This window comes from Pelodiscus sinensis, chromosome 17 (genome assembly GCF_052426305.1).
Source record: "Pelodiscus sinensis isolate ZL-2025 chromosome 17, ASM5242630v1, whole genome shotgun sequence".
Classification (NCBI taxonomy): Eukaryota; Metazoa; Chordata; order Testudines; family Trionychidae; genus Pelodiscus; species Pelodiscus sinensis.
This window is the reverse complement of record NC_143068.1, coordinates 26,739,713-26,810,989: the sequence shown is the minus strand read 5'-3', so window position 1 is coordinate 26,810,989 and position 71,277 is coordinate 26,739,713. Positions and strand designations below refer to the sequence as shown.

The 71,277-nt window shown below is 45.1% G+C and overlaps 2 protein-coding genes across 3 annotated transcripts; one reads left to right on the top strand and one right to left on the bottom strand.

Moving 5' to 3' along the window:
• The first annotated feature begins 19,334 nt into the window (after window positions 1–19,334).
• On the top strand, window positions 19,335–60,126 carry RPN2 (ribophorin II). 2 transcript variants are annotated; one of them, XM_075901310.2, is made up of 18 exons: window positions 19,335–19,490; window positions 21,421–21,614; window positions 24,801–24,896; window positions 28,306–28,481; window positions 30,371–30,446; window positions 34,112–34,246; window positions 36,618–36,794; window positions 38,279–38,397; window positions 39,689–39,794; window positions 42,127–42,218; window positions 43,839–43,953; window positions 45,363–45,557; window positions 46,380–46,466; window positions 47,063–47,158; window positions 48,918–48,993; window positions 49,740–49,869; window positions 54,019–54,092; window positions 57,361–60,126. In XM_075901310.2, exons 1-17 carry the CDS (start codon window positions 19,478–19,480, stop codon window positions 54,068–54,070), a joined length of 1,935 nt encoding a protein of 644 aa, XP_075757425.2. In that variant the 5' UTR covers window positions 19,335–19,477; the 3' UTR covers window positions 54,071–54,092; window positions 57,361–60,126. The 2 variants fall into 2 exon arrangements, with proteins under 2 accessions (XP_075757425.2, XP_075757426.2); XM_075901311.2 differs by lacking the exon at window positions 54,019–54,092.
• A 994-nt stretch (window positions 60,127–61,120) lies between these two features.
• GHRH (growth hormone releasing hormone) lies at window positions 61,121–66,978 on the bottom strand. Its single transcript, XM_089769723.1, has 5 exons — window positions 66,899–66,978; window positions 63,282–63,413; window positions 62,544–62,648; window positions 61,550–61,684; window positions 61,121–61,187 (listed from the first exon to the last, which is right to left on the bottom strand). Exons 1-5 carry the CDS (start codon window positions 66,976–66,978, stop codon window positions 61,121–61,123), a joined length of 519 nt encoding a protein of 172 aa, XP_089625849.1.
• Between the last annotated feature and the right edge of the window lie 4,299 nt (window positions 66,979–71,277).

The window sequence follows — 71,277 nt, the reverse complement described above, 5'->3', positions numbered from 1 at the left end:
GCGAAAGCGCAAATGGAATTGCGACTGGCTAATGATGTGAAGGATAACAAGAAAGGTTTCTACTGGCATGTTAACAAGAAGGTGAAGAGAGAGGGTGTGAAGGAGGTAACCTAGTGACAGATGATGTGGGGAAAGCTGAAGTACTCAATGCTTTCTTTGCCTCTGTATTCATGGACAAGGTGGGCTCACGGACTAATGTGCTAAGTGACGCAAGATGGGATGGCGATGGACAGCCCTTGGTGGGTAAAGAACAGGTTAGGAACTATTTAGAGAAGCTAAACGTACACAAATCCATGGGTCCGGAGGAGCCTTTGACCATTATCTTTGAAAAGTCATGGAGATTGGGAGAGATCCCGGATGATTTGAAAAAGGCAAATTAGTGCCCATCTTCAAAAAAGGGAAGAAGGACGATCCAGGGAACAATAGGCCGGTCAGTCTTACCTCAGTTCCTGGAAAAATCATGGAAGGGATCCTTAAGGAATCCATTTTGAGGCACTTGGAAGAGAGGAAAGTGATTAGGACTAGTCAGCATGGATTCACAAAGGGCAAGTCGTGCCTGACCAATCTCATTAGCTTCTATGATGAGGTAACTGGCTCTGTGGATGTTGGAAAGTCAGTGGATGTGATATACCTTGACTTTAGCAAGGCTAAACAGAATTTTAAAAATACATAAATAATTTCATTTTAAAAAATCCCCAGCTGAGATTCACCATGGAGAGCTTGCCCTGTGTAATAATAAGGGCGGCAGATTCAGGCCAGTGCAATAAAACCCAGGTGTTGGCCTAGAGAAAGGTACAGTACTCAGGAAGATACGGTTAGTAACATGAACTATGTCAGACCAGAGTTAGGGCTGCATTGGATGAAAAGGCGTCTTTCATAGCCCGTTACAGGGAAAAATCATTTTCTCTGTCTCTTTCCTTCCCTGCCCCTTCAGTAACTACAATTGCTGATGGTACTGACGCCACTGAGGAGGCCAGTCCAGAAGCAGTGCGGTGAATTCCACAGGAGAGAGTGCCCTGGAAAATGGGGGTGTCTTGAAAATCCATTTGCTGCAGGCCAAGAAGGTGCTTTAGCATTTAAAGGAGCCTGTCGTAGGGAAGCTCCTGAGCCCCAGCAGCAATCGCAGCTGCATGCTCTTTGTGCTGTCCTAGCTCCTGTAATGCCAGAAGGGGCGTTGGGAGCGGGAGGAAGCAGGCTGACATTCCTTCACGGGACTAATATTATTAAGCCTAAAAAGGGAATTGTTAGAGGCTTTTACTAAACAAGGGCTGCTTGCTGCCTGACAGACTGCGAGAGAAAGGGGAGAGGAGCTATAAAATGACACATTCCAAAAGATTTGGGGCCCAGCCCTGCGATCATTACTCAGGCAAAGCTTCAAGCAAAGTTAGTGGGGCAGATTCATACCTGAGCCAGTGTGAAGGCCAGAGCAAGGACCCAAAGGCTTGTACTACCCCTCTGCAGGGATGGGGGCAAGTTCAGCCTCTGTCACGCATTAGGACAGCCCAGAGGGCTGCTCTAACTTGAGTCCTGGGAGCCAATGGCCCTTCCAGTTCAGTGGAGCCCTGCAGAATTGCCAGAGGGCTGGCCTATCCCATCCAGACCCATGCTCGCACTAGAGCTCCCGCTTAGATGGGGCCTTCTGAGGAAGATGGGGTATAGAGTAGACCCTTTGGGTATGTCTGGACTACATGCCTCTGCCGACAGAGGCGTGTAAATTAGACATACCGACATAGTCAATGAAGCGGGGATGTAAAATTCCCCTGCTTCATTAAAATAAAAATGGCCGCCACACTGTGCTGGATCAGCTGATTGTCAGCACAGCGCACAAGTCTAGACAGGGATCTGCTGACAAGGGAAGCCTTTGCTGACCGATCCTGTAAACCTCGTTTCACAAGGCATAAGGGATCGGTCGACAAGGCTTTCCTTGTTGACCGATCCACGTCTCGACTGCCGCATTGAGCCGACAATCAGGTGAGCTGGCACAATGCAGAGGCCATTTTTATTTTAATGAAGCGGGGGATATTTAAATCCCTGCTACATTGACTATGTCGGTATGTCTAATTTAAATGCCTAGTCTAGACGTACCCTTTATGTTTCTGAACCCACAGAGGATCTCCTGCATCTGGGGTATTCCCCGGGGATTTAACATGCTTTTTTGCCGGCACAAAGGGGCCTTGGCGTGAAGTTGGATTCCCTTGAAAGGGGGCCCAGTCTTCTGCATGCAGAATTCTCTTTGCCTTCGGTGAGCTTTCTGTTTCTGAAGGGCAGCCATTCTCCTACCCCCAAAACGGGCACATTCTACTGACTTCAATGAGGTTACTTGTATCTTGGGGGAAAGGAAAAAGAATAGCGCCCCAGGAGAATTGCCTAAGGAAAGTCTGGGATGGGACTGCAGGATCAGGTCTTCATGGGTCACTGCATTCCTCAGTCATTCTCTCCTGGTGCTGGACACCCACAAATCTCAACAACATTCAAGAAAGAGAGCTCTAGAATTCAGGCAAAATGCGTGTGTCCATGGCCAGACCAAGTGCTGGAGAATGTCAACAGATAAGTCTCAGAAGCTATCTGCCCAGCAATGCTGACATCGACAGTGAAATCCACCATTGAATTGCCAGTGCCAGCGCAGCTTATGGACATTTACCAAGGCGAGTCTTTAATAATCGTGACATCAAGACACAGACCAAGATTGACGCCTACAGTGCCGTAGTCATCCCAGCGCTGCTGTATGGTGCAGAAACCTGGACTCCGTATAGATGACGTATTAAAGATGTGGAGAAAGTCCACAAAAGGTACCTGAGGAGAATATTGGGCATCATGTGGCAGGACAGCCGGACCAACGTTAGTGTGCTCACAGAGGCTGATTTTTGCAGCATCGAGGCAATAATCGCCCACAGGCAACTATGATGGTCTGGTCATGTGCTCAGGATGCCTGACACATGTTTGCCTAAGCAGATTTTCTACACTCAGCTGTGGACCGGGATGAGGTCTCATAGTGGGCAGAGGAAGCACTACAGAAATGTTCTTAAAAACATATTGGTAAAGTGCGGCATTGATGCTGACATCTGGGAGAGGCAGGTGAAGGATCAGGAAACCTGGAGGATCACCATCAAGTACGGTGCCCAACACTTTGAGATCAAGCGACGTCGCCATGGAGAAGATCAGCGAGACCAACCTAAGGAGTGAGCCCGGGCCAGTATTGGTACTGCTGGGGTTGGCGCTGCTGGAGATAGAGACGTCACAAGCAGCCACTGCCAGAGAATGTTCCTTGCCAGAACTGGCCTAATTTCTCATCTACATGCTCATCAGTTATAGGCATCCAAGGAGAAATCGTACTCGCTTCGAGGGATCCCAGAGAGAGAGAAATTGGGATGAGCAAGTCAGGGCTACATGCAAACACCACTGGCAAATCCTTCCCTCTGAGCTGTGGGCTGTGTCTGTCCTGCTGAGCACAGTGTGCAGAGGCCACCAGGCAAGGGGCATTTTGGGAACAAGTTTAGCTTGAGAAACCTACTTCAAGCAGAAAGGGGATGAAAGTTGGGCTTGGGAAATGAACTGGGGGGATCAGTCGAAACTTATCCTAGTTCACCCCCTTGAACAACAAACAGCATTTATTTCCATAGATCCCAGCTAGATAGGGGCCAATCTCAGAACCATTTGTGGTCATTCCTTGGTTCTCCCCACTGATGCTGAGGTCTGGTAAAAAGAGCCAGGTCTGAACCAACCCTGGATCTGGGTTGACTGTTGGAAAACAAATTCCAGCCAACAAAGATTTTTAAAATCAATTAAACTCTCAGTCTTTGCCCATCTCTGATCCCAAACTAGAGGCATCCAAAATACTGATCATGATGAGGGCAGTGGGCACCAAGTCACCATGCCAGGAGATGCTGCGCTGGAACACTCTCCAAGATGCCCCTACTCCACTTTGGTCCACAGCTTCCTCAGCTCCTATTTCCTTGTTTATTTAGCATGCACATCGTCATCTGGGCAAGCAATGGGCCTCTCCAGTGGCATGGTGCAGTTCTTCTAGGCCACCGCTGAACCTAGACAGCAGGCGTTCATCAACAATATGCATCATCATCTGTGTTGTGCTGCAGCTGCACAGAGGGCTGTCACAAAGGTCTCTGTGATACCTGTTGGCTGCACAGAGACCTTGCCCAGTCCAGAACCTATTCAACAGGGACCACCAGTGATGCAGCAGGTCAAAACCAGGTAGGCAGATTGTGGGGTCGGTAATGAGGGACTGGCTGGGGCTTATAATACAGATCCATTCCTCTCACCAGAGTGTTTCCGGCCTAACATCCTGACCATATGAGAGATGTGACCATAATGGGAGATGTGACGGCAAAAATGCAGCTGGCGGTTTCAAAAGATCATTGTGCAGCAGCAGGCTTGGGTCAGCATGGACTTTCTCCAGTAACTTGCTGGTGGCAACCTCTGATCTGCTGAGGAACAATATTGCTGAGAACAGAAATTCATGGGAGTGGAGTCGGGCACAGGATGCCGAAGATGATGCACATGACAGCGTATCTCCTTGTTGGCATGAGTCATCTCTTTCTTTGCATTGTCCTTCCACCTCCTCCCTGCCAACCTGTCCTCTTCATAAAGGCATCTTCTCCTGGGTTCTGCTCCTGAGGAGGAGCTTTTACACACAGATCCTGCCAACAGGACTCAAGCACTCATCAAATCTTGTCTGTCTCACTGTAACAGGGTAATTGGCCCATTCAGTGAAACGGGGCTCAGCGCTCCTGTTCCAGTCCAAGGAGCTTCCACTGGGGCCAATTGAGAGGGCAAGGCAGCATCTGGCAGGTATAAGGGGGCCCAGGAGCAGCCCAAGACGAGCTGCCGGCAACTGGCGTCCTAGGCGAAACGCACGATCGGTGCCCCCTCCTCCAAAGCCCTCAATGGCTGTTTCTCTTTGTGCCCTGAGCGACCACCTAGGTCACCTGTATTGACGGGCTGCCACTGAGGGGGCTCACCGAGACCATCAGGAGATGAGTGTGGCTAGAGTGATAAGGAAGTTCCTGCGAAAGGGCTGAAGCCAGGAGCGCAGCAAGGGGGTTCCTGGCTGACATCCCTCCACCAAGGCAGAGTACCAGGACAGGAGAGGGTTGAAAGCAGGAGGAGCAGCAGGCAGAGAAGCCTTCTGGTACTAACATGGAGAGCCAGAGCCAAGAGCCAGAGAGGACTAACAGTGGGGAGCAGCAGAGACACTAACCCAGGCATCTCCTGGCAAGTGAGCGGGGCCCAGAGGAACCATGAGAGGATTCCAGCAGAGGCTCTGGCAGTTCCCACTGGGAAGAGGCTGATTGCACCCCAGAAGGAAGGGTTTGGGTGGCTGTCCTGGTAGAGGGACAGAAAAGGACTAAGTGCCCGAGTGTGGTGGAAAATGCAGAAAAGTGATAGGTGCTACGTAAGTGGTCAAGAGGACATGTGATTTGAAGGAATACTTGCACTGAGGTGTTATGAACTATGCTTTGGGACTTTTGTACAATGTTTGCTGAATAATTCTGTTGATGGACTTGAGTACATGCATCCATAGAGTTACAGAAGACATGAAGGGGAAACTGAGGCAAAGGGGCCACTTGTAGGGCTGCTCTGAGACTACAAACGGGCACCTGAGAAGAGGCCCTTTGGTTACACTCGCCTTCTCTACATTTGAGCATTGGACACCAACTACACTGTAAACATCACCAATTGGACCAATGCAGAGTGGAAACTTTACAAATCTGTTGTGACTGTGAAGGGAGAAGGAGGTCTCCAGCACATTGCTAAAAAGTGGCATCATTCATAAAACAAGAGGAATGGCCCAAGTCACAATCAGCATAACCAAAATGTCTTCTAAGAGATAAGTGTGACCCCAAAAGTTCTACAACGCAGGCTGCAGCCAGCCTCAGCTTTAACCTCACACTGGGACCCCGTGAGAGTGCAGGCTGTGCCCAGCATGCAGTACACGGATCCACAATGGTGCCTTCTATGCAGGGATCTGTCCTCTCTGCAGCCTGGATCTTCCCTCTGAACTACACAATGCCATGGGACCTGACATCTCTGCAGGCCATACCTGGCATGGAAAGGTCAGAACCTCTGTAATGAGGTGTAGCCACGGGGGTCCCAGCAAGGGCCACAATAGGTTTCTACAGTCTTGGTGCTCAGGGCTGGGCACTCTAAACCCCTTGACATCCTGCGGTTATAAACGCAAGCACAGCTTTACTTTGTGCTTTGTCCTTTTGATGAGTCTTCTTTTATACAACAGCAAGGAAATACAGAAACTAATATAAAATAACAATGCAGGAGAATCTTACTTTTTTGCAAGTAAGCAAATTCCTTTAAAAAATGTTAAGAATGAGGGTGTGTATAAACAGCAGTGTTATTTTGGAATAACTGACATTAGTCCGAAATAACATAGTCCGCGTCTACCCTACGCATAATGTAAAAATAATGTCGAGCTGGAGGACTTCTTACTCCAACTCCTGTAACCCTCATTTTATGAGGCATAAGGGAAGTCGGAGGAAGAGTGCTCTACCTTGGACTTTCTGCTATGTAGTCAGCACCAAAAGCTGAAATAAGCTATTTCGACTGAAGATACACAATTGATGTAGCTCAAGTTGCGTAGCTTATTTCGGCTTTAGCCCTGCTGTGTAGACATGCCCTCAGTGGAGTCCAGTCACTACCCAAAATGTTAACTACAAAGCAGCTCCTGCCCCCCCCCCCCCCCTCCGTCCCCATCATAATGATTTATCTAGTACTCTGTGCAAAATCTGAATAGTATAGGAACTAAAGAACCAGGAAGAATAGTTGAAAGTGAGTTGAATGATTCAACTTAATAATGTGTAGTGTCTTCAAAGGGCTCTGCAGAGCCCTTGACAAGGTCTCAGAAGCAAATGAATATATTAGTGTCCACATTTTACAGACAGAAAAACTAATCTTGACAAGGTCTCGGAAGCAGATGAGTATATTAGTGTCCCCATTTTGCAGATAGAGAAACGGGGAGGTTAAGGTGATGTCCCCACACCCACAAGGAGGTGTGCTATACTTGTGCTAACTTTGATTTAGCTAGCTCACAGAAACCAGCTGTGAAGTCATGGTAGCACAGGGCACAAGTTTAGCACAAGCCTCCCTGAGCACATGCCTGCTTGGGACCCCGGATTCCTACTTAGGCAGCTAGCCCTCCTGCTCCCTGTGCCGTAGGGGCTTCAAGGACATTTTTAGTGAGCCAGATCAAAGCTAGCTTGGGATTGCCCACATATGACGAGCCTACAACCATGAGTCAGCATGAAGGATGATACAGATCCCAGCAGTTCCAGGCTCCCATTCGGACCACAGGCCCACACCACGCCTTGGGTGATGGCATAAAGCATGAGGCAGAATGATTTTAACTACCCAAACAGAACATTAACACCCTCCGAGTGCACCATGCATGGAATGTTATGGCTATTATGGAGTGAAACGTATGCACACTGAGATGCAGCGACCTTACTGGGCATTATTGACATGGGTATGACCTCATCAAGAGCCAATCAGAAAGCTCCAGTTGAGTGCAGGGCTCTGCAGCTATTCCATAATGAGGTTTAGCAGCTCTGTAATAGGATACAGATCAAGTGCACAGTTATTAAAACTTAGTAAATAAGGTTTTAACAATCATCTGGCACTTATTTTATATGCAATAGCCATCCCATTAAATCAAAATAAAATCTGCATTTAAGGCACTTAATTGCACAAGTGGCCTTTGGTTTTTCTCTCTCATCTCATAAAAGGCTCCTTTCGATCAGTGACAGGTGGAAGAACTCATCTGTGGGATTTTTTTTAATCTCCTCACATACACAGACCATAAGCACATTTGGCATTTTTAACCAGCGAGGAAACATTGCTGGACTGCAAGAATAGGAAATGGATTTAGAGGAGACACTGATGTCTTCCTCCTGGCACTACCATTGGTTTCAAAGCTCATGTCTCATCAAAACCAGAGGCCTGTCTGTGGATGGGTTGTGAGTGTTGCAGCCTGAAGCTTAAAAATGACCTCAGAAGCACTGGAAAAATGTTGAATGAATTTCCATACATATAATAGCACGGGATAGCATCAGGCATGGTGCAAACAGATTCTGCAAGCTTCGCACTGGCACTGTCTTCTGATGCCCCGCAGACTGAACCTGCAATATTTTGGGTGCCATTGCATAATCCTACCAATGCACCCCTGCAAATTGCAGCATTCCTGCTACCTCTGATGTGGACTCGAAGTATTTTGTGATTTGGACAAGTGTCCACTTAGGCTATGTCTAGACTGCATCCCTCTGTCGACAGAGGGATGCAAATCAAACACGTCAAAATTGCTAATGAAGCAGGGATTTTAATATCCCATGCTTCATTAGCATAAACATGGCCACCACTTTTTTTCAAAATGGAGCTTTTTTGAAAAAAAAAACCGGCAGTCTAGACGTCGATCTGTCGAAAATAAACCTTTTTTCGACAGATTCTGTATTCCTCAAAAAATGAGGTTTATAGGATCTGTCAAAAAAAATTATTTTCAACAGATCCATGCTAAACTGCCGGTTTTTTGGGGGGGAGGGGGATTCGAAAAAGCTCCGTTTTGGAAAAATGGAGGTCATGTTTATGCTAATGAAGCACAGGATATTTAAATCCCTGCTTCATTAGCAATTTCGACGTGCCTAATCTACATCTCTCTGTCGACAGAGAGGTGTAGTCTAGACACAGCCTTAGAGCTCTAGTTAGACTACAAGCTCATTGCATGTCTGCCCAATGCAGTGGAGAGAATGGAAATTCCATTTCACAAAGGCTTGCCAAGATTTTGAAATTTAGTCTCAATGCAATTTGGAATGAAACCTGGACATTTCTAAATTCTCCTTAAATTAAAAAAGAGAAAGAAACTCTGTTGAGGATAGATCTAACCACTGGTTTTGACAACATCACAATAGTTCACTGAAGCTTTTAAAATATTATATTTACTATATAAATTCACAAATTTTAGAACAAAAAGTCATTTCTAAGAGAGAAATCACAATATTTTGTTCTGACAAAGTTGGACATCTCTACATCATAGGAATTTTTAACCCTGAAGGTTTTTTCCCTCCTCTGGAAGAAATATGGGACAAACTCAACCCAATTTTTCCAAGCATTTTTATTTCAGTGGAGCTGCATTTCCTGATGGAAAGTGGTCCCACCAAAGGTATTCCAATCAGCTGTGACTAGCAATGAGTTTGAATTTTGGAGAATTTTGTGTGTTTTTGCCCCTTGCTTTTAATAAACTTTGTGGGGGATAAGTGTAGTTAGCATTGGTGAAACACACTAGTGGCTACGTCTAGACTGGCATGATTTTCCACAAAAGCTTTTAACGGAAAAGTTTTCCGTTAAAAGCATTTGTGGAAAAGAGCATCTAGATTGGCATGGACGCTTTTCCGCAAAAACAATTTTTGCGGAAAATCGTCCATGCCAATCTAGACACGCTTTTGCGCAAAAAAGCCCCAATCGCCATTTTAGCCATCGGGGCTTTTTTGCGCAAAACAAATCTGAGCTGTCTACACTGGCCCTAGTATTTCCACAAGAAGCACTGATTTCAGACAGTAGGAAGTCAGTGTTCTTGCGCAAATTCAAGCGGCCAGTGTAGACAGCTGGCAAATTTTTCCGCAAAAGCAGATGCTTTTGCGGAAAAACTTGCCAGTCTAGACACAGCCACTAAAGTAACAACAGTTCCTTGACTGAAGTTCTCACCAAGTAGGCAGAAAGACTGCAAGTTTACCTATTCTGTGCCCTGCTGATGTGTCTCAGCCCTTATCTGGAGCAATCAACCCCCAGTGTGAGAGGATACATTTATCTGCTTGACCACCCAGTCAGTACCCTGTGTCCTGAGACTACTAGCAGCAACTTCAATGCTCACTGTGTGGGTTTTGGGATTGTGGACGCCTATTCACTAGAAATAGAGCTGAGACAGCCACCTCATTTCACACAGACCAGTGAGGATCCAGCAGATGATAAAACTGGGTATCTACTGACTTAGTGTGGGGTTGAATTAGTGCCTTAGCGATAAAACACTTTATATTCCATCTCTGGTCAATCTCTCAAGTTGCCATAATGGGCTTTATTAAAAATGACACCACCTCAAAGTTGAGATTTTCAGTTCACCATTTTAGCTGGTACCTAACTGCAGGGCCATCTTAGAAAGTACCATGACAGGCACTTTGAAAAGTCCTAAAACTGATTCAGTAAAAGTGGAATGAACACAGCTTACTTCTCAGATCCTAGGAACATGTGATGCTAGAGATACTCAGCTTGTACTGGACAAGCTTGCATGCAGGCAGTCAAGAAGGAATAAATATGGACACTGACAATGTCTAGAGCCCTGCAAATCCACAGATATCCACTTTATATTCATGGATATCCACATCCGCGGATGTGGGTACAGATATCCGTGTCTCCTTTTTGTGAATAAAGATGCAGATGTGGATACACATTTTGTAGCCATGCAGGGCTGTAATATTGGCCCCTGTTTGAATGGTAACTGGGGTTTTCAAGCCCCAGAAGGGCATGGAGTCTACTTTGCTTACAGGCAATCAGGCTCACCACCCTGAACTACTTACACAGTTGCCAGAACTGGCAAGCATGAAGACATGTACCTACAGCTGGGATCAATAAGGGCACATCTACACAGCAGGGGTAAAGCCAAAATAAGCTATGTTACTTGAGCTACCTCAATTAGGGTATGTCTACACTACAGAGTTAGTTCGAACTAACTTAGTTCGAATTAGTTAATTCGAACTAAGCTAATTCGAACTAACGCGTCTAGAACTAAAAACTAGTTCGAATTAGCGTTTTGCTAATTCGAACTAGCATGTCCACATTGAGTGGACCCTGAACCGGGGTTAAAGATGGCCGGAAGCAGTGCCGGCAGGGCATCAGAGGAGGACTTAGAGCGTGGAGATACTGCCTCAGGCTAGCCGAGGGCCGTGCTTAAAGGGACCCGACCCCCACCCCGGACAGACAGTTCTCAGGGGTGCCCCGCTTGAAAACCAGTCCTGGCTTGGAGTGCCCGGAGTGCCCACACTGGGCACATCACAGCACTCGGCCATCAGCCCGGCTGCACTTGCCGCAGGCTGCCATCTGGGGAGAGGGGGCAATTGGGGGGCTGCAGGAGAGCTTCCACCCCCAGAAGCCCGCAGAGCCAGCCCAGTCCTCCCCATCGGGGGCTCGTACCCCATTCCTCTCTCACCTCCTTCCACTTACCCCTCCCTAGCCCCCCTTCCTGATGTACAAAATAAAGAAAACGTTTCTTCCAACATTGACTCTGTCTTTATTGAACAAAACTGGGGGAGACTGGGAAAAGGAGGTGGGAGAGAGGAAGAGAAAGGCTGGGAGAGGGGAGGGCAACTAACATGATCGGGGGTTGGGAACAGGTCCCAGATGAAGAGAGGCTACAGAGACTGGGACTGTTCAGCTTAGAAAAGAGGAGATGGAGCGGGGACAGGATAGAGGTCTCTAAAAGCAGGGGTTGGGTGGAGAGGGTGCACTCAGAAAAGTTCTTCATGAGTTCCCATAAAGAAGGACTAGAGGACACCAAAGAAAAGAAATGGGTAGCAAGCTTCAAACTAGTAAGAGAAAGTTGTTCTTCTTGACAAAGCAAACAGTTAACCTGTGGAACTCCTTGCTGCAGGAGGCTGTGAAGGCTACAACTAGAACAGAGTTTAAAGGGAAGTGAGATCAAGTCATGGAGGTTGGGTCCATGGAGTAGTCTTAGCCAGGGGGTAGGAGTGGTGTGCCTGCCCAAAGTTTGTGGAAGGCTGGAGAGGGATGGCACGAGACAAATGGCTTGGTCACTGTCTTCGGTCCATCCCCTCCAGGGTCCCTAGGGTTGGCCGCTGTCGGCAGACAGGCTACTGGGCTAGATGGACCTTTGGTCTGACCCAGTACGGCCATTGTAAGCTCAGGGCTCAGGGTCAGGGGTCTCAGTGGACCCCCTTGGCTTTCATGCACACCTGCTCTTGGGTGGCCAGGCTGGCAGCTCTCCTGCCCTAGACGGCCACTTTCCTGTGCCTAGTGCGGAGATCGTGGACGAGGTCCACGATGTCTGCACTAGCCCAGGAAGGTGCCCGCCTCTTGCGGTCCCGGGCAAGCTCCCAGGAGCCGCCAGCCTGATCCCGGGAAGAGGGGGTGGGCTGGGGGACATCGGGTGGGTGGCTCTGTGCCGTGTCAGGTGCAGGGTCTGCTGGCTGGGTGCTGGCAGGCTTGCACCTGGCACGGGCACCGTAGCCAGCCCTTGCCCCTTTAAGGGGTCCAGGGCCGGGAGGGGGGCAATAGAGTTTCCCTGGTGTTGGCCAGAGTGGCCACCAGGGAAAGCTGGGGAGGGCTAGCCTCCCACTAGTTCGAATTAAGGGGCTACACACCCCTTAATTCGAACTAGTAAGTTCGAACTAGGCTTAATCCTCGTAAAATGAGGTTTTCCTAGTTCGAACTAAGCGCTCCGCTAGTTCGATTTAAATTCGAACTAGCGGAGCGCTAGTGTAGCGCCTATGAATGTTAGTTCGAACTAACGTCCGTTAGTTCGAACTAACATTGTAGTGTAGACATACCCTTACATAGCTGAAGTCAAAATACTTTATTTCAGCTTTTGGCACTGTCTACGCTGCAGTAAGTCCGAGAGAGAGCACTTTTCCTCCGACTTCCCTTACTCCCTTACAATGAGGCTACGTCTACACTGGCATGATTTTCCGAAAATGCCTTTAACGGAAAAGTTTTCCATTAAAAGCATTTTCGGAAAAGCACGTCTAGATTGGCAGGATGCTTTTCCGCAAAAGCACTTTTTGCGGAAAAGCGTCCGTGGCCAATCTAAACGCACTTTTCTGCAAAAAAGCCCCGATCGCCATTTTCACGATCGGGGCTTTTTTGCAGAAAACAGTACTGTGCTGTTTACACTGGCCCTTTTGTGCAAAAGTCTTTCGGAAAAAGACTTTTGCCCGAACAGAAGCAGCATAGTATTTCCAGAAAAGCACTGACAATCTTACATGAGATCGTCAGTGCTTTTCCAGAAATTCAAGCGGCCAGTGTAGACAGCTGGCAAGTTTTTCCGCCTGGTTGGCAGAGGGACAATAGCCTCATGCCAAGCTATCTCTGAGAAACTGACAAGGAGATTGCAAGCCCTGGAGTTTAAAGACTGACAGACTCAAGGAGTTATATGCTGGTCTAATTGTAGATGAATGGAAGGGGACCAGTTGGAGAGCTGGGATCTCCAGCAACACTCCACCGGGAGCAGATGACAGTCTCCAATTGCTCCCCAGGAACTTTGGGCCTCGTTCAGTGAGGGTTCTTCACTTCGACATCAGAATTATACTGCACAATCTTAATACACACAAGTCAAGGAAAGGGCATTACAATGCCAGTGGTTGGTGAGAAGCCATCAGGAAGCCAGAAACAGTGTGAACAATATGTGAGGCAAAAGAAAAGTGGATCAGAATAAAGCTGTGGAAAAAAGGGCACTGCCTTCCCAGTGGCTGTGTTTCACACTTCAATATCTTCAGGGATGTTGTTTGCTAAATGAGCAAAAGCACCATCCACAGTGCAGAGAATAATAGTCTCTGGAATCTGTTTTAAGTGTAGATCCCTTTTATGCTGAAGGAATATGTGAAACTGGCATTTTGAAAAATCGGTCTGTAAATTGCTTGGGACAAAAGATAAGATTCCGGCGCCCTCTGCAGGATGAATGAATCAAACTTTCTTTGCCAGTCAATGATTTTTAAGTGCCCTAATTAAATTGGCTTGACCACCCCAGAGTAGGCAGAAAAAATGTGAAGCACCCCACAGCAGCAGTGCAACCATCTTCACACCTCCCCATGAGCCCTCCCAGCAATGAACCTCTATCATGACCTCAAGAGACAACTCCAACAGATAATGGAAATATACAGGAACATACTGCACAGGATCAGACCTGTGGGCCATCTGTGTCTCCAGCAATGGCCAGGCCCAGCTGTGTTGGAGGAAGGGGTGAGAAATTCTGCAGTAAGTAGCTACGGGCTAACCTACATCCAGAGGAAGATTCCTCCCAGCCCTATGCTTGAAGCTTGGGGGTTATATCCCTTCCCAAACTACTCTGGCTGTAATATTTTTTATTGTAACACTGGATATCCTTATAAATGGCCAATCCCTCTTTGATTCATGATAAGCTCTTGTTCTCAATCATATCATCTGGCAATGAGTTCTACAAACTAATCATGCAAACTGTGGCATTGGAACAATGTTTTATAGTGGAGGTGCTGAATGCTATTGAACAAAATTATGATCCCTGTATATGATGGAGACCACTTGAAGCCAGCAGGTACTGCTGTACACCCAGCACCCCTTGCAGTGGCGTAGCAATGGGGAGAACCGGGGGTAGGGGGCAGTTGCCCCTGAGCACCACGCTGGGGGAGCACCAATTTAGCTGCCAAAAGTTATGTCGTTGTTAACTTTTTAATGATTATTTCCTGTTTTGTATATATTCAGCAAAACCTTCAAAAAGTAAATAGGACAATAGTTATGATATACTGCAAGTGTTGAGGTTATACTGCATGCACTTTAGTGTGAATGGTGGCAGGAATATGCTCTATCCAATCACCTCAGTTCATGCACATTCAGGTGTATCCGGCAGGAAAAAAATCATGCAAAAATGCTCCTCCTTAGGCTACTTATTGCTTCAAGTGCCTTCAAGAAATTGAAAGCGATTCTTGTGTTGTGTGTTAGTTTTATTTAAAAGTTTTTCTGAATGTTATTTTAACAGGTAAATTAATCTCTTACATTCATAACTATGATGTAGTTTATCGCTATGCAATAGTATGAAAAACAACTAGGTTAACGAGGTAGAGTGGAGGCTGTAAAGGCGATTCACAAATGCATTAATGACATGGTAGATCTTTTTGAGTGATTATCTCATGATCCAAACGCAACTCAATAAACAAGAGGTGATGTGTTTAATTTGTTACAAAACATTTTGATGTTTAATTTCCTGGTTCTTCTCCCCTTCTGGCATAATGTACTTCAGGTGGAGTTTTCAACAGTATGTGATGATTTGTGCCAGGAGTCAGTTGAGGAAGCTAAGAACAGATGAGTGGGGGTGGAAATTGAAAGGAGGATCAGACAAAGGCGATGGATGCCAGGAGAACTAGCACAAGGCTCTGGCCTCTCAACAGAGGAAGAAATTATGTGAATCATGAAAATTGTGCTTGACTGATTGCAGCAGGAAATGTCTATTAGGCTTACTCGGCTTAAATAATTGAACTACAAATTCGGATTCTTACTTAATGTTAAGGGACTATTGAAGGATGATAATTTGAACAACCTCCGTCAATATTGTATGGATCTAGGGACATTTTATTATTCAGATATCAAAGGGATAGAGCTGTATAATGAAATTAGTGACTGCAAAATGGTCCTTGAAACCCACCAGGAAGCTGCACCTAATACACAATTAGAGCTTCAGACATTCATTGTGACTTATGGTGAAGATGTGTTTCCCAATCTGCGGGTTGCTTTTCAAGTACTTCTTACCATCATGATACAGATGCAGCCGTGTTAGTCTGGTGTAGCTGAAACAAAAGACAGAACTATGTAGCACTTTAAAGGCTAACAAGATGGTTTATTAGGTGATGAGCTTTCGTGGACCAGACCCACTTCCTCAGATCCACATATTGATCTGAGGAAGTGGGTCTGGCCCACGAAAGCTCATCACCTAATAAACCATCTTGTTAGTCTTTAAAGTGCTACATAGTTCTGTCTTTTGTTTCTTACCATCGCTGTATCTATTGCTAGCTGTGAACGCTCATTTAGCAAATTAAAGTTTATTCTATTTTACCTTCGAGCATCGATGGGTCAGAATAGACAGACAGACCCTTGAAAAAATAGATTTTGATGACATAATTAATTAGTTCGCTGTAGCTAAGGCAAGACAAATTAAACTTACTTAACAATCTTTATTGTGATCATATACAGGCACCTCCAACCTTCTTAATTTTTGTGTCCTGTTGCTTCCAGTGTTGAACACGTATATGACTTTTCTGTCCAACATTTCGTCCGGCTTGCTCCAGACATCATCTAGATAGTTCTTCTACAATCTACTAACTGATCCCAGTATCGGTGGATATTAGTAGATCATAGTAGATCACTACCCTGATGGTGTCTGAAGCAGCTGGATGAAACATTGGACTGAAAAGTCATATACGCGTTCAACACCGGAAGCAACAGATTGACAACAGATGCAGAAGCTTACGGAAGAAACTTTTTAATTTTGTTATTTTTTTAATGTACTTTCTTATTTTTGCTGACTTAGAAATAAATAACATATACCTAGTAACAAATGATTGGGGGGTGCAAATTTTGCCTTTGTCCCCGAGTGCATAACACCCTTGCTACACCACTGACCCCTTGTTCTAGCCCCCCTGCACGCAAAAGCATTTTCTTTCATCAGCTTTAGATTTGCCTCTTTTCAATTTCATTCTCCTTGTTCTTGTTGTGTGAGTCAGGCTGAAATCTCCCTTCTCTATGTCTTTCATTATTTCATCAATGCATGATGCTGAGCCACGCAGCGGTTCCTGCAGTATCCCCATCCTCATAAACTCTGTATTTCCTCACTACCTTTTAGAGGTCCTTGCCCTTTCTCTCCACAGCAACATGTCCTATCTCATTGCTGCCAGATCTCTGACACTGCAGAAACTTCATCTCCCTTTGGCAATCCTCAGCTCTTTCTAATGCAACGGTCCCTGAGCCCACTTTACCCTCAGCTCCATCTCTCTGCTGCAACCACTCTATGTCCCCCACATGCCTCTCACAACTTTATGGCTACATCTACACTGCCCTCTCTTGCCTAAGAAAATATGCAAATGAGGCAAAGAAGTGAATATCAACATGCCTCATTTGCATACTTAATGAGCTACCATTTTGCACAAGGGGCTTTTGCGCAAAAAACTCCCTCTTGCACAAGAGCCGTTCTTCCTGAAAAAAAGTGGCAGTACGGCTCTTACGCAAGAGGGGGGTTTTGTGCAAAAGCCCCTTGTGCAAAAATAGCAGCTCATTAAGTATGCAAATGAGGTGTGGTAAGATTCACCGCTTTGCCTTATTTGCATATTTTCTTGCGCAAGAAAAGGCAGTGTAGCCATATGAGTCTCATGATGTGACCACTGGAATTAAGAGAACACATAAAAATAACACCTTTGCTTTCTTTTTCTAAAGGTACATCTCCACAGCAACATTATTTCAAAATAACTAGAGTTATTTCGAAATAGCTTAGTCCACGACTAAACAGCAGGCAGTTACAATAGAGTCCCAATTATCTGACCTAAACGGGACCAACAGGTGGTCGGATTGCCGAATATGTAGGATGATAGGGACTCTACTGTAGCCTGGCCCCATCCCTGCCTGGCCCTGCCCCACTCGTGTGCCCAGCCCCACTCGCTGCCCTGTTACTCTCCTGGAGCCGCCGATGCTGTTCCTGCCGGCGCCGCTGTGTCCCTGGGAGCTGCAGGCATCAGCGGCTCCAGGGGAGCGATGGGGCAGCGAGCAGGGCCATTCTCCTGCCCTGCACCCTGGAGCTGCGGATGCCACTCCTGCCAGCGCCGCTTTGTCCCCGGGAGCTGCAGGGTTGGATAAAGCGGAGTGTCGGATTACTGAAGGACGGATAATCCGGACTCCACTGTATTTTAAAATAATGTTGAAATACTGTCAAGCTGGAGGACTTCTTACTCCAACTCCTGTAACCCTCATTGTACGAGGAGTATGGGAAGTTGGAGGAAGAGTGCTCTATTTCGAAATAAGTGCTGTGTAGAAGCTCCAAATTTTGAAATAAGCTATTACGAAATAAGCTATGCAATTGACATAGCTCAATTTGCATAGCTCATTTCGAGTTATGCCGTGCTGTGTAGACACACCCTCAGGCTACATCTACACTGGCGTGATCTTGCGCAAGAACTCTTTTGCGGAAGAGTTCTGCAAAAACTCTTCCAGAAGAGAACGTCTACACTGGCATGTGCTTTTGTACAAGAGATGTGCTTTTGCGTAAGAGCATCCATGCCAGTGTAGATGCTTTCTTGCGCAAGAAAGCTCTGATGGCCATTTTAACCATAGGGCTTTCTTGCGCAAGAAATTAATGTTGTTTGTCTACACTGGCCTCTTGCGCAAGTACAGTAGCGCAAAAGGGCTTATTCCTGAGTGGGAGCGTCAGAGTTCTGGCACAAGAAGCCCTGATTTCATACATTAGAATGTCAGTTTACTTGCGCAAAAACATGTGGCCAGTGTAGACAGGCAGCAAGTTTTCGTGCAAAAGCGGCTGCTTTTGCTCAAGATCACGCCAGTGTAGACACAGCCTAAGGGTGTGTCTAGACAGTGGGGCTATTTTGGGATACAAGAGGTATCCCGAAATAGCTACTCCGCGTCTTTTTAAATGCACCCATTATTTCAAAATATCTTTCAAAACAATGGGAGCATATTTTGGCATCCTTGTAACCCTCATTCCACAAGGGTTAAGGGATGTGTGGAAATAGCACATCATTTTGAAATTTGGCACTGTGTAGATGTGCCAGATTTTGAAATAAGCTATTTTGAAATACAATCGAAATAAGATGCGTAGCCTGGGTGCTTCAGCAAAAGGCCAGAAGATGTGAAACATGTGTCCCTCCCTCAAGTGTGCAGTAACCAAAAGGCCAATAAAGAACTCATTATTTATTACTTTGTAAAAGCTCATGATTTCTCAGCAAATTCATAACTTGAGGGGGGCAGTCTGGCTCATGATTTTTGATCATTTAAGGCTGGCGATCCCTAACCTTTTGAAATCAACCGGGTTGTGCTGGGGAGAAGGGGCGCGCTGGACCAGTGAGAGCCAGCAGCCTGTGCATGGAGGGGCTTTGCTTCACTGCATCTGTTAACACAGGCTGGTTTGACTTGAGTCACCTTGGAGGGCAGCCCTTGCAAGCTCAGCTTCAGCCAGGCCTTAGCAGCCACCTCTGCCTCGCTCAGCCTGGCATCCCTGCCAGGGGCAAAGACCCGCCCCAGCCACGAGCAGGAACCGAGCGGGGAGGTACAGTAAAGAAAACTTTGACCATTGCTCCCCCATTCCTATGAGGGAGCGCCCACTGCCTCTTTAAATCTGCCGCTCTGCCTGTGATTGGCTGGGAATAGAACCAATCAGCGAAATACACATCCCAGACAGGGCCCCGCCCTTCTCGGAGAGACCCAAGTGACCGGGAGGAGTGAACCACGCGGCCTCACTTAGGGGGGGGGGGGGGTGCCCGTTTGGATCGTTTCCGCGCTGCTCCCGCCCACCCGCCCACTGCGTTGCGCTTGTTCCCAGTTCAGGAGGGACGAGGCGCGTTAATTCACCAGCAGCGCCCACTGCCGTTGGGCTGCGCCCTGCGTCCCTTCCACGCCCCCCTCTCTGCGGAGCCGGGTGGTACGGGCCGGCGCCCTGGGCGGAAGCGGACACGTTTCTGCTTCCCTTGGTGAGGCGGCCGGGGGCAGAATGGCGGCCCCGGGTAAGGAGCAGTCCCCTCCCCCCAGGCGGCGGGGTGCGCTGCCCTGCCCTCCCCCTGTAGAGCGAGATGGTTCCTCCCCAGGGGGGGTCTTCCCCTCAGGGCGGGCCGAGCGCCGTGCGGTGCGGGGAGCAGCGATCCCGGGCTGTGCCCTCGGCCCCGCCCGGCGGGGAGCCAAGAGCTCTGCCCAGGGCTCCCGCTCCGCCCCTGCCGGGGGGGATCCCCGGGGTCCCGGCCTTGGGGGAGGGGTCCCGGCCTGCCGCGATGGGGGGGGGGCGCTATCTCCAGGGCTCTGTGGCCATGGAAACCCAGCACAGAGCGCGAGCGCCCTTGGGCTGCTCTGCACGGAGTGGGGGGCGGGCCTGGCCCAAGGGGGGCGCAGGGTTATGGGGCCCTGTGACGTAGTGGGGGTACCTGGCTGGTTTCTATGCTGCTGGCTCTGGGGTAACCCCCACTGGCTGCCGTGGGTACCACGACCCAGCAAAACAGGATGAGTCACTATGCAAACCAGTATGGCCAGAGACCCCCCATGGAGAGGAACAAAGGAAGGTGGAATGCTGCCCTGGCTGGGGGGCAGGGCTGGAAGGGAATTTAGTTAGTTACTGTCTGGGAGCATGGAGGAGACAGCCTAGGGGAAGGGGCTGGAGTTTAGGGGCCCAGTCTCCCCCATCTCAAGGGGGGCTGAGGTATCCTAGCCCAGCTCTGTGACCAGATTCCATCTGTGCTGTATCCTGGAGAGGCAATAAACTTCCTCTATTCCACCGGCTGGTGCAGTCTATTAATGCCATTTCGGGGTGCAGGAGACGGGGGACCCCCAACCCGCCGTCACAGGCCCTTTAACTGAAAGTGACCAAAGCGGCCTGCGAATTTGGCAGGGCCCTGCTCTGTCCCAGCCCAGGGAGTTACGATCGTCTTTCATGTGGCTGACCTCGACTCCGCCTCGGGGTATCGGTGGGGTCGTTCTTGTGCTGGCAGAAGAAGGTTTTGCAGCCTTCCCTACAAGTGGTCGGGCTTGGGGCTTGCCAGTTCTTCTCTGAAAGTCCAGTTGCATTGCTGGATCCCTTCAGCTCAGGATGCTTTAATTCCCATGCTTATCTGGGCTTTGCAGATAAGCAATCACAGTTCATAGTTTGAAATTCAGTCTTTATTGTATTTGGGGCCCGATCGATCGATTGATTGATTTAAAAATTGGGTGCAACCCATTTAGCCTGACCTTGCGCCCTTTCTCTCATTCTTGTGTATTCTGTTTTTATGCATTCTTCCCACCTTATTGTTCTTTTTCCCTTGTCATTTGCCCTACTGCTGCCAGAATTGGACAATTACATTAGCACTTTCTATTTCTGGTAGAGCTGCTGGTGATTTCCCCATTTGGTAGTGGAAAATGCAGGTTAGCAGAGCAGAATTGTGCCATTCTACACTGAAATCTTTCCTGCATTTAGTTTCCCCAATTGCCCCCTAACACCAGCTCCCCCACATTAGAGCCTTTTCAGTTATGTAGGAATCAAGTCAAGTCCTGAGCTCTGTAAACTGCTCACAAAGGACTCCTGGGCGTTTCTGTTAAATGTTATCTTTCACTTGTCTATAATAATCTCACAAAGCTTTATGTCACCACTTCTGACAAACAGTTTTACTGGTCATTGTTCAGACCATGTCAGAACTATTCAAAACCTGCTATGCATTACTTCTTGGGATCCGAGAGCATTGCTTCTGCAGTGCTCTTAGCTTGTACTATCTAGAAGAGTGGGAGACCCAAACTGCTCCTCAGACTAGGTCTCCTGCTTGCTTCTGTGGCATTGATGGGCCCAGAATAGGTATTCCATTTTGAAATGTTTCCAAGTTTGGTGAACTAGTGAGCGGGGCCAATTGTTCACATACTAGCCCTTTATTAATGAAACAAAATGCACTCTGTTAAATAGCATCTTTCTTTTTTCAGGTACACATACCCTCTTCCTCTTGGCTTTAACGTTTGCAGCCAGCATTCAGGCCCTGACACCTACCCATTATCTCACAAGGCGTGATGTGGAAAGATTGAAAGCTTCCTTGGAGCGCCCATTCAGTAATTTAGAAGCTGCTTTTTACTCCATTGTAGGGCTTAGCAAGCTGGGAATGCAAGTGTCTGATGAACAGGTGAGGAAATGCTATAAGATGATATATAATGATACAAAATACCTCTCACCCTTTTTTATCTTGATCTTTTTCATATGTTCGTAAATCCTAGGTTTTGAGACTGGTTAGACATATTTCTGCATATCAATGACTTGGTTGGGAACTTCTTGCTGCATTAAGTATTTGTAAAAGCAGCAACATTAGAACTGAGTCTGAAATAACTTACTAATATTAACTGTCTTCTTTCAAGACTAACGATCTGACATTTCTTGAGCAACCGTATTGTACTGTAGAAAAAATATAATACAGGGAATGTATTTTGCTGATCGGTAACACTGACTACTGTGAATGTTACCTCTACCATGCTATCGACTGAATATTTTAGGGAGTTGGTGCATCTGTCTGCCTCTATGTCCATTCATCCGTTTGTTCAGGAACGCCTCCCAAACAGTAAGAGCCAGGTCCACTAAACTTGGTTTGCAGCTTCCTCTTATCATAACTTAAAGCAAGGCTAGGGTTTGGTTGTGCCAGGACAATGGAATGTGTGTGGAATGCGATTGTTTCACATCAAATGGAAGAGGAGGGATGTGATAGCAGGGACAGTTATAGTCACAAATTACCACAGGGGGACAGCAAACAGGAAACACGGTTATACTCACGAATAATCACTGAGGGGCAGCAAGCACCTCATCCCTAGGGAGCAGCCAATGGCTGGTGGCACAGCCCCTGCCATCCCAATCTGCCAAGGGGAGCAGCCAAGAGGCAACTGCTGACCAGGCCACCTCCAGAAAGAAGCCGGCGGACAAGCCGCTCACTATTTCTTGCCTCCTCTCCTTTCCCCCTCACCTCCCCCCCGTTCCAACCCTGGGGTGAAGCTGGCAGGTAGGCCAGGCTGGCCCCAGACCTGGGCAATGCCAGGTAAGTCTTCTAGTATTACTACTATGCATTTTATTCAGGAAAACTCACAACTACATTTTCCTCTACAATAGCTCATGCTTAACCAGAATCAGTTAATACTGTATCTGCATTGTTAACAGCACCCTTTGCTGGGAATTAGACCCATGCCATTTACTTTATTGTTAATGGAGTTTGGGTATTGGTAACGTCCTTGTCTGCCAGCAAGCTTATCATGGGAAGTAAAGGGCCACAGGCTGCAAGAAGACTTGTGGCAGGGCAATAGCTCGGAGAAGTGCTGCTGATGCTGTGTGGTACCTCTCGCTGTGCTCTCCACGCTGTGTCCTGACAGGGAGCTGCAGCAAGGGAAGACAATGCTGGGACATGCTAAGTCCCAACCCTAAAGAGCACAGGGAGAGGTGCTGTGCACCTTGAGGGGGCCCCAGCAATCCTGCTCCTCTTACAATGTCCCAGCATCCCTGCTGCAGCCCACCTCCTGCTGCTGCTCTGCCCACAAGCAAGTTTGCAGAACTGTAGCCAGGTGAGGTACATCCCACCACTTGCAAACCCGCATTCTGCTTACTGGCAACTTCTGGATAATAGCAATTTTTTGCTGACAACAAGGAGTTGCTAATAGGCAGAATCTATTGTAATTATTACTCATAAAATATCAGTAATGACAAGACCATTCATTTTATTATATGAACCAGCACTTGAATTAGCCTACCTTTCAACTCGTTTTCAGTATAACTGTGGGGAATGGATTTTGTCATGCTGGTTTCCTCAAAACATTTCACTTTCATTGAAATCAATGACCACTTTACTTTTGTGTAAAGTAGGAATTTGCAGTATGCTTCTGTCCCATTTCTAGTGGCTTCCTTTTAGCTATTATAATTTTCTCCTCTTATTCTATAATATCTATATATTTCTAGTGCATGCATCACTAATGCATCCTCCGCTCCTAGCATCTGTGCTCTTTGCTGCTACACGTAATTTTGACATTTTTAGTGTTAACATCTTTTAAATGTATAACTGTATCACTCTACTCACTGTCAGCTAGTTAAAGCTATACGTAGTTAGATGTTTCAGTCCTTCCTCATAACTGGTTTCTCAGCTCATTTCTGTTCTCTGAACTCTTGGTTTGTCAGCAGTAGCACAGCATTTGCTTCTACACTTATGTGTTTGGTCTACAGATGTTAAAATGCATTTAGTTAGCTAATTGTTTAACTGCTGAAAAGTTCAGTGGTTACATGTGGGAGGCAGGCAGCTCCTGCCCCGTGCTGCTGCCAGCTTCCTGCATGTACTGGTGGTTTTCTACTAATTTTTTGTAGATTTTATATTTTTTAAATGATTAAGAATAATAAAATAAGAACTGCCATACAAGGTCAGACCAATGGTTCATCTAGATGCTTCAGAGGCAATGGTAACAGAGCAATTGTCGAATGAGCCAACCCAAATTGTCCTGTCCCAGTTTATGGCAGAGATTTAGAGACCTCCAGAGCATAGTGTTGCATCCCTGGCCACCTTGACCAATAGCCATTGATGAACCATAAACTTGCATAATTTTGTTTAACCCATTTATACAAGCAGTAGAAACAAGATGCTAGCCAAATAGTCATATTTTGATACTCAATAATACTCTATAGAGTGTTTAACTTCATCCAGTAGAATAAATGTATCTAAAACCTGTGGTACAGACCTGCTCTCCACTCATCGAAGGAATAGCTGTTCATATAATATCTACAAATGGTTGACATCTCTTTCCTATTTTACGACTTATGTGCCTTACGTTAATGATCTGATCTCTGCGTATCCATTAATCTGTCAGTAAGAAACTTGTCCTAGGCTGCTGAGAAAAATTCATATTGTTTAAAAAACTCACATTTATATTTGTTGAGTTGATTTTCTTCCTGTTTGTTTTTGGAAGGCTGGATTGTCGTCTTAACAATTTCATGTTAAATTTACTGCTCAGCTATGTTTCAATCTGTTAATAGTAATTTTATATGCATTTCCTCTGTCCTTGAAGAGTTGGCTCTGCTAAATACATTTTAAGACCAACATGATTAGCAAAATTGAACACAATTTTAATTCAGCGTTCAATTGCATTGCAGTCAGTTTGAAATGTATGTGATCACTGTGCTTTCTAGATTATCCTACTTTGGGGGTTTGGTCAATACAGGAATAAAGTGAATTGCTTGTAGCTATCTCCTTTGCAGAAAGTATTTAAGGTCCCCTTAGTGTCACTGAACTCCATTTCTTAGCACCAACAGGCATGACTCAAACCAAATTACTGTAACTTCTCTTTCTGCACAGGCCGCATGTAACTTCATCAAAGCTAACATGGATCCCAATAGTGTTGATTCCCTTTTCTATGCTGCACAAGCCAATCAGGCTCTGTCTGGATGTGAGGTGAGTTCAAGCCCCTAAGTTAGAATCATGTCAACAATGTACTCTTGTTTTCGGCCAAAACTACTCCTTCGCTCTGTTAACATGCTCTAGAGCGGGGGTTAGCAACCCCCGGCACGCATGCCACAAGCGGCACGTGAGTCAATTTTTACTGGCACACAGGGCAGGAGCTGAGCTCAGTCCTGCCCTTCCCAATGCGCAGCGGGGAGCCCATGCTGCGGGTCGAGCCTCAGCTGTGCAGCTGCAGGCTGGAGCACTAGCTCTGGCTTCCTGCTGGGAGGCGGGAGGTGGTAGGAGAGGCACTCATGTGTCCCTGGGGCTGCCTTCTGGTTCAGGAGGGGGCAGAGCTGAGCCTGCTCTGCAGATCTGGGGCTGGGCAGCCAGCACACATGGTGCACCAGGCACGGGCTGCGTGCGGGGGCAGGGAGCCCATTTCCCAGCGCCCTGCTGCTTCTGGCCAGGCTGGAGCCAGGCCTGGCCAGTCCCTAGCTCTGCCTGCCGCAGCCTGCAAGCAAAGTTCCGGCCAGGGAAGAGACTCTGACACAACACACACACCCTCACCCTAGCACTGCTCCCTGGAGGCTGAGAGTCGCAGTGCTGCTGCCCTGCCCATGAGTGCACTGAGGGCACAGAGCTGTGGAGACAGAATTAGAGGGGGTTGCAGTGAGGGGCATGGGACAATGCAGAAGATCAGGATGCGGGAATAGGATGGGAGGAGGGTGGGTGATGCAGGGGATCAGGCTGAGGGGAGCGAGGCTGGAACAGAGGGAAGATGTGAAAGGGGGGGAATACAATTTTACTTTACAGAAGCTGCACTTTCCTTTACTCCTCACTTCTTTGCCTCCCTCCCCAACTAGCTGTTTGGCTGCATTCTCACCTTTTCTGCATTATTCCCAACCCCCTTCCACCTCCAAACTCCCTCTCATACCCCCACCCCACCCTCCCCTGCCACCAAACCCCCTTCCAGACCCTACCCCCTCATCCCGTCCTGCACTCCACCTCCCACCCAGATCCTGAATCCCTATCCGACTCCCTAGCAGACCTGTCCTGCACATTGAACCCCTCATTTTTGTTCCACCCCAGAGCCCCAGGGGGGTCCACAAAATCTACGAACTCCAGAAAATTGAATCTGGCCTATGGGAAGCCTTGAACCTCAGTCCTCCCTGTCTCTTCCCCACACCCATGGGGGCTGGAGAGCCAGAAGAATGAAGTGTCTCAGCTGGGGGCCACATCAGTGAGGGCTGGGGGTTTTGGGAGGAGTTTTTTTGCTTTTCACTTGTGTGGCCCCCAACTAATTTTTCTGTGAGTCTGTGACCCCCAACCCAAAAAAGGTTCCCCGCCCCTCCCAAAATAAAGAGAACCTTGAAACCTTTTGTGTGGGACATAATATTTTACTTTATTTAAAATTAAGTTTGATAAACTAACATGAGAAAGTTAAAATGCTTAATCTGTTTAATAAATTAAATTTAACCATTCTCTCCAGCTGCAGCACTAGGAAAATGGTTCACGCATAATTATGTAATTAACAGTGAGTTTCCATTAGTAATTGATAGTCCACCAAAAGATTTGCATCAACCCAGGTGGTCCACGAGGCATGCAGTGGAAGGAGCCCCTCCCCTCCTCCTCTTTATCCTCCCCAACCCCAGGAGAGTGGCACGGCCCAGGGCAGGAGGGTTAAATCTTGGCATGCAAGTTCAGGAAGGATGCTGACCCCTGCTCTAGAGTGCTTGTATTTTATCTTGTTTTACAAAGTACTTTGTACTTCTAGGATACAAGGCCATATAAAATCACCTTTTCCTAGAGGATTCCAGTGCATTTAATAAAGCAAACGTATGAAACACAACAAAAGCCACCTTGCAACAGACAAACAGCAGGGGGAAGTAGAAGCTGACGCATAAAAATGATTTTGAACCTGACTGAACATTTGGACAAAAATGTACTTTCTTCACCTAACCTTACATTTTAATAAGGCAGAGAACAATATGGCTTTTTTTTTTTTTTTTTAATTTCAGCACTATCAGCATTTTGAGGCAGAGGCGCAGCTCTGCAGGTATTATAAGTTGTACATGCAAAAACTACATTAATGTAACTTTGAGTGCTTGATTTGCAACCTAAAGTTAGAAAATAATAGATTTAGAGTAGGGATGTTATCCGCTCACTGTTTTATCGTTGCAGGTTAACCAGGACCATTACACACTCCCCCATGTTCTGAGTGCTCTGTACTGGCAGGGTGGCTCAGTCTCAGGGGAGCTGCCTTCCACCCTGTGCTGCTGCCTCTGTATCTGAGGCAGCAGGTGGGAGCTGGTCTGTGTGGGGAGCCAGCTTTTAAACCTGCTCCCTTTGCAGACCAGCTTCCACCTGCCACCCCATGCTGCTGCAGCTGACATAGAGGCAGCAGCGCACAGTGGAGCCAGGAGCACACTGGCTGCCGGACCCACCCCCAAGGGGGTATCGAGTAACTGTGGAAACGCTACAAAATTTAGCAGTCACACATTTATTAAAATAACTGCTTTCTAACATCCCTAATTTAATGACCTATGCCACCTTCATTCTGTACCATTGTGTGTTCATCCTGTGTACTGAATACAGCAAGGGACCCTACAGAAAAATAGTATGTGATCATGTAATTAAAGTTTGTATTACAGCACACATGCTTGCATAAGACCACTTGATTGCTCAGTTATGAATATGTCTTTATAAAATGTTCCTCAGTATATTTAAAAATCATGCACAACCCAAACTTTCTCAGTATATATCTACTCTCATTGCTATAAGCCCTCCCTTCACCAGTTTTTTCTGTTCTAATGCCATGTGGCAACACAGGGTAGGTCATCCTACAGACATCCCTTCTGCCCCTGAAGAAGTCATTCCCTTCCTCAACACAAATTCCCATCCACATCACTTCTTATGTCAGAGGATCTCATGGCTGTAAACAATGTCACCTCAGCCTCCACGCCAGTGCCTTGATTAAGCAAACTGCATGCATCAGCCGATATTTAGGATGGTATTTTGGACAGTCAGCTTCTTTTGGAGTAGAGAATGGGCTTCATGTTGTTTGGGCTCTTCTTAGTACATTATTGTATGGACAAAAAAGTCATGCATCTTTTTGGGTAAAACCCACCAAAACTGGTCAGATTATACTTTATAAGCTCATAGGGACAAGGTCTGTATTTTTTTTCTGTGTATGTACAGCACCTCACACAGTGGATGGAGCCTGATATGTGACTAGGTTCCTGGGTGTCATTACAATACAAATAAGATTTTTATTATTTAACCTGAAAGATGATACTTGATGGGGAGACCTTTTTCCCGTACCAGATTCTATCCGTCCTGGGGTTAAATATTAAGTGCCCCTTCATTCTTGAACACATTCATTTAAGCACGGTCTTATGTTTTCTGTGTGTCCTGTCAGGTTGCCATTTCAAATGAGACTGGAGAGCTACTTCTTGCTGCTGTCAGCGAGGATTCCTCAGTCAACCAGATCTTCCATGCTGTCGGAGCCCTGAGTGGCTTCGGGTTTCCTTTAGCATCCCAGGAAGCACTTAGTGCCCTCACTTCTCGTCTTAGCAAGGAAGAGAATGTCCTGGCGTAAGTATGCAGCTGACTGAATTGTTTTATTTAGTGCAAAAGTCATCTCTTGTCAGAAGTGAGGTTCACTTGTATTTGTGTTTTTTTTTAATAATACCAATTTAGTGAATTAGACTCTTCATTTCCAACAGTGACTGCTATCCACTCCAGTGTTCACTGCCTAGGAGAATAAAATGCTTTTGACTGTGCAGAAGAAAATATGCTCTCTTCTGTTAATATTTCACTCTCAGGTTTTGAGGACTGTGATTTCAGAAGAAACTGACTGGCTTTTTAAAAAAGTAGATGTTCATGTTTGTTTTGATCTCCGTAGAATTTGGCTTGTGTTCTACCTCAATCCATTGCCCAGAGATCAAGAGAGATCTAATCAAGGGGAAAATGTGGCACAAGCCTCTTGATATTTAGTAACAGAAGAATTTGCTAGTAGCTTTATTTGAGTTGATGAGCTTGGAAAAGGAATGGAGCTAAGAAGGTGAGGAAGAAGAGAGGGAAAACTTTGAAAGGTGCTAAGACCCTCAACTCCCACTGAAAAACAATGGGGAGCTGTGCACATCAGCCAATTGCAGTATTAGGGCCACTGATGGCTTAGACCTCTGCAGCTCTCTGCCCTCATGACAGTGATTTGACAGTATTATCTCACAGGTTGTGCTCCATGAGACCAATTTCTCTGTTTTAAGCATCCAACTCACACTAAATAAGAAGCTCAGTCCTGCCAATATTATAATGTCAGTGCAATTTGTTGGTCATATCTAGGACTGTTTTAGTTTGCTTATTAGGCAGGAGATGTTTTCAACAAAACCAGTGTATGATCTGGTATGCATAATAAGTGCTTATTTTGCCAATGAATAGACTTGCAAATCATGACCATAATGGGCATTTATTATATTAAGCATGCTGTCAGAATAGTGTATTTGACTGGGAGTCTGACAGCTTCCCCTCCCCGTTTGGGATGCTGCCTGGAACTGAGTTACCACTAAGTCTGCCTGACCCACCAGCCTGGGTTCCCTTTTATCCTGTAATGCGATGACAAGCACAGAGGTAGGGACATACACAGCTGCATTACTTACACACTGCTGTAACCAGTATTGCATTGGAAGGCTGAGCTAAGAAATTGTCCAGCACTTAAGTGCAAACTCCATCTAGAGGGCTAACCCCAAGTACTGTCTTGCACTGCACAGAGAATTGCACAGCATAAGCCAAGCCTTTTAATCTGCACCATCTGCCCCTGAAGGATCTAGGCGGGAGCAGGGTGAGGGTGCTTACCTGGTGCAACTCCCCAGAGGAGGTAAATGACCCATGACTCCCAGGCATCACCCCCTGCACCTCCTATTGGCCCACAATTATGGCCAGTCGGAACTGCAGGGAAAAAGCCTCTAGGCAGCAATTTTCAGTGCTGCAGTTTCCCCAGCTAGAAGTGGGGAGAGGTGGAGCAGCAGTGCATGGAGCCGCTTTCTCCCCCAGGTCAGGTAGAACTCATAGGTTGGATCCAGCCCTGGTTTTCCTGACTCCAGACCATGAGGCTCAGAGTGATTCTCGTAGCTGGGAGCCAGCCCCTGATGCTGGGTGAGGGAGCCCCGAGCCTTGGGAGCTGCATCCAAGCAAGCTGAGCTGTATGTTCCCCCTCCCTGCCTTAACCCAATGGTATCCCTTTACTGACACAGCTAAAATTAACTATTTAATTTTCCCATGTTTCTGTTCAGATTTCTGTTGCCCCCTGAGGGCCACCCTCCTCATTCTCCCCCTCCCCCCTATTGACTAATAGATTGTACTAACCGCCTCTGTTTTCCATTTCAATTATTCTGTAATTACTTTGGTTTTAACAATGTTCATCTTTTAAACTGGTAAAATCACACAGTGCTTGCTCATTCCTGCTTTGATTTTCATTGTTCCAGAACCATTCAGGCTTTGCAGACAGCATCCTACTTATCCCAGCAGGCAGACCTGAGTGGCATTGTGGAGGAGATAGAGGTAGGAACTTGCTTTACTCTTAAATTGCTGAGGCAGTCTCTAGACAATCACAGCTCTGCAAAATGCTTTAGAATGCAAACATTGGCTAACTCCCTCCCCTGCAGTGGTGGAGTTTGTTTGAAATTTCTTTTCAAAGCAGAATTCTTCCCTGTGAATAAGGTTGAACAAGTATATGGGCTCTAGATCTAACACAAGTGATCTTAAGTTCATGTTAAACCCAGAAAATTATTAAAGGTGGTTCAAGTCAATTAATTCCTTTATTTCTTTGCTTTTTTCCAAAACAGTGATACTAGAGTATTTTCACAGAAGTATCATAATGTGCAACTAGAATGGATCTTAAGACATCACCTGGTCCTTCTCTCTGAGGAATGGAAGGGAGTGTGAGCTTCAGGAGGCAGTTTGCATGCAGGAGCGGGGGGACAGGGATTTGGGGTGCAGATAGAGTAGCAGTGTGTAGGTTCCAGAAGACACTTGGGCAGATCCCTGGAAGCAGCTGGCCTGTCCCTCAGCTCCTAGGTAGAGACACAGTCAGGCAGCTCTGTGTGCTGCCTCATGAGCAGAGCCTGCAGACACAATCTCCTGCAGTTTCTGACTAATGGGATCTGCGGGGGCAGTACATGGAGCCCCTATCTATGCCTAGCAGCCAAGGGACATGTTGCTGCTTCTAGGGAGCCATGTAGACTCAGGGAACCTGCCAGCCCCACCAATCTGACTTAAGGGCCCACCGGGGTCCCTTTTTGACTGTGTTCCAGTCGAAAACCAGACTCCTGGCAACCCTACCTCAACCTCATGTGGCCCTTTGCCTCCACTCCCGTTCAGCTGCTGCCCTAGTCTGTCCTCCCCCAGTCACCCTTATGAACCTCAGTCTGTGACACACACAGACCGTCTGTCACCCCAACATCTGTCTCCTGATGTGGCCTCACTGGCAGGGTCCTTCTTCCCTAGCAGTCAATGGGACTGCACCCACCTGGGAATAGCTGCTCTCTCTAGCACTAGTGGCCCCTGAGGGGCCAAAGGTAGAACTGCAGCAACTTGCTAAAACAAATTCTTTTCTGCTGAGGGAGGATTATGTGCGGCACATTGATAATGTGTTTGTGCAGTGGCACAGAATTCCCCCAGGAATAAGTAAGTTTTTCCTAGCATCTAACCTAAAACTCCTTTGCTGCAGATTAAGCCCATTACTACTGTTCCTACTTTCATTGAACATGAAGAATAATTGATCGCTGTGCTGTTTTTAGCAGCCCTTAACATATCTGAAACCTGTTAAAGTCCCTGCTCGGTCTTCTTTCCTCAAGACTAAACATGTCCAGGTGTTTAATCTTCCCTCATTGGTCAGCTTTGTTGCTCTCCTCAGCACTGACTCCAGTTTGTCCATCTCTTTCTTTGATTGTGGTGCCCAGAATTAGACAACAAGGATTTAACTGAGGCTTCAGTAATAGAGCCCTGAACAGATACAAAATTTGTATCCGCATCTGTATCCACAAAAATTAGCCACGGATATCTGCACCGACATCTGCGGATACGGATACCTGCACATATAACGCAGATTTCCGCAGATTTGCAGCGTTCTAGATACAAATTTTGTATCTGCATCCGTGAAAATAAGCTGCGGATAATCGCAGATTTGCAGGGCTGTACTAACACCAAGTTAAGTGGGACAGTTGCTCCTGTGCCTTACATACAACACACCTATACATATATCTTAGTTTGAGATATATTAGCTTTTTTTGCAACTGCATGTCACCGTTGGCTCTCAATAAATTTGTAATCCATTATAACCCTCAGATCTTTTCCAGCAGTACTATTGCCTAGCCAGTTATTCTCCATTTTGTAGCTGTGCATTTGATTTTTCTTTCCTAAATGTAAAACTTTGCACTTGTCTTGCTTCAGTTTCATCTTGTGGATTTCAGACAAGTTCTCCAGTTTGTCAGAGTTTGTTTTGAATTCTAGTCCTGTCCTTCAGAGTATTTGCAATTTCTCCCAACTTTGTGTTATCTTCAGATTTTGTAAGTGTGCTCTCCACACCACCATCCAAGTCAGTAAAGAAAATGTTGAAAGATACGGGACCCACGATTGACCCTGGCCAAACACCGCTAGATACATCCCCACGGGGTTTGACAGCAAATCATGAATAACTATTCTTTGAGTATGGTCTTTCAAGAAGTTGTGACTTACCTTAGAGCAGTTTAATCTAGACTTTGTTTGCTTATGAGAATGTCATGTGGGATTGTGTCAAAAGCCCTACTAAAATCAATATGTGTCTTGTCTGTGGCTTCCCTCTCTCCCACATCCACCAGGCCAGTAACACTGTCAAAAAAGGAAATTAGGTTGTTTTGGCATGCTTTGTTCTTGACAATTCCATGTTGGCTGTTACTTATAATCTTCTTATCCTCTAGGTGCTTACAAATTGATTAGTTAATAATTTATTCCAGTATCTTTTCAGGTATCAGTGTTAGGCTGACTAGTCAGTCATTTTGGGGTCCTTTTTGTTCCCTTTTTAAAGATATTTCTCTTTCTCCAGTCCCTTGGGACTTCACCTGCCCACCATGAGTTCTCAAAGATAGTTGCAGTGGTTCTGAGATTTTCAGCTACTTCCTTAAGTACTCTGGGATTAATTTAATCAGGCCCTGCCAAATTAAATAATCTAATTTATCTAAATATTCTTTAACCTGTATTTCTTATTTTGCTTCCTTTGCCCTTATTAATAGTAATTATGTTGGGTGAAGTGATACAAAATAGGCATTGATGTCCTTCCTTGTTAAGTAGAGGATCTGTACTTCCCTTTTTCTGTCTTTTATTCCTAATGTATTTACAGAACCTCTTCTTACTGCTAAGTCCCTTGCTAGATTTTATTTTAGCCTTTCTAATTTGTCCCTATATACTTGTACAGTTTTTGTATATATTCTTATACTAGTCCCTGCATACTTGTGCTATTCTTGTATTCACCATTAGAAATTTGTCCACGTTTCCACTTTTTGTAGGATTCCTTTTAATATTCACTTTATTAGAGTTTCTAATGGAGCCATATTAACCTCTTACCATTCCTGTTTGTCCTTCTCATTGAGAGAGTTTGCTGTTGTACCTTTGAATAGTGTCTCTTTGAGAAACTGTCAGCTATGCTTTCCCTTAGATTTCTTTCCAGGGGTATACCGATTCAGAATGGTTTTTTTTAAGTCTGCTTTTTATAAATCTATTGGCCTTATTCTAATGCTCTTACTTCTTCCTTTCCTTAGAAACCTGAAATCACATTTCATGATCACTTTCACCCAAAATGCCGTCAGTGTACAGATTTGTAACCAGTTCCTCCTTATTAGTCACAATCGCATCTAAAACAGCTATCCCTCTGGTTTCTTCCACCACCTTAAGAAATGGAAAGGTGTCCTCAGTACATTCCAATAACTCACTGGACCCTTTTTATTTTGCCATACTAGTTTTCTAATAGATGTCTGGGTAGTTAAAGTCCCTTATTACTGCCAGATCTCGTGTTTTGGATATTTTCATACTAATAAAGGTTGTTCAGATTACAATAGAGAAAATTTTCATAGTGATCTCAATACAAATACTCTTTGAATGTGTGCCTAATAGCTGAAACTAGTCTCTGTAGTAGCTGTCTGCGATACTTCTCTTTACCTTTCATGCACTTTTTCCTCTATTGTTGCTGCCAGGACCTTGTTGCCCGCTTGGATGACCTAGGTGGGGTATATCTGCAGTTTGAAGAAGGGCTTGAGACTACTGCATTATTTATTGCTGCTACTTACACACTCTCAGACCATGTGGGTACAGAGCCAGCGATGAAGGAGGTATGTACCAGATCCTTTGGTCTAGAGGATGTAGTAGCTATAAAACATTACTTGTGAAAGAACATTAATTATTGTATCCGGAGATCATTAGAAGGTGTAAGCAGCGTGTATGACTTGAGCAGAATTTGACCCATAGCAAGCTGATAAAATGGAATTATGCACGGACCCATTATTTAACTACCAGCCAAAAGGAAAGTTGGACTTCAGTACCGTAAATGTAAAGAATCTTTCTCAAATTTATCAGTGCATCAGCAATTGTGTCCTAGATTTTCTATGATTAAGGGAATTTGTTGAAATAGATTGAAAAAAGAATGCAGTATTTTGCCTGCTGTTCTGATATTTCAGTTAATAGCATGGAAATGGTGTACAAACATTAACCCGGATAAAATGCAAACACCTTAGTTTGTGACTCCTTAATGTAGAAGTGTACCTGATTTCTCTAGAAAAATATAGCTTGGAAGAAAGTAGTCTTCCAAATAATGTACTTTTATAGCATGAATTTCAAACATAAATTTTTCATACACTAGAGCACCAGTAGGCAAAACAGAAATGTGTAGCCCTGTGATCGACAACCTAGACTAGTGAATGGTCTTCATTTCAGTGGGCTGCAAAATTGTCGTAACCAAGAGAGTCTCCCAGTATAGGGTAGTTTTGCTAACTCTCCTTGCATACCTAGAATTTGTGGGGTATGCTGATTGATAGCAGCACTTTGATTGGATGAAGAGAGAGCATGTGGCTCTCACAGCCAATGATATGTACAGCACACACCTCACTTCATGTGCCCATGCGTTATATGAGTGTCACTTTATTAATACTGGTAGGGGGGAAAACTACGCAGATTGAAACCAGCGAAATGTAGCAACCCTGTGTGTAGGCAACAGTAAACAAAATGTATTGTGGGCCACACACAAAACCCAGATGCCCACAACCTGTGTAAAGAGCTAGATTAGCTAGAAATCCTTATCACAAGCCCTTTACAGGATCATTTACTTAGTATCTTGTAAAGTTCACTGAACCTCTTTGTACCATTATAACCTGTTTTATGTAAGGACTTGACAAAAACAAAAAACGCTATGCTGAGCCATTTAATGCATCATTCAGATAATAGCAGCAATGAAGGAGGTTGAAAATAAAGCCCATGTACAGAATCTGAGTTCATTCTTGGCCTTTTTCCTTGCTGCTGCCAAGAACACTTGATGCTGGAGTAATTTGGGTGTCGCTTTTGACACAGAGGTTCTTGAGAACACAGTTGCACATTTCAGACTGTCAGAGTCCTAGTGACGGAAAAAAATAAATTGAGCCAATTAGAGAAAATTGTTTAGCGTAGATTCTAAATCAGTCTGTCAGGAGCTCTTTTGTTGGATGACTTTTAGCTGAATGGGAAAATGCCTCCTTTTCAGAAAGCCACTGGAGTTATTTTAAAGTTCATCAGGTTTATAATATTTAAACAACTCATGTTAGAGTTTTCGTGAACCAGGGTATCTATTGGAAATTAAGGACCCGATCCCACAAGATAATCTGTTCTGGTGACAAGCAGTTTGTGTGATTGGTATGTAATATAGAATCTAGTGCTTCCATCTGGGTGCCTTCAGTTGTAGTCAGATGTCCATTGACCATCAGTAGATGCAAACACAGGAAAATGATACATTAATAGATACAACATGGTGTAAACTGAGCAGCTAGAGGCAACTTTAAATGTTTGAGAAAAATAAAAGGAGTCTGTCCAACAGGTGAATGTGGTGGGTGTGTTTGGTCTAGTTTTGTAACAATACATTAAATGTATACATTCCTCATATATTGGATGCACTCTCTGGGACATGAGGTGTATAAGCAGGTCTTTGACTGGCTTTGAGTACCATGCCATTTTCATACCAGAGTTTGGTCCTGATCCCTGTGCTTATATCAAGGGATAGTTTTATATTTTGAGACAAGTAGGTAAATTTTGGATTAATTGGATTGCCACTTTTGAGTCTCAAGCTTCTGGCTTCATCCTCTTGCCTTGTGCTGGAAACTCTAGAGACTCAAGAACAAGAATCCTAAGGTTCAGCGTAGTCTGGTATATGGGTAACTTTCCTTCTGTTGTTACAAAACTGACTTAATAATAGTTTAGAAAAAACGAATTTGAAATACAGGAAATATAACACTTGTGGCTCGAGGGTATTTGTATTTGAATGAGACTCTTTTCCAGTCATGTCTGCAGAGAGAGCTAAGGTAAAATCCTAGGAACGTGAGTCCTAGCTTCTGTTCGTGCTCAAGACCGTTTTTAGCACTTTATTAGGCAAGGCCTTTCTCTACTGTTGCGGAAAGCTGCCCTCTCTCCACCTCCCCAGTCCCATGTTTGGCTAACATGATTGGTTCCACTTTGTTTCAGGATCAGATAATCCAGTTGATGAATGCTATTTTTAGCAAGAAGAACTTTGATACACTCTCTGAAGCCTTCAGTGTGGCTTGTGCTGCAGGTTCTTTATCCCAGAACCGCTACCACGTACCCATTGTCATTGTCCCTGATGGGCCTGCAGCTGTGTCTCATCATCAACCCATGCTCAGGGTGAGCTCCTAGACCTGAATCTTGGCTTAGTCTGCAGTGTTACAGGGATGGGATGGCTTAGTGCAGGATAACACCTTTCACTTCTGGCACCAGAGCTCAAATGCCTATTAATTCCTAAATCCATATTCATTGTCTGTGTGAAATGAATCTTATGGAACCTTAAGTACTGGCACAGAGACAATTAAGAGTTTAGCATAATTGCTTTTAGGAGGAGAATAATGTTTCTGATTGTGATATGAAGGCATTTTAATGAACTGGGTTGACTGGATGCTGTGTTTCAAACTTGATATGTTTGGCAGTCAAATCATGGGAATAGTAGTAGAGGAGAAGCGAGTCTTATGAGTGAGTCAACTTTGTATGCTGCTCTGTCTTCCAAGAATTAGCTTCCCGGTAGTGTGGCTCATACTCTTACTAATCTCTGTGATGCAGCAGGAGAGAGGTCTAGGGGAGACATATAAGCCCTAGGATGATTAAGATCTTATATCCTGGGGACTAGGAAAGGGTTACAACAGGGTAATTGGAGCACCTGGAGCCAGTTAGGACCCTGCCCAAACCTAATTAACTCCATGCCCCTATTTCAGGTTATGTCTCCAGTGGGAAAGTTTGGTGACAAATGTGCTGCCAACATGCAAAAGTCACCAAAAACGAAAAACAGTTGAGCCAGTTTTTCTGCCTCCCGTTGTCGACATTTCATGGCCACATTGCTACCTCCCTGTCTACAGACAGAACAAAGCACTGTGGCTAAGCATCCCACAGCACAGTGTTTGGGAAGGCAGAACTGATCCCTGTGCTTCTTGAGATTCTCTCCTAGCAGAGCTCTCCCTGCTGAGGAATGTCTCCAGCCCCCCTGGCAGCCGCAGAACAGAAGCATTCCAATGATTGTGCTTTGTTCCCCAAAGTGAGCAGCTCACTCTGCTGTCAGATACTTCCCAGAGCTTTGAAAGGGGAGGGGAGCATGTCTGCAGCTGAGTCCACACTGGCTGTGTCAATAAAAGAAGGGGAAAAAACAAAAGTCTCTCGCAGGGGTGGAAGTTTTTTGTTGCCAATCTGGGTGTTTTTCCCGACAAAAGTTGCATTGCAGTGTAAAAAGCTCTCACTGTTTTGTCACCAAAAGGCAGGTTTAGGCAACAAAACGTGCCAGTGTAGACAAGGCCTCAGTCAGACAGAGGGGAGGAAAGGGGAGCTGGCTAGAGTAGTGTTAGTGGAAAGGAAACCCTGCCCAGGCAGAGCAGAGGGACTCCCCAGCATGGAAGACCAAGGGAGTCACTACCCAAAGGGAAAGAGGGTAAGCAACCCACAGAATTGAAGAAACTGGTACCCAGAATAGGATTTCCTTCCCTGCTCCCTCTCCCCCTGGAGCATGGGCAGAACCCACAGTACCCAAGAATAGGGACAGGAGTGGCTCCCTGATCCACTGTACCAAGAAGTGTGAGATCCACCACAGTAACAGCGGCTGTTTGCCACATCACTTTTTCTCTTTGTAGCTGCAAGTGACCAATGTCATGTCACAGCCACTGACTCAAGCTACTGTGAAGCTAGACCACGCCAAGTCTGCTTCTACTAAAGCCACCGTCCTTCAGCAGATACCATTTGCCCTTTCAGGGTAAGGAAGAAACCTGTTTCTACTCTCTGACATAAAGGAGCAACTTCTGTTGTAGTGATATTGGATGTTTCCCACTCTTCTCTGCCTTTGAATTGCTAATTGAATGATGGAATACTCAAGGCATCATAGCACTTTATTGACGAGGACAGTGACTTTTTGAGTGCTCTTTAGTAATGATACGAAATCGTTACCACATGTTGTTTCTCCACTGATGTAAATCTCCCCTTCCAACAATATTTCTGACTGCTGAGTGGGAACGTGTGTTTTCTCCCCTTTCGCTAACTCTTTGGAGAGATGAATGATTTTGACAGTGCTTTTCTGTACGCTTCGGGCTGCCTTACTTATTTTGGACATTGTGGCATATGGTTATTATAACTGTTTGCTTTGACATCAGATTTGCACCTCAGATGTGGACTTTTTAAGAACCACGTGTGGTGCCCTAAACAGCCACATGTTTGGGTTTACTGTCTAATTTAGGGATGAGGAACCTTTTTTGGGTTGGGGGACCACTGACCCACAGAAAAATCAGTCGGGGGGCCACACCCAAATGAGAAGAAAAACAAACAAACAAACAAAAATCCTTCACTGACTGAAAAGGAGAAATGTACTCCCCACATTCCCTTCACATACCAGAGTGTAGTGGGGCCCAAGCTAGTAGATTTTGCACGCTCCAGCCCTGCAGTAGAGTGGCAGGGCAGCTGGAGTGCCAGTGCAGGTTCCCCTTTGCTGGGGGGAGCCCAGGATCCAGCCCCCTGGCCTGAGGTTCCCCACCCCAGTCTAATCAGTTCAGACTGACCCAACAAGAGGAGTTAGGGTGAGATGAAGTTGCTCCAACTTCGAAAGAGGTGATTATTACTGCCCTCCATTTTTCAGTGTAAATCCACTGTTACAAGCCCACTGTTCCTCTGTTCATGACAATTAACCATTGCAGTTACTGTAGATAGTGCATCTCCTAAGTTTCTGACTACAAGAAAAAATGCTGTGATGAAGCTACCTGATTCCATCCCTAGAAAATATCAGACATACGATTAGAAGTTATTTTTATTTTTTGAAGAGTAAAAGTGTCATTTCACCCAGTAATGCTAAATTAAAAATCATAGTTTCCCATCTTTTATATGCTGCTTCTCTTAGATACATGTAAGCTGTAGCAGAGAAAAACCTTGCATACCTGGGTTTTTGGAATCTTTTTCGTCTATGTAGTTGCACCACAAGTTCCCTATTTGTCACTTTTCTTTGTGGGTATTGTGGAGCAGGTGTTTTCTGTTCTTTCTAACTGTTTGTGTTGTCACAGAGACATCTTTGAGCTGAACTTCATGAATGTCAAACCTGCCAGTGGATATTATGATTTCTCAATCAGGGTTGATGGCGACCGTCGATTAATTGCAAACAATGTCGAGGTGGGTGTGTTTTGATTGCAGTCTAATTGTGAAGTGTTTGTTCTGTGGAACTACTTTATGCCATAGGAAGATCTAGCTTACTGTACTGTAGGTGCCATCACTATCTTCTGCAAAGCAGCAGATTTGGATTTAACCTAGAATAGGAGTTCTCAGACTGTGGGTCGGGACCTCAAGTGGGTCATGAGTCCCACCCCTTTTTAATGGGTTTGCCAAGGCTTGGTTAGATTTACTGAGGTGCGGGGTAGAGGTTACAGGCCACCTGCCTGGGGCTGAAGCTCTTGGGCTTTGGCTTTGGCCACCCTACCCATGGCAGGAACCGCATCTAGACAGTGGTTTCACTTCCGAAATACCCGTTTTCGAAAGAACGCATGGCTTCCATTATGCAAATTAAGTGGGAAATTCAAATCCCGGTTTCATTTGCAATTTCAATCTGCCTAATTTACATCCCTCTTTCGAAAGAGGGATGTAGTCTAGACATAGCCTTCGTAAGTAATATACGTACATCAGATACAGAACCAAGATTAGTAACACTCGTGATGTAAACAAGTGTTTGCATAACGTCTATTAGGATGAAGTGATGGAAGAACTCATTAGGAATGTTGGTTCTCCACTCTATTCAGAGTTTGAAACCAGAAACTGCAGTTCTTTATATAATATGAAAATTAGGCAGTTCATTTTTTTTCCTTTGTACTCACCCTCTACAGTCAAACTTGCGTTCCTTCTATCTCAGAAATAGGTAGACACTGATGTTTGGTTTGTGTCAGAGCAAGACTGAGCGAGTCAAGTTGTGGGTGCAGATTAGGAAGTGTTTGTTCAAACACACATATGCTAATAGAAACAGTTACCCACTGTCTGTTAGTCAAGGAAATGTATTTTTGAATAAATGTCTGGGATGATTCTACTTTCCCCTGGATTTGCCCAGAGAGTGTTCCATTCACAGAGTCACTGCAGTGGTGACAGTTGGGAGCAATTGTTACTCTCTTAAAGTGATGTGTACTCTGGAGTAGTTAACTTTTTGCCCTCAGTGGCTTCTAATTTAAAAATTAGCATTTAAAATCTTACAGCTTAGTCTGCACTGAGAGTGAGGTAGTCACTTATTTACAAGTGCTGGCCTCTGCCACGCATACCAAATTGGCATTGTAATTGTAGTAATAATCTCACTTAGAGTGTCAGGCAGGGATTGATGGTTTTGCTTAAGCTCTCTAGAGGCATGCAGTGCCGGGGGGAATGTATTAATGCCCCTGGCTTTGTGTGATCGTCATAATAAGACTCATTGTTAGTGGGGAGGACTGCCTGGGAGCTGTGTGTTTGGAGGCTATTACCATTAATTGTCTCTGATGCACAGTAGTTTTTTACTGTAATGAGCTAAACTGTAGGGTTATTACTTCATGAGGAAAGACTGCATTTCCTGGCATTAAAATATTTGTGAGATGGCTTATGTGTAATAGTCAGTGAAAGGAGCTTCATGGACTAACACTAAGGTGCCCTCAGTTGAGTAGCACCCGAGAAACCCTACAGTAACAAACTGTACTTCAGGATGGACAGACATCTTGGCAATTCACTGATTTTAACTCTCCAAGGAATCTTTTTATAAGATGATGTAAAGGTCAAAACTATAGCAGGGTTCAATTATGTAAGTTCCTGGAGGATAGGTCCATCAATAGCTTTTAGCCAACATAGTCAGGGAGGCAACTCTGTGCTCCCTAACCTCTGTGTCCCTAACCTCTGACTGCTAGAAGCTGGGACTGGGCAGCAGGATGAATCTTGCAATGAATTTGTTCTATTCATGCCCATAGAAGCACCTGGCATTGGCCGTTATCGGAAGACGGGATATGAGCTGTTTGCATAGCACGTAGCTAGGACTCCATGGGACATACAAATAGCAAATAGACTCCAAATCATAAAGGAGATTTTGCTAAATTAAAGTAGAGACCAGTTGCATCTGTGAGTCCTTTGGTTTTGCCTGGTAGTAAGAGACTGTGCAGAATGACCTATCTGATGTTTAAGACAAGACAAGTATAGCAGGTTACTGTCAGACTTGTTAGCTAAATATTAATAGGAACTGAGGAAAGTGTTTAAAAACTGCAAACAGAGTAACATACAATGTCCATTACTTTTAAAAACTTGGTTTGGTATGGGAGTACATTCTTAATGAATGGTCTTGGTTGATTGAGTTTCTTCCCCATTCCCCCCCCCCCAAAAAAAAAAATCTGACAATCTGTTGTGTTATCTTGTGTCTGGGGGTAAAAGGGATTTCTAGGCTTCTGAAGAAAGGTGTTGGCATGAACTGTGTGTATGAACAGCTAATTTACCTGTTTATGCTTGGCTGCAGTTGAAAGTAAAGGTCTCCACAGAAGTTGGCATTACAAATGTGGATCTTTCTACTGTGGATAAGGATCAAAGCATTGCACCAAAAACTACAAGGTAAGCCAACAGTGTGTGAAATGCACTGGTGAATGACGATACTGAGCCAAGACAGCTGCTCAGTACCTCCTGATCTGCTGCTATGAAAGTTCAAGTAGTCTTTGTGTCTAAATCTCATCTGAAGTATATCTGTGCTTTCTCCTTGAGAGTTCATTAGGGAAAATTGTTGTTTTCTAACTGAAGAAAGTACTGATCAAAGCTAGACAATACCTGTTGCCCTCAGTTACTTTTGTGCAGCTACCGCATATTGGCATTGCTCAAGTTAGCAGATACAAGTAGTTAAAATAATTGCTTCTGTGCTTATGGGGTTGGCAGATTTCATCTAGAGGAAACTCTAAGATGAATGTGTGGTGTTGCGTTGTGCTGTTGCATAGAACAGGGTGAAACTGCTCAGCTTAAACTTTATTTTCAGTGGAAAATACAGATTGGGTGACACTGAAATGTTTCATGAATTTGTCTATTTTGTCAAATCGTTTCAGACAGAAAATTCTGAAATCAAAACCTCGCTTTTGACATTTTCAAAATGAAATAAAAAACAACAAATGGTCTAGGAGCACCTTAAAGACTAACAAAACATGTAGCGTTCATGGGCAAAACCCACTTCTTCATATGAGACATATGTTATTTTTTTAAGTTTATCGGACTACATATTGTTTTTTAAGTTTATCCTGTACAGACTAATTCGGCTACTCCCTGAAGCTTCCAAATGAAATGTTTGTTTTGGGGGAGGTAAATTTTCATTTTGAATTTTTCTTCAGTTTTCTTTTTTTTTAAATGCAAATGAAACATTGTTTCCAGTCAAATGGTTTTGTTTAATCCAAATCAAATTTTTTTCAACTTCTCACTTTACTGAAACTTTCATTTTCAAGGGAGCAGGGTGTGTTGAACTGCTAGCAAACCAAGAAATGTATTTGCACAGCTATAGCTATAAATCAGTTTCTGTGGAGTTTCTTCAGTACTTTCCCCTTAAAATATGCATACTAATAGTTTGCAAAAATAAGTCATGCTAAGGAATTCCACTTACTTTCCCCCCTCAGTTTTGTGGGCGGGCAGTGATGTAACAGAGTCATTTTAATGTTCTGAACTGATCTGTTTCATCAAGTTCTCTATAGCAAGGGTCTTAAACTCCTGGCCCAGGAGCCATCTATAACCCAACTCATTAAATATTTTGAAAAAGTTATTTAATCTGGTCTTTATGGCTGCCAGCCCAGGGACGGGGTGCAGATGGGCAGCATGCAGGGATTCGCGCTCACACATGACTCCCAGTGCCCAGATAGTCCCAGCCACAGAGGGTGGCGCTCAGTCCGGGAAGCTGCTCTGGCTGCGGAGTTTGGGAACACGTGGGGGTGCACATAGGCCAGCAGGAGGAGCCAGAAAATACCTGGGGAGGGAATGTGTGGAGCCCACCCAGAGCCCTGCCAGATGGGTAGTACCCACTGACCCATTAGAAGGATTTAAGGACTGGCACTGATGAATTGAGCTTAACACCCCTGCTCTACAGTAAGTCCCCTTACGAGTGAATTGTGACACTGTTAGCCAGACTTGCATGTCAGTCGCTACAAACCCTCTATTGACAAACCATCTCTAATCTTTTTTTTTTTTAATTCTCTCGCTTCCCAGGGTAGCGTATCCAACCAAAGCCAAAGGATCGCTCACAGCCGACAGCCATCAGAATTTTGCCTTGTCCTTCCAGTTGGTGGATGTGAACAGCGGAGCTGAGCTCATTCCTCACCAGGTCAGGATGAATTTAGATAGTTAGCCTGTCATCTGGATGCTGCCTCTTGAGGCATCATTGGGGCCGTTGCTCTTTGAAAAGCTTTCTTAGGCTTTGAAAACCATCCTATTGTCTGCATTTGAAACAAATTGTGATGGGGAAATTGTAGATAAATACTTTGTGCACCCAAAAGAAAATTGGAGCTACTTTTTTTTTTTTTAACATTTTAAATAAGTATCCACTAAGCTTTACTTTCTGTCTCATTTAAAGAAACAAATACAGAGTGGGGGAAGCTACATCCTATGCTGTAATAGTGCGTTTCTATCTTGAAACTTTCACATATTTGATGTAACGACCATGGTCCATAGACCAGTCGTGATGATGATGATAAAACAAAAGTGTGACTACAGCAGGAAATCATAGAATCATAGAGCTGGAAGAGACCTTAGAAGGTCATCAAGTCCAGCCCCAGGACCAATCCCAATTAAATCAACCCAGCCAGGGCTTTGTCAAGCCGGGACTTAAACACCTCTAGTGATGGAGACTCCACTACTTCCCTAGGTAACCCATTCCAGTGCTTCACCACCCTCCTAGTAAACTAGTTTTTCCTAATATCCAACCTGGACGTCTCCCACCACAACTTGAGACCATTGCTCCTTGTTCTGCCATCCATCACTACTGTGAACAGACTTTCTCCAGCCTCTTTGGAACCTCTCTTCAGGAAGTTGAAGGCTACTATCAAATCCCCCTTCATTCTTCTCTTCTGCAGACTAAATAGACCCAACTCCCTCAGCCTCTCCTCATAGGTCATATGCTCCAGCCCCCTAATCATTTTGGTTGCCCTCCGCTGGACCCTCTCCAGTGCGTCCACATCATTCCTGTAATTGGGGGCCCAGAACTGGACACAATACTCCAGATGTGGCCTCACCAGAGCCGAGTAAAGAGGAATAATCACATCTCTGGATCACTGACAATGCTCCTCTTAATGCAGCCTAATATGCTATTAGCCTTCTTGGCTACAAGGGCACACTGTTGACTCATATCCAGCTTCTCATCCACTGTAACCCCCATGTCCTTTTCTACAGAACTGCTACTTAGCCAGTTGGTCCCCAGCCTGCAACAATGCTTAGGATTCTTCCCAAGTACCCAAGGAGTTTTCTGGACTGTTATGCATCCTATATTACAGTCTGGCTACACTGGGACGATTGTGCACAAGTGAGTCAGTAGAGTATCCAGTGTTCGGGATTCCTGAATTCTATTTCTAGCTCTTCCACTGAGTCACTGGCTTTGGGCAAATCACTTGCTACCCCTTGCCTCAGTTTTCCCATCTGTAAGATATGAATACTTGTCTGCCTCATTGGTGTCAAAAGAGATTTCTTCTTGTGATGAAAATCTCTGTACAAATATAAACATGATCATTTCCTTCTCAGACATTTGTACGTCTTCACAATCAAAAGACTGGGCAGGAGGTGGTGTTTGTTGCAGAACCAGACAGCAAGAACGTGTACAAGTTTGAACTGGACACCTCTGAGAGAAAGACAGAGTTTGATTCTGCCTCTGGAACCTACACCCTTTACTTGATAATAGGAGATGCCACTCTGGAAAATCCAATCCTGTGGAATGTGGTATGTTGCTGACTGTGCAGTGACTTGATTGTAGGATCATTGACACTGTAGCGAGAATCAGTAATAGAAGGTAGAAGAATAGACACACAAATGCTGTAGTTTTGTGTGGCCGGTCTTGCTTCCTTTAAATGGCATATGTAGACTCTTGGTTTAAAAAAAAAAAAAATTGAATCCGCGCAAAAGCAAGACTAGAGTAACTTTTCAGCTCTTTGTCAGGTATGAACAGCCATGGAGCAAGGTCTCTGAGAGCAGAACTTGTACTGGCAGGGCATGGGCTCTGAAGCAAGTGGGCCCTGGAAGTAACTTATGTGTGCTGGCTGGGATTTGAGCATATCCAGCTGGATAGTACTAAATGAAGGGCACTCCCTTCTCTATTCAGAAAGGGAAATGTCATTTTAAAATGCAGTTCAGTAGGTCTGTGAGGGTATGTCTACACAGCAAAGTTATTTCAGAATAATGGCCGTTATTCTGAAATAACTATGCAAGTATCTACACAGCCATTCTGTTATTTTGATATAACGGGCGGCTTATTCAGAAATCTGTAGACCTCATTCTATAAAGAATAACGCCTATTCCGAAATAGCTATTTCGAAATAAGTCGTGTGTAGACGCTCCACCCCTGCTATTTCGAAATAGCCCCTTACCAGGGACATTCTAAGTTATTCCTCCCCCTGCAATGTAGACATGCTATTTTGAAATAAGCTGCTATTTCAAAATTAATGTGCAGCGTAGACGTACCCTGAGAGAGGGGCACAGTAGCCTAGCCTTTATCGATCATATGCCAGGGTCATGGCTTTGTAATGTTGTTCAATTCCATTTCAGGCTGATGTGGTTATCAAATTCCCAGAGGAAGATGCTCCATCCACAGTTCAGTCAAAGAACCTTTTTGTTCCCAAGCCAGAAATCCAGGTACAGCTCAAAAGATTAATTCTATTTTGACACCCAGTTTCACTTTTAGCCATATCAGCAAGAGTTTTAAAAAGTAGCCTTCCATATGAACGTGTCTTCACCATGTTACTGATGCACATTAGAGGAGGAAAACAAAAATAACTTTTTAGTGCATAGAGTTTGGTGTTGTATTACTTATCAGTGGGCAGAAATACACTGCTGGGACACAGAGCTTATCAGGAAAGTATTGTACCATCATTGCAGAGAACCAGATCTAGGTAATGGGACACACTCTGTCTTGCTAGAGATCACGCTGTCCACAGAAAACTTTCAGCTTCTAAAGCGCGCTCTCATGCTCTCCCTTCAGGAGACTAGTCATGATGTATGGGGAGTGATTCCCTGTTTGACAGATTACAAGTGAAATGTTGATGCTGTAGGAAAGCAAGGGCTTACATTTGGAAGGGGTAAGGTGCCTTCACAAGGACGTCATGAACTGTGCCTGGGATACTTGATTGAGATGGCCCCACTGTGTGGGACCAGTGGCCAGGACTGAAATTGCTCACCTATTGAGGAGGCAGCTATTCTTAAAGTGCCTCTAATGGGATTTTTCTCTACAGCACCTGTTCAGGGAACCTGAGAAGAGGCCTCCTACAGTGGTGTCCAACACATTCACAGCCTTGATCCTCTCCCCATTGCTTTTGCTCTTCATTCTGGTGAGTAGAATAGATGGAATTTCTTTTCTGTCCCACAGTTCAGAACTAGCATAGTAAACAGCTACAGCTGCACCTCTCACCTACACTCTGGTTAGGAGGAATGACACCAGCCTTTCCATGATGGAGAGGGAAGAGCAGTGTTCCTAGAGGTCCCTTCTAACCAAGATAACTCTCAGGTTCTTGTTTCATTCTATGCTGAACTTCCAGCAAATCACTGTAAGGCACTGAACAGTTTAAAGAAAATATAATCAAGCCCCTTAGTCTCGTTAGAAGTGCAGTTTTGATTCCCAGACATAAAATTGGAGGCTGTCAGGTGACTAGAGGAATCCTTGCATCACTCAGCAGCAGCATTACTTATTGGTTGATATATCTTCTCTCTAGTCCTCTAGGAAGAGCCTAATGTTAACAAGGCAGGATAGAAGGGCATTATGGAGCTAGGATGTTACAGGCAAATTAATGGCGTCCAATCTAGGTGCAAAGGGCTGGACTAGCTTGTCAGTTCTAACTCCTGTTCCTAAATTGTTTTGTTGAATTTATGCTCCGGTGAGAGCACTGATTAGGATGAGACTTAGGGCAGTGTAAGCTTCTCTCACATGGTTCAGCTGACAATCTCAGTTCTGACCTCAGTTACCCCTGTTGTTCCAGCCCTAGATTCTTCCAGAAAAAGTCAGTCATATCAAACTGCCTGGCGATGTTGTGATGTGGCCTCACGTGCTAAAAGACTTGGCTGCGAGGCCACCAGATAGGTCCACAAGTGGGAATCAAATCAGCATTTGAGTCCATATAGCCAGAGCTGAAATGTACAGTATCAGCCAAGCACCTGTCATCAACTAAATACCACTTTAGAACTTGATAGGTGTACTTTAAAATCTCTCTTGGTGAGATAAACAGATGGCTCCTCTTTGAAACCCACACCTTTCCCTCATAGTGCATTCCAAATGAAACCTCTCTTCCTCTGAAGGCTTGGGGACACTTGGATAAAGTCATGTCCCATTACCTTCGGAATCCACAATGCACTTGTTGATGACTGACCCTGCATTCCCTCAATGATGTTCCTATCCATCTTTCCTACTCCCTTCAAACTGACTTTACATGGTAATTCATAACCTTTTAATGTTTCTAGAACTGAAGCTCGTTTCATCCTGGGTTCAGTATAAGAACATCATGTTTACTGTGACCAGTTTTATTCCTATGGATTCAAGGCAAATTAGATTTTTCTGAGGGAATGATAGGTTTGGAGGGTTAGTTTAGCAAAATACTTGTGAGAAATCCTGTCAATTCCAAGGTAACCTCCTATCTAGTCCTTCAAGAAGCACTGACTAGCTGCTTTCATGCAGAGACAGATTCATTATTACAACTAGGAGCAGCGTCTTCTGCCTTTAAAAGCTCGCCAAAGGTGAGATGTGATCTTGGCTTGGCCACTGTTTAAGGGTTTGTCTACACAGGGAAGCTATTGTGAAATAAACTTGTGTGTGAATTAAAAATAAACTGCCCAAAGACACTCTTGGTAAATGCAGGAGTTTGTGTGTGGGGAGCTATTGTGGAACAGCTGTTCTTTCACATTAGTTACTCCAGGCTGTTTCCTCATGGAGACAAGCAGTTACAAACACGTTGTTTTGGCAGTCTTGGCCATCATTTTAAAGCAGCTCTAGTTTGAAAGGCATGTTGCAAAACTTTGTGATTAACTGATAACATTTTAAAATAAAATCTGGTGTCTGATAAAGCCATTGTGATTGCGGTTTCATTTTTTTTCTTTCAGTGGATAAAAATTGGTGCCAACATCTCCAATTTCAGCTTTGCTCCCAGCACAATTATCTTTCACCTGGGACATGCTGGTAAGTGTGAGAGGCTCTCTGCTTTGTTTGTTTGACCTCCTTCCCACATGGGCTTTATAGATAAGTACCCTGTTGATAAAATGGACTCTCAACCTATTAACTGTAATGACTTAATAGAGTAACGATTCTAATATGGTGATAAACAAATCTGTTTTGTCCATCAGCTTATAACAGCTGTCATTATACTCGGTTCCTCTTGCACACCACTTATCTAAACATAATAGCACTCTTCATAGTCAGAGAGGTTGCTATTTTTATTGTGTATTCACCCTTTGGTAGTTTGAGAATTTTTTGTGGGACTGGAGTGTGGATGAAGGCCTATGGGAGCTCCTTGAGTCTATTTATACACAAACACACACTTCAGACCAACTTGTCCTGCTCAGGAATGGATAGGACATAGTTTCTGAGAGCTCAGAGCTCTCATCGGCTTTTTGGTCCCTCACCTACCCTGGAAAATCCACCTCCCTTAACATCCTCAGACCTTCATATTGCATCTAACAGTCTTCCATCTGAAGAGAACTGGCCATAACTCACCAGTGCCACTCCTGCATCAACCACAATGGCAGAAGGCCCTTGCTACCTTGGAACTGACTACAGTCTCTCTGTTTCTCCTGGACCAATGAGCTAGGGGGCAAATGGAAACCAAGGCCCAACAGCAGCGCAGTGTATTACTTCCTAATCACATAGTGCCATGAACAAATTTAACCAAGGCCCCACTTTGAAATGAGATTTTTCTCTCTTCCTAGCTATGTTGGGGCTCATGTACGTCTATTGGACTCAACTTAACATGTTCCAGACTCTGAAGTACCTGGCCATCTTGGGCGGTATTACATTCCTGGCAGGCAACAGAATGCTGGCCCAGAAAGCAGTAAAGAGGTAAGAGGAAGGGAAGTGTGTCACTGTAGGGTCTTGTTTCCAAAGAGGTGACGGAAAAGGCGGCCATGTTGACAGAATTTGACATCAGTAAATGATCCAGTGCTGAGCAGGAAGTTGCTAGTTCGAGGCAGGCAGCTCTGCCAGGTTGCACTGGCCGTTTTCAGCACACACCCCTGTTGAAATGCTGAATAGAAAGTAGTCTTGCCACTTGATGCTGATGGTTTGGAAATGGGTGGCTGTCCTGGAGAATTATTGTGGGCTTGTAAGTGTATTATAAAGCAGCTCAATGAATTGAACGAATGCATACAATTTTGAGAGAGGGAGTGTGTGCTTTTTCTTGTGCATTGACAGAACATGGGTTTTCCTATTCAGAGGCCAAGACTTTTAAACTTGGGGCCTAAATTAAGGTACCTAAATGAGTGGGTAGTTCCTAAGAAGTGTAGAACAGCCAGCAGCAAGCATGGCTGCTGCTAAGATTATAAGGAATAACCAGCGTGGATTGTTAGGGACAAAGCATGCCAAACCAACCTCATTTTCTTTGTTGACAGGATTACTGGCTTGATGGAGGGTGGGGAGCAGTAGTTGCAATATACAGTAGACTTCCGATAATCCGGAACCTATGGGACGTAGGTGGTGCCGGATTATCAAACATGCCGGACTATCAGGAGGTACTATAAGCTGGTTATATATATACTGTATACATTATATACTGTATATAAAGTGTTCTTAACCCTTTTTATTGTACATACTGTATACAGTATACTGTAATGTTTTAGGTTTTTAAGCCTTTTTTACCCTTTTTGCTCAGTTCAGCTGCTACCGCTGTTACCTTGTGACTCGTTTTTTCCGAAACTCACTCACTAGGCTCTTGCCATTTTGATGCCGGACTATCAGGAGTGCCGGACTATTGGATGCCGGACTATTGGAGTTTTACTGTATCTTGATTTTTAGAATAGCTTTTGACACTCTCCTAAGCAAATTAAGGAATGCGGTGTAGATAAAGTACAAGGTGGGTGCAAAACTGATCGAAAGACTATTCAAAAGAATAATTATCAAAAGTTTGCTTAAAACTGGGAGACTGTATCCTAATGGACATCTTGGGGGAAGGAGTCTCTCCTGAGTCCAGTGCAATTCAGTATTTTAGGTCTGAAATCAACAAGGTAAAACGCAACAAAAACAAGTGCAGAATACGTCATTTAGGAAGGAAAAATCAAATTCACAAGTACAAAAAGAGGAATGATTGGCTAAGCCAGGCCTGGGCAAAATATGGCCCTCAGGCTGGATGCAGCCTGCTAAGCCACCAGGTCTGGCCTGTGGATGCAGCAGGGAGCCCCAAGCAGGCTTCCCTGCTTGCCCCCCACACAGCTCAGAAAAGCAGCTGCTGGGCAGTTTCTCTTTCAAAACTGTGATCCCAGGGGGGAAGGCTACAGGCGCTGCCCCGGCCCCTTAACCCAATCCCATTGGCTTGTTTCTGGCCAATGGGAGCTACCTGTTTGAATAACAGGCAGCACACGAAGCACCATGCCCCTCACCCCCCCCTCCCCCCATGGCTCAGTTATTCACACAAGCACATGGTGCTGTAGCCTGTGCAGGCACAGGGCAGGCAGGCTGGCTGGCTGAGAAACATTTTAAGCTCTACAGCTGGTTGGGCTGCTAGATGGTAAGTCTCTTGGCCAAAGCCTGCCTCTGGCACCCGAGCCCCTCCTGCATACACCAAACCCTCTGGCCCCCTCCTGCACCCATACCCCCTCCCAGATCTGGTACCCCCGGTGCCCTGCCCTACATCACAATTTCCTACCCTCGGTCACAAACAAAACCCCTGCATTCCAGTCCCTTGCCCTAGGTCACAACCCCCTCCTCCATCCAAACTCCCTCCCAGATCCCCCTCTCCCTCCTGCACCCCAGTCCCCTACCCCAAGCTCCCTTTTGCACCCAGCCTGCATTCCAAACCCCACATCTCCTCTATTAATAACATGGAAGAGTGCAGTCCTTGACCACTTTCCAAAATCTTGATGTGCCCCGCCCCCCTCCCCGCAATCAAAAATTATTGCCCACTTCTGGGCTAGGCAGTACTGCTGAAAAGGATCTGGGGGTTATAGTGGCTCATAAATTGGATACGAGTCAGCAATGTGGTGCAGTTGCAAAAAACACTAATTTTCTGGCTTGTATTAACAGGGGTGTCACATGAAAGACACTGAAGGTATTTATTTCTCTCTGTTCAGCAGTGGTGAAGCCTCAGCTGGAGAAGTGTGTGCTGTTATAGGGTCATACTTCTGTGATTCTGTGAACTTCACTGGAGCCACTGGTGGCTTAGCAATTTTAAGATCCAGCCCACTCGTTTAGATGCCTAAATGCAGAGTTGGGAGCCTTATTTGAGGTACCCAGGTTTGAAAGTCTAGGCCATAACATTTTCCTTGGAAGAACTGTAATTACAACAAAGCATATGGTCTAACAGACAGTGTTCATGCCATGGTGTATTAAACTTAACATCCATACATTTACAGTAAGCTTCCACAGAGCCACTTACTGGGTAAACGATTTGTTATGAAGGGGATGTTGCTTTGACTTTCTATATGTTATAGGGTTGATCCAATTTCCATCAAATCCAGAGGAAAAATTCCTCTAGGATTAGCCTTTAAAATGTATCAGCCATGAGACTACAGTTCTAACTTGCTGTGCATGTGTAATTTCCCTTCCTTCTCCACTATTGTAAAGATGGGGCTCTTCAAGAAAGTTGAGAATGTGAGCATGTAACCAGCTACATTCCTAATGCCCCAAGCAAGTCCTTCCCCAGCCTGTATAATTGCTATCAATGTTTCCTGTGGCTTACCCATCAGCACAAACCTTCCTGCTGGAAGCAAAACTTTGTAAGAACATAAATCTAAAACTTAGTGGCTACACCCAATGGATACATTGTTGGCCCGCTAATCAGAGAGTCCATAGAACCTTCTCATTCATACCTCACCATTGCAAAGGCATCTTGCAAACACACGTGCACTTTGGCTGCCTTCAGATTGCTGCTCACTGACCCCAGCATCACTGCAGACAGAGTCATGGTCGTTTTCTTCCTAGGAGCCTCTGGTCCCTCAACTGCTGTCACTTTAAGTCTCATTTCAAGATTCAGGCTTTGATCCCTGTCTTGCGAGTGCAGTGCCTGGCTGCTGGGCTTATCCCTTGACATGTCAGAGGGATAAGTCAAACCTGTTCTCGTTTTTTTACCATGCCCTGGAAGGCGTTTGCACATGCACGTTGATATGGTTTTTTACAAAGCAATCAACCGAGAGAAACCTAGTATTTGCTTTGACTTTATATTGATTTATTGCCTTTAAAAATAAGCAATATTCAGATACTGCAGCTGAACACAGATGATCAGCTAGATCAACAGAGCTCAATCCCGTCTCAAAGCAGCATTTCCTAGCCATGCTTTGGGATGCACAGTGTGGTATTTCCACTCTCCTTGTTTGCATAGAGTTCTATCAGGAGTTCTTTTCTGACGGAGCTGTGTGTTGTCATTCCTTCCTGTGTTTCAGTTATTATTGCCAGTGCAGTAAGTCTGAAGTTTGCTTCTTGCTAAGATGATGAATAGAAATGGTAAAAGTAAAACTTAGTGTTTCTGTTAAGAAATCTGGAGAATCAAGGATTCATTGAAGCATATCACTGTTTCAGCTCTACCAGGGCTTCTGTTAGCAGATAAATGGGGGAATGACTTACTTCTTACCTCTCTGAACACCTTCTGCATGTTGAGCTATACAGTTTCATTGATTGTGACACCTATGAGCTTTTACCAATACAATAGAACTTCCACCTACCTGTGGAACTTTCACACCTTCAGGCTCTCATATGACAATAATCTGCTAAAAACATCATTGGTTGGCTTACTGCCAGCCCAGTGTAAGCCTTGTTGCTAGCCTATGTCAGATACTCAGAGCAATGGCTAACATGACACAGACTTTGAGACAAAGCCACTTTCCTGGTGTGGACAGCCCAGGAGAGGCAGCAACAGTACAGCTTGGCACACACCTGTGTCTTTATTGAAAGCATTGGAAGCCCTGGTTTTGCTTTTTGCGTTTTCTTTTATCTGCTCCAGTCCCTGGAGTGGGCTGCTCTCCTCCCTGTCCTCTGAATCTTTTCCCTCTCTCCTTTTGGCAGGATTGCTGCAGAACAGAGCAGTAGGTTGGCAAAGTATAGAACACTGCGGTAAAAGGGGGTTGCGCTTCCTAGAAGTAAGGGCTCTTTTGGAATTTGCCTTTCCCAGGCATTCTGGCTGCTTCATTTCATTCTCATCACTCACTCCTTAGCCAAAAGAAATCTTAGCTGAAGCCACGGCCCCTCCTGGCACATATGGCTTTGAATCTGGGATTGGGGGTGTATTTGTAATTATAGCTGTCTTTAGATGTTGTTCTGTTATCTACATGCAGTGAGAGAAAATGACTTCTTTGTGAAGCCTTCATTTGCCAAAGTTTCTATGACATGTACCTACACAAACACACTTGCCTCCTTTTGATTGTGGACCTAAAGTTTCTGTATGACGATGAAACAAAAGCTAAATTAAGCTCAGGGACCTGGGATGGTTTATCATGCCTGTAACTGAATGACAAATGTTGTCTAGAGTGTAGTGAAAGTGGTCGTGGTACAAACTTCTCATATGCTGTCACTTACTTAGTCCTGACTTGCAGGGTTTCTGCTGTTTCATTCCTGGGCAGCATTAGCAAAGATTGCCAGGCAAGCTGAATGGTGTGTGTGGCTTTGTGGAGTGGGTAATGAGAGATCCAGCAGAAGCAAAGCCCAACTACTCACCTCTCTTGACTTGTGACCTAAGCCATGATTTAGCCACGTATCAAATTAGATGAGATTTGGTGGCTTGCACTGTGGCATTATAGAGTTTCAGGCCAGAAGGGACTGCTGAATCATCTAGTCTGACTGCCTTTGTGCCACAGGCCACCAGTCACCCAACACCTTCACACGAAGCCCATCAATGCATTACAGCTTGCAGGAGACTAGACTGATACGTGCCACAGGCAAATAACAGGCAGGACCGAGGCATGCCAGTGCTCATGGCCCATATAATGGCAAGGAAATGATTAAATAAGATATAGCCAAATAATCCTGCAAGAGACTTCCCCTTCATGCTGCAGAGGAAGGTGGAAAAAAAACCAAATTCCTGACCCCACTCCTGGTGAGCAAGTAGCCGCAAAGCATGTGAGCCAAAGCCAGGCAGACACCTGAGAGAGAACACACTCCATGCCACCTCAGAACCTGTCCCCCATGTCCAATGTCCCCTCTTCAGCCAGGCCATCCTTGATGCTTCAGAAGGAGGAGATGCGTTTAAAAACAAAACTCTGAGAACACTGAGGGAAGAAAATCCCTTCCTGACCTTCTCCATCAGCCCCTTCTATGTATGACATCACTAGCAGACTTACCTGGAATTGCCCAGGTCCTTGGGATGTGGGGGAGGGAGTGCAGGAGACTGGGAGCCAAGGGCCTGTTCTCCCTCCCCAGGCTACTCCCCAGCCTGCCTGAGCCTATTCCTCTCCCCAGGCAACCCCCCTAACCTGCCCAGGGCTGGGGGAGGGGAAAAGATTTAGGGTACGGGAGCCTACTTATTCAGTGTGCTGGCAGGCAAGATGGTGGACCCCAAGCTGTGCTGGCTACTCTGCAGGATAGTTCTTCCCTGTTGGCTCACACCCCCAGTGACCACACTCATATCGCATCTCTCTAACCAGCAGTCCCTCCCTTTGCATGTTATGGAAAACTGCCCTTTTCCTGGGGCTTCTGGTTCTCCTGACATAACCCATCCATGACCTTGCTTTAAATTAGGAGAAAGAGGAAGCTGTCTACCAAGTTTGGTGGCCCTAGCTTGCTATTTAGGAGTTCTTGAACAAACAGACTCGCAGACAGACACATGGAGAGATGCAATCTAAAATCGGAGAGATTTTGAGAGAGCTCCCACATCCCTTTCCCAGTATAAAGCCCTTCATTTCTGCTGTGAATTTGGAGTGGAGAAAGTTCCCATTTACCATGTCCATGCTGTATTTACTAAGCAGTAGTCCTGGGGAATGAAGGGGGGGGGGGGGGCTAGACGGCCCAGCAGCATGCTGCCTGTCTTTCTGCATGTCTCTTGTTTCTATGCATGTGTGATACCTGCATTTCTTCTGTGCTCTTTGCATTCTTTCAAGGATGAGAGAGGAAAGAGAGAGAATGCATTCATCTGATAGAATTGAAACTAGGGATGTGATCACATAGTTTAGAATGCGATTAACCAATGAGCCTGCTACAGAGGCAGCAGGGAAGGGGGAAGGAGAAGCAAGTGCTTGCCTCTCTTCTGTCCCCTCTCTCCTCCCCCACCCCCCCGCACCGGTGTGAAAATTTCAGTGGATACGTGTTTACACAAATAAATGCATTTTAACATCCCTAATTGAAACCACTGCAAAATACACTGATGAAAGATCTCTCATGCTTCACTTTGTTTTGAAGTATGTACAAATGTACCTATCCAGTACTCTAGGCACGCATAATGAGAACATTTAATATCCACAACATGGAAGATTTGGCCTCATGTCCCTTTCCAGACCCTTTCAGGATATTCCTGTCACCACCTCTCCTTTCCCTCACAGGGGCTTTTGAACCTTTGCATACACAAAAAAAAAAAGGCTGACGTAGATAGAGGAATTGGCTCTGTACTCATAGGTGAGCTTATCATTTTGTTCTAGCTGACGAATGGTCATAATATTAAATCCTTGCTGTTGCAATGTGGTGTAGGTATGGTATGGCTTGTATGCTTCCTTAGCCCGAGCTAAATGCTGTAAGCTCTGAGCACCTGTTTTTGCCAGCCCCTCAAAACCACAGCCAGGGTTCCTCTGATACTCCAAGAGTGCATCACACATCAGTTTGCACTTTACTGGAACAGAGTTCAGTGTATACAACCTCTGAACTCTGAGAGTGTTGGGGGCTGACTCAAAAGCACTGAAGACCCAGACCTCTAATTGAAGTCAGTGTATCTTGCAGGTGTGCAGCATCTTGGGTTTTGTCCCTTCCCAGAATAGGGCCTTGTCATGTATGTGCAGGATTTCTCTTGGCTCTGGCTTAACCCTTCAGTTCACATGGAGGTGGCTATTAACTTGGAGAAGAGATCTTAAGTCTTCCTTATAAGACCCAGACCCACTTGTTCTAATTGCATAAACCAGCAGTTTCTTGGTAGGTTTAAAAATTGGACTAAGCCTGTTGTAAGCTTTGCACTCAGCCACCATTTTTTAATTCAGTTTTTGTTTTGCAAGGCTGATCTCCTCTACCATGTGCCAGAAATCTGCCATTGTGTTTTCTGGACATTTCATTGCTCTTTCTGTTTGCCCCCCTCTCCTTGTTATGTTGTGCTGTGGCTTATGTTTGACATGAAAAAGAAACGGTCTTCCCTCAAAAGAGCATGGGACACTTAATAAGCGAAGAATTGCAGCTTTTCACTGAATGTTAATTTGGTTGGAATTTCTCTTTCAGGACACATTAGTACTGGAAGAATGGAGGAAATAAGAGGAAAACCCCCAAATCGCCACTGAAAAGTGGCCAAGAAACAGTCCAACAGCCAGAAGTTGGAAGGCAGTAAAGAATTTGTTTATAAAGTCAAGAGAATTGTGGTTATACTTTTTTTTTTTAATGTTTTCCTTCACTTGTGTTTAATGACTGGCTGAGCACTTTTGGAATTAAGCCAGCAAGGTCCATGTCTTTTCTTCCATTCCTCCCCTCTCTCCCCCTCCTCCTCCTCCTTCCCCCCCCCCCCCCCCCCCCCGCGCCGAGTGTTAATTCTGACAGGACACATTTTGTAATTCCGACATCCCTCTCCTCTGCTGCCACTCTGTCCCCTCCCTAGCTCCTGCAGAATAAAGGGGATAATGAGAGGAAAGACGAGTTCAGTGTTTTATTCCCAACTGTTGTGATGTAACATTGTGAGTTCCATGTGGCTTTGTTTAGCCCATAATTTCTTTAGTCTAGGCAATGCATGTTGTATTGTGTGACGTTTCTCTCTTTGTGATGTTGCTCCTGCAGTTTGGTTGGCATTTGCTTTCAGGTCCTTCTCTGCCTTCTTCCCATTCTATTCCAAAGTAACTAAGTTTGTGCAACAGGCCTTTTTTACTCCTGTGCTGTGTTCAATGATAGTTGCAGAGGATACAGTTGTGAATCCCACATCTGCCTTTCTCCAGTAACTGCTGTTGTGTGCACGGAAACACTGCGTATAAGCTCTGTTTGTACTGACATGAGAGACCCTGGTCTTAGAACCAAGAATCGAGAGCCAGTTCCGTGCCTAAAGCAGGGTGAGAAACTGTCCATGGTGCTGAAATACAAAGACTGACGTGCACCCTTCCTTTTATTCAGTTGTTAATTATTTTTCATGGGTCCCACACAGCACTAGTGAGACTCCAGTGCATTCAACCAGCTCTGACATCAGAGTAACTTTGTTACCCTAGCTCTGTTTCCATTCCAGCACCAACCTCACCGCTTCCAGGGTGATTTCTCTGTTTTGTCTCTTTTTATAGTAGAGGCAGGGATGTGATTTCTGATGCAATGAATATTGAATGTTTACAATGAGCGTGCTAGTTATAACATGACAATGTTTATTGGATTTGTTTTGAAATCTAAAGAACTGGTTGAACACTAAGCCATGCTGTCTACACATTCCTGCGCCATTGGAGCCCAGCCTAGGTTTACTGGAAGGCCAAAGGTAAAGCTGAGTAATGCCTTAATAATCCACATCCCAATGGTGGTGTATCACTGACATTTTAGCTCTGTTATCTTAGCCTCTCGCTTTGAGTTTTACCCCCGTCCTTTTTCTTGAGTCAGTTGCTCCTTGCACAGGAATAGACAACTCCCCTCCCCCCCTTTTTTAAGAAACACCTTTTCTGTATTGTTCTGAAGATATATAGCTATAGCTATAGCTATTTGTTTAATGTTAGTACTCTGCCTGGACTCTTCAGTTTCCCTCCTTGCAGCTGTTACCTATCACTGCAGCCGTAGTGTTGAAGGTCCAGGAATCTTCCAACTAGTGCAGGACAATATGGCTGAAGGAACATTGGTAAAACACTCCGCAGTACCCCAGCTGACTTACATGGAGCTACACCATGGAACGGGAATTTTCAGGCTACATTTTTAGATCATCTAAATCTGCATTCGCCACCAGTTACATCCATAACTGGAAGTAGATGATAGATGTTAGCTTCTTACTTCCTTGACTGCATGTGTGGGTGAAAATTTAGCAGTCTGCCATTAGTGCCCATAGTTGAATGACTGCCATTAGATAGAAGGGAAAAATTGTTCCTACAAATCTAGAGGCTGAGTTGAAGCCTCTTCCAGATATTTAATATTCACAATGTGTGAAATAATAAACATTCATACTCAAACCTGCCAGCTGGAGCCCATTTTCATATCTCGTCACCTCATGAAAAAAAGCGGAGAGATTCTCCAACCCAGGTTTGACCTAGGCAAAGGTCTAATACAGTGAGACACATCTACAAAGGTCTTATCCTCTGCTTGTGTATGTGCAACATTATACCTGAGCCTGGAGTTGGCAAGTGCAGACACTGCCCTGTACTTTTTTCATAGCCTAGCACAGCTGTTTGAATTAGCCTTTGAAAACCAACTGGAAAATATGTCCTTAGTGTGCAGATAATGTAGCTCGTGACCAAGAAACAGGCATGTCTCAAGAGAGGAGGAGGAATCTTAACCTGCGGTTGGACAAGTTTATTCTCAACAGTTTTTATTTTTGCTGCAGTGATGGAAAAGCAAAACTCACCTGAAATTATTTACATATCATCTGAAGGCATAACTGTTACAGTGCAGTAGTAGGAAAGTCATTATGCCAGAGAAGGAAGCTGAATATTGTTTATCCTCTATCTCTGACACTGGAGAGGGGTTTTATGGCACGGGGAGGGGGGAACACAACATATTTCCCCTTCTAACAGGCCATGAGACGTTACACCGGCATCCTAAATGTGAGAAATAATGGTGCAATGGAGGTAGGAGTAGACTTAATAATGCTCCACCGCGATAGTTAAAATATACTGACCAGTATAATCTGACATTTCTGTGCATTGTCAGAGGGGAGTATCATTTACACCAAATTAACCCCACGCTGGGCTTGCTGGGGAGTGCAGTCTTTCTGCAAGAATTCTGGATAGGACAAGAGAGTCCTGTGTGAGGCCAGTGATGTTTCCAGTATATTGTGTACATGTGTCTTTTTTTCTGGAGAAATAAATCTATAATGTGCAATCATGTAATGCATGATCTGGTCTCTGTTGGACATGTATCCAGAAGCAGGAAGAGTCAAATCAATGTATAGACTAAATTTACATGGATACCAAAAGGTAATTTTTAGTAGTCTGCATGTTTATTGAATAAGCAAACTTCCAGACAGAGCAGTAACTCAGCAGATTTCTTTCTGTAGCACTTGATTCAGAAATTTTGTTGAGATTGTAGCTAATCAAATGTCTGCCCTGGGCTAGGTGCACACAGGACTGAGAAATCCTGTACAGACCAGAGCAGATAACAGACCTCTGGCCAAGAGCATCTGGAGGGGAATAATTTAAGGACTGATTTGAATTAACCTGGGCATTGTTTTAAAGTCACTATCTGATTCCTTTATGAAATGTCTCTCTAGATTCCAAGAAGGATATGCATGGATTACAGCTCTTCATGTCCAGGATCTTGTCTTTGCTGCTGTGGGTTGTTTATTCTACAGCCAGGTTCATTATCTCTGAATAACTCCTGAGGGGGGGAAAACAAGACTGAGGCAGTTGCTTGTGAGTAAAGACATAACATATATGTTACCTCAACCACAAGCTCACCAGAGCTGTCATCACTGGCTATAAGAGTAGACAAGTAACTCAGGCAAAAGAAGGAAAAGCAAGCGAGCTGGGTGAGGAGGGTTCCCCTGTTTGCTGTAGCTCCCCATTCGTGAAAGCATTTGATTTTGAGACAGTTTTTAAATACCAGTTTTCGTGGCCACCACCTTCAAGCCAAAGTTAGGCTCTAAATCTGGGGTTAGATACACAAGCGATATGATTTTTTTCAGAGATGCAGAGAACTCACCACTTCATTGAATGCTGTTCCATACTGCGATGGACACTGGTTACTCACCATCTGCACAGTAAAGCTTGTCTTAAGCCTTTCTTTTCCCACTACAGAGCACTGCAAAAGCCGGGTATTGCCCAAAGGCCAGCAGCTAGGAATTGGTACTCACCAGAGCATGAAGAGAAGGGGGAGAGATTTACAATTTCATGAGCTTGGTGAGGGTGTCGAAGTCCTCTACATGATAACTGTTGACATCCGGAGGCCTGAATAAGAGGAGAGAGCTGGGTAGGTAGTGAAAACAACAAATCACTGTTGTGATTGCTCTGTTAGAAAACAGCAAAGTTGGGGGAAGAGACAAGTTGATGAGGTACAGGACTATACTAGCCATGCTGTAAAGAGGAGCTGCCATCTTAAGTTTCCCCCAATACAGATGTGCCATGCTAACCATTAGAAAGAATGTATTGGAGGAATATTGCCTGCTGCCATCTTTTCACTCCCGTAAGTCAGATAGGAATAAGGACCTATTCCTGCTCCCATCGAAATGTACAGCAAAACTCCCGTTGACAGAAATGGGGTTAGGCTTATAGGGTTAGGATTACATTTCAAGGGAGAGCTTTCTACCTACCTCTGATTCTGCAATATGGCTCCCAAGAAATTCCTTAATACCATCTGCTGGTGGTAGCGGCTGTCCATCAAGATGCTCTCAGACTGGCGTCTAGTCAAAAATTCATGCTTCCCTTCTGCTGGACTGCGTTCACTGCTTCGATTATGCAAAGAACAAGAATGGTTGCTAGAATAGCGCTCTGCAGACAGGATCTTTACAAGCAGTTTCTCCATCACTTGTCTAGAGTACAGAGTTTTTTCAGAAAAATGGCAATTTTCCAAAAACAAATTCAATTACATCCACACTGCAATCGTGTTCTTTCAAAAAAAAATTGAAAGAACTGAGGGGGTTTTCTGAGATTGGTAAACCTCTTTCTACAGGGAAGCCTTTTTCCAAAAGAGCTTTTTTGGAAAAATGTGCATGTGTGGACGGGGACAAGGGAGTTCTTTCACAAGAAGAGGAAAAAGCACAGGTGCCCATAGTAATCACAGCTTACTTCCGAGAGCGTGTCCATTCAGTGTGGATGCTATCTGTCAAAAAAGCAGATCGCTTTTTCGATGCGCTTTGGCAGTGTGGACACGCTCTTTTGAAAAGAGTGGGGTTTTTTTTTTTTTTTGGATGATCTCTTCCAGAAAAGCTTCTTCCGAAAGAAGCCTGCAGTCTAGACACTATCAGTGAATGATAATACCTACTGCTTCCTACAAAGGTTCTAGCCAGCTACTAAGGCAGCGGAGATTTAGCATAACCCTGAAGCTAATAGGTTGGAAAGGAAAGGAAAGGATTAAAAACAAAGCTTCCTTCCAAAAAAGCTGTGATTGTAGATCATTTAAAAAACGTAGGGATGCAGGGGTCTTAGAGTAAGAGGCGTGTTCTTGTACTCCTGGTGAAACAGTGCGAAAAGAATGTGACAAGGAGAGATGGGTCCAGCAGCCTGGATGGAACATTCTCTGTTTTAGTTGTGTGACATGCAGAGTCCCAATCCGGTAATAAAAGGAAACAGGAAAGGTGATCTTACCCCAGCCGTTTGCCTATAATGGTTTGTAAGTTCTTCCGGGCAGAAATCTGGCCCAAGACTTTCCGGTATTGGTTAGTGAATATGGCATCGGCATGACGCTGCATCCTAATGAAGGAGAGACAGATTGGCTGCATAATACACCCTTTTGGTAACGAATCAACTTTTAAAATGCCAAAAAAAATCATATTTGGTGCAGGGAGAGGAGTTGATTAAGGGGCAAACACCCGTCACTGAATCTGTATCTGACTGCTTTTCTGGGGGAGAATAAAAAGTATTTTTTTAAATTCATGATGTGGCAACAGTGGGAAAGTCTCCCAACCAATCTGGAACTGCTGGGGAAAAGTGGTTACAAATTAAAAAACAAAGTTGTAAAGGGCCCAAAGGCTTGCGAATGTCCCTATGTTCTAGCTGTTCCCCAGCAGCACCATGGGACTCTTAGGAGTGAATACAGCTGGGACATAAGTTTGAGAAGCCCCCAGAGATAATGATGCATTTGGGGTGGTAATTTCTTCTAGAGAAAGCAGACCATTTTTGCAAAAAATTATTTTAATCAAAAAACCCATTTTCCATTGGAAAAGAGTTTGGAAAAATTTCAGCCAGACCTTGAGCTCATTTGTAATTTCTGCAAAATATCCTGAAGTGCTCTCATACCCCCTTGTTTCCCTTCTGGGCTGCAGTTTAGGAAGAACTTAACTGGGGCGCCCTTTGTGTGTTGGGATTGGGGAGTGAAGCACCTACCTTTTTTCAGCAGGGTTGGTTAGAAAACCTTCCTCCTCCTGCTGCTCCACAGAGAGATTGTTGTTCTGCACTGGACTGCCATCCTGAAGCTGAAAGCTCACCGCGTTGGTAGAGACGGGCCGTGGATTGTACCTGTAAAGCAGGGTTTACCTTAGGACTTAGGGGGCCCTACTCAGTGCTACTAGACTGATGCCCCAAGGCTCGACGGCAGCCAGTGGAGGAGGGAGAGAGATGTTTTATAATCTTCAGCAACACAGAAATGAAATTGTTTTAAAGCCAGTTTTAAACTAAGGTCCTGTTGACTAACACAGTAAACAGCTGCTGTTGTTCATTATTGATGGCACTCCGTCAGTGCACATGGCATGCACCGAGCCGATCCCTGGGCCAAACTGCTCAGCACTGAAATCTGACAGCACAGTGACACACGGGAGCTATGGGTGGGTTTATGCGTTTGATAGACCCAAAGAGGTCTAGTGTTTGGTGCCTTGTTGAAAAGCCTCATGGACCAGTTGTGTTCTCAGGAGCTATTTGAATGAGGAGGGGGAAGTTGTTTGGGGCAGCGTAAGTGGGAAGGAGTTCCAGGCATAGGATCTGACCTCGCTGCTATTGATATTTGTTTATTGTTTGTATCATTGTAACATCTAGGAGCCCAAGTTAGGAACCAGACTTCATGGTAGCAGTTGCTGTACATAGACCACAAAGAAAGTTAAGCCCCCACTGACGATAGTGGGTGCAGAATCAGACGCCCAGGGGAGCACTGTTAATAACTGTAAACAGTCCCTCAACCTGCTTTCTGGTTTCCCAGTTTACAGCTGCTTCTGCTTCCAAGCCTGTTAAATAGCTTCTTTACCACTTGAATGGATCTTTCAGGGAGTCAGTGTTCTGCTAATAGGTCTGGCAGGCTTTTTCTCTTTTTACATTAACTAGATCCTTTCCAGGAGGGAGGCTCGCCTTGCTGCAGCAGCCACAGAACAGGGTGATGAAGAGGCGGATAGGACATTAAGACCCAGTGGTGTCCCATACAGCTGCATATTCTGTGTAGGGGTAAGGACAGCCCTTCTTGAAGAGACTTCAGGAGATTAAGTCCAGTTCCCTGCACTCATGGCAGGACCAAGCACCATCTAACATGAGCCAGCAGCAGTGAGCTCAGCCTTGTTGTAGTCCTCACTGTCTCCCTCTCACCACTATGGCCTTCGCTACTGGGCTAACTCCCAGCAGTCCTTAAGTGGCGCTTTGCTGGTTTCACCTTAGTATGGCTCGTTCTTTCCTTCCCTGCCTCATAGACACAGCACAGGTGGTCTCTCTTGCTGCCCTCCAGATCTGAAAGCTGCCTACACGCTACTTATACCAATAAGGCATCTTTCAAGATTAGAAACACAGAAGTCCCAGTCACTAACCAGATCCCCTTTTCTGAACTGCCAGCCTACCCAGGCAAAACACAACTGATTGGGTTCTCACTATGCTGGTCCTTGAAAACAAAGACTAAAGTCTTTTCCATGGAGATGAGGGAGAAATATGAATCCATTTGCTCCAGAGTGCAACTGGAGTTGGTTTTGCAGATCATCTCTTTTTTTGAATTTCAAAAATAAGATAATTTCAACAGATGGCAGAGAGATACTTAAATTCATTCATTTTAGTACATAACCCTTCAATCCAAATACCACCAAAGCACTTCAGTGCAAGTTGATAAAAATACAAAGAAGCAAAGAAAACTATCTTGTACTTACAACTTTTTAATTAAAGACAGAACTGGTTGTACCATCTATATTATTATGGTTGCTCAACATTTCCCATTATAAGACCCTGTTTACAATTGTTTATAATTTTGCCAACCATTTAGGCTGAAATTTTCCATGCCAGGCTGATTTTTTTTTTAATTTTAACCAAAATGTTCAGCTATTCCCAAAAATGAAACCAAGATCAAATGTGTTTTTCTCTATTAAAATTTGAGACCTTTTTTTAAAAATGCCTTTGCAGGCCTGAACGTGGGAGCAGGGACTCGATATTTGACAAGGGGGCAGCCTTTGTGTCAGGGAAGCATCTTTTGCCCTTCCTATTACATCCATTCGAAGACTGACACAGGTTTAGGACTGGGACTAGGAACCGGAGAGGGAGCACAATAGGAGTAGGAGAGATGATCCCGACAAGGAATTTGGTCTGGCAGAGAATTTGGACTGGCTGAGCAAAGGAACTGGGTGAGAGGAGTAGAAGATGCGAGTTGGCAAGGGGAATGGGAATTGGGGCTTGACCTGCAAGCCCATGAGAGCACAGTAATATGGAAAAATCCTCTGTGAGCACTGAACGAATATGCACAGTAGGGCCAAATTAATGCTAAGCGGGCAACCTGAATTCTGGCCCGGCCTATTTTTGGAGTGTTTGACATTACAACCTTAATGTCAGGGGAGGGAGAAAGAGAGATGGGGGATTGCCAATGAACTATAAGGACAGTCCACTGTAGGTCACTAGTTCAAATCCAGCATGGGTTGGTAGCATCAAAAAATCATGACTCTGCTGGCAGTATGGCTCATCTGTAGGAGCTTCTGATTCTAGGTATTTTCCACTGGCTTGAGTTGGATTTTTATCCTGCCCCCAGCCCTATAGTATCTGAGCACTGACCAAGCGCCTGTTGCTACCATGGTTGGCATCTCAGTGGAGACTGAACCTGAGGTCTGTTGCTGTAGCAGGGAGGGGGAAGGTGGTTGTGTTGTCCATGTACCTGTTCTATGACTAAGCAGACAACTTAGGCTCCAGGGCAGCTGCCCTAGCTGCTATTGCCAGCCCTGAACTTACATATTTTGTTTTAAAACTGTTTAGGCCATTTGACCCTTGCTGTCCCTTGTTTCAAGTGCACCAGTGTTTTGCTCAAGGGCTTATATCTATGCTTCCCGTTGTGTCAGGCACAAGGTCTGTTAACAAGGCCAGCAAACCGTTGTGGTCCATTATACCATTCCTGAGTGCACACCCATCACCAAAGAGCAGGCAAGGAGTGAATACTGGATTCAACATTGTGGCCCGCATCTTCCATGCACCAAGGACCCAGACAAACCAGAGAGCTGTGGACCCGCTAACAGCAATGTAAACAGCTGCTTGTGGCTGAGAAATGCGGAGGAGGAAAAGCTTGTTCTCACTGAAGCATAAACTAATGTTTAAACAAGACAATTTGGCACAACCTGCAGGGGGCTGCACAGGAGACTTTCAGCTCTGACACTGCAGGGTGTGCTGCGGGCCATGTGTGGGAGGTGCTCCAGGAGCAGCTGTGGATCAGGACTGAGGTGAGCAGACAGGGCTACAGCAAGGGGCAGAGATCAGGACAGAAATAGCAGGTCAAGAGTGAGGTGAACTGGCGGCATTTGCAGAGTGGGACTGAAATAGCAGAGGATGTTGCTAGTCAGGGTCAAGAGCTGTCACAGCTGGTGGTGGGAGAAAGCGGAATGCTCTGCCAGTCAACGCTGTCAGAGCTGTGGGGGGAAGCTGGCAAAAATGCTGCCTGCAGCTTCCTGAGCCTGGTATGGAAATCCACCGAATGCTCAGGCCAGAAAATAGGTGTGATGTCAGAGAAACGGGATGGGGAGGGGAATCGTTCGTATGTGCAGGAAGTTAAGGGGCTTGGCACCTACCTGAGAGCTGGATAGAGAGGAGAAGAGATGGAGCACATGACTAAATGGAGAAACAGGAGGAAGATGGCCCTGTGCAGCATCCTTCACCCTTCTGGAATGGCCTGAAAACAAGAGAAATCCAAATTAGTGATTGTAACAGACACTCTCACACAACCCTTGGGAGCTCTGACCACGTCCCTGCCAGTGGGTTGGGAAAAGGCTTCTTGAATGTGCCTGGGCACTCTGAGCTAGGTCTTCATTTTCTCAGGCTCAAGTCATAAGCCCTGTGTGGTCAGCCTTAATGGGACCGAAATCGCCCTGCAGCCTATATTTATGAAACCCGCCATGAACGTTCCCTTGCAAGTCAATGGCCTCAGTGCATCAGTGTCTGGCGCAGCATGGAAATTTATCACCTCACCAGCCACCACCTCGGCCAAGAGCCCCCCTCCCATGCCTGCCTCTGACTGGAACTGTCTCAGCAAGTTGCCCCCTTCCAGCCTCGCGATCCCATTTCTGGAGAATGCTGCTGGTGATCCAAAACTGCCCTTGAATCCATCACCTTCCACCTGTGAGCTAGGAAAATGTACCCCCCTCTCGCTGTGCCCTTCTGCTCTCACTGCCTCTGCTGGAGCTCCTTTTACCACATGAGGCAGAGACCAGAAGCAGGGCAGCTGGGACTGTCCTGATTAGAGCTGCTTGAATAACCTGGTTAGGAGCTGAGCTTGTTTTTGGGCAATCTGGATTTTTCTCTGGATTTGCTCTTTGTAAATATTTGCCCAGTAGTTGGCACAAAAAACTTTCACCCTCCAAGGAACTCTTTGTATTGTGGTAGCATCTAGGGCGCCAGCTGAGATTGAGGCCCTTTTGCATCAAGCACTGTACAAACACATAGGACAGGTCTATGCTATGGGGGAAGGCCAGCTTATGGTACACAATTCCAGATATATAAATAATGTAGCTGGAGTCGACGTACCTTAAGCCGAGCTAGGGCGAAGTCCTCACAGCGAGAGGTTCTACAGTAGTAGAAACACTCCTGTCAACTTCCCTTACTCCTCTCGACAGTGAAGAGGACCAGCCTCGATGGGGGTGCCCTCAGCATTTGATTTAGCATGTCCCCACTAGACCCATTAAATTAAACGCCAGAAGATCAAAAACCACAGCATCCATCTTCCTGGTGACAGTCTGTCACGGATGTGCCCATAGTGACAGACTGTCCCTGACCTGAAGAGTTTATGGGCTAAATAGACAAGACAAAGGATAGGAGAGGGATAAAGGAGGCCCTATCACACAGTGATTCACCCAAAGTCACAGGCAGAATTAGGAAGGTGTGCAGGGTTCTAGCCCATTAGCCTAGCTTCTGCTGACGCACGACTTGTGCTGTGCAGTTGGTCATCACATAGTATCTTCGGGGGGGGTAGCCGAGCTACTGTGTACAAGATAAACTTAAAAAACAACAAATGGTCTGGTAGCACTTTATAGACTATGGCTACATCTACACTACGCATTCTTGTGCAAGAAGATTTGCAAATGAGCTGCCATTTTTGCACAAGGGCCTTTTGCACAAAAAGGAGCAGTCTACACTGCCCCTTCTTGCACAAAAACCCCCTCTTGCACAAGAGCCGTTCTGCTGCTTATTTTCAGGCAAAACGGTTCTTGCACAAGAGGGGGTTTTTGCGTAAGAAGGAGCAGTATAGACTGCTCCTTCTTGCGCAAAAGCCCCTTGCACAAAAATGGTGGCTTATTAGGTATGCAAATGAGGCGTGGCAATATGAAGTGTGGCAATATTCATCACCACAGTTCATTTGCATATCTTCTTGCACAAGAATGCGCCATTTAGACATAGCCTGCATGTATATATATTGACTATATGTTTTGTTAGTCTATACAGTGCTACCAGACCATTTGTTGTTTTTTAAGTTTATCACATAATATATGGGTCTCCTCTCTGCAATGCCTGACATGGGAAAACAAATGACATGTTTCTTACGGGATAACCTTCCATGGACATTTCAGGACAGACGAACACTTTCATAATTGTTTAGCAGCTGCCTTGGGAACAGGAATAATTCAAGTCCATGGTCCAAAATGAACTGAGCAATGTGCTTTTATTTGAGTAGTGGTAGAAATGCCCACAAAATGCCCACAAAACATATATTAGACAGGATCACAAAGAAAAAACAGTTTCTTGCCATTTCAACCAGAAAGGACACTGTCTCAACAACTTAATTACCTGCATCCTACTCCAGAAGCCTTTCAAATCTGCACTTGAAAGGGAATCCTCTGAACTGTCATTCATGCTAAGATTCGACACTCTACGTATCGGGCTCAACAAAGACACCAACTACCTTACCCATTACAAAGATAGCTTCCCCAATTATCACCTCTAATACCATTAGCTCTCAGACATTTACCTTCCTCCCCCTCCTCTCCCCCCCCCCCCCCGCATTCCCCTTCTGTTCTGAAATGTGATTTGTCCTTTTCATATGTGTTCACTTTTTTTTTTTAATTGTATCCTTTGGTATATATGGCTGTGACTATTTTCTTCCACTATTTGATCTGAGGAAGTGGGTCTGGCCCACGAAATCTCATCATCTAATAAACCATCTTGTTAGTCTTTAAAGTGCTACATAGTCCTGTCTTTTATTTGAGGAAATTGGAGCTGGTAGAAAATTTTCCCTCTAATCTTTTTTCCGGTAGGAAGTACCTTTGCGATCAAAATGAAAATGCTCCCCAAACAGCAGTTGGATGGAAATCTGTCAAAAAAAAAAAAAATCCCAAGCTGGAAAATGCTTAATTTTTTTGAAAAAAACAAACCCCACCCTAATTAGGTTTCAGTCATAGAGTTCCACTTCATGAGGAGTAGGATAGAGGTGGGCTATCCCATTGGTGGGACTGGTGGGAATTATTTGAGGAAGTTGATTATTTTATTTATAATGTTGTTGGGTTATTTTATTTGATCGGGGGATAACTGGCACGTCTGTTTTATTCACGTGTGTGTCTAATCTATTGCCAAGGGCTCTGGATTACCGGATAGTTGCTATTTATTGTAATTTAGTAAAAATCCAAATCCCTATTTATTTCTAGAGCTGCAAACATAGAGAACAGTCCATTAAATGAATAAGAAGCCACCGAAGAGCTTTCAGGCTCACTGGGATAGATCTCGGCTGGAGGACATTCATCCTAGACACAGGAGAGCCTGGAGTGATTATCGGCAAGAAAACACAGGCTGTGAATGAAGCGGGATCTCTAAGGATGTGAAATGGAAATGCAAAATAATACAAAGGACCGCGTGGGTGAAGGAGAGTGACCCTCAGATATTCAGCGGAGGGCTATGTGAGCACGATCCAGTCCAGCCATGTTTGCAATACCGGGCTGCGTACCTGACAAGCACAGGTGGCTTTGCCCAACCCGACGGAGAGGGCATTGCTGCTGCTGTTCATTATTGATGGCACTCCGTCAGTGCACATGGCATGCACCAAGCCGATCCTTGGGCCAAACTGCTCAGCACTGAAATCTGACAGCATGGTGACACACACGGGAGCAATGGGTAGGTTTATGCGTTTGATGGACCCAAAGGAGTCTAGTGTTTGGTGCCTTATTGAAAAGCCTCATGGACCAGTTGTGTTCTCAGGAGCTATTTGAATAAGGAGAGGGAAGTTGTTTGGGGCAGCATGAGTGGGAAGGAGTTCCAGGCATAGGATCTGACTTCGCTGCTATTAATGTTGTTTGTTTATTGTTTGTATCACTGTAACATCTAGGAGACCAAGTTAGGAACCTGACTTCATGGTAGCAGTTGCTGTACATAGACCACAAAGAAAGTTAAGCCCCCACTGACAATATTGGGTGTAGAATCAGACGCCCAGGGGAGCACTGTTAATAACTGTAAACAGTCCCTCAACCTGCTTTCTGGTTTCCCAGTTTACAGCTGCTTCTGCTTCCAAGCTGCAGGCCGAGTCAGCCTTCAGGTACATTTCCAGCTGTTCTTTGGGAAGTGAAGCAGCTTGACCTGACTTTAGAACAGAGCAAAAAAAAAAAAGGGACTGAATCCACCTCCCAAAGAATTCTTGCCTCTTAGAATCCATCATGTCAGCCCCGTGAAGCCCCTCAGAATGCCAGACACCCAAAGCAGTGACTTACTCCTGTGGGACAGAATTAGAAGGCTTCTAGGTTTACGTTTACACTGCTGTCTCCTGAAGGAAGCCTGCCTCCCTCCCTAATACTCCACGAGTTCCAGCTCATATCCATCAACTTCTGATTTTAAAAAATGACAATGACCACTACACTCCAAAAGGGTAGTCTGGGGACAGGTGCCAATCAATGTTTTTTATATTATGAACCGTCAAACCACCGTTCTTTATATTATGAACCGTCAAACCACCGTTCTTTATATTATGAACCGT

Excerpts from the sequence above, each read along its gene's own strand:
- RPN2 (XM_075901310.2), top strand. Across the intron at positions 38,398-39,688 it reads ATACCATTTGCCCTTTCAGG|AGACATCTTTGAGCTGAACT; the intron begins GTAAGGAAGAAA and ends GTGTTGTCACAG. Across the intron at positions 47,159-48,917 it reads TGCTTTTGCTCTTCATTCTG|TGGATAAAAATTGGTGCCAA; the intron begins GTGAGTAGAATA and ends TTTTTCTTTCAG.
- GHRH (XM_089769723.1), bottom strand. The coding sequence starts at position 66,978 with ATGCTGCACAGGGCCATCTTCCTCCTGTTTCTCCATTTAGTCATGTGC. Across the intron at positions 62,649-63,281 it reads ACCAACCCTGCTGAAAAAAG|GATGCAGCGTCATGCCGATG; the intron begins GTAGGTGCTTCA and ends CTCCTTCATTAG. Across the intron at positions 61,685-62,543 it reads ATTATAGGCAAACGGCTGGG|CAGTGAACGCAGTCCAGCAG; the intron begins GTAAGATCACCT and ends GCATAATCGAAG.